The 72,089-nt window shown below is 37.9% G+C and overlaps 5 protein-coding genes, 1 long non-coding RNA gene and 1 other non-coding gene across 7 annotated transcripts; 1 reads left to right on the forward strand and 6 right to left on the reverse strand.

Annotated features, from left to right (window-relative positions):
* Positions 1 to 1,158: 1,158 nt before the first annotated feature.
* On the reverse strand, positions 1,159 to 3,701 carry LOC145000949 (uncharacterized). Its single transcript, XR_013661421.1, has 4 exons — positions 2,523 to 3,701; positions 2,308 to 2,354; positions 2,159 to 2,221; positions 1,159 to 1,553 (listed from the first exon to the last, which is right to left on the reverse strand). It is a non-coding gene; the product is annotated as an uncharacterized LOC145000949 (long non-coding RNA).
* Positions 3,702 to 4,006: 305 nt separating this feature from the next.
* LOC145045050 (GDSL esterase/lipase At5g45670-like) lies at positions 4,007 to 12,188 on the reverse strand. Its single transcript, XM_078993399.1, has 5 exons — positions 11,884 to 12,188; positions 11,646 to 11,770; positions 11,102 to 11,353; positions 10,801 to 11,026; positions 4,007 to 4,420 (listed from the first exon to the last, which is right to left on the reverse strand). The coding sequence occupies exons 1-5, from the start codon at positions 12,119 to 12,121 to the stop codon at positions 4,194 to 4,196; spliced, it is 1,068 nt and encodes a 355-aa protein (XP_078849525.1). The 5' UTR covers positions 12,122 to 12,188; the 3' UTR covers positions 4,007 to 4,193.
* Positions 12,189 to 13,224: 1,036 nt separating this feature from the next.
* Positions 13,225 to 13,327, forward strand: LOC145027883 (U6 spliceosomal RNA). The gene has a single exon (XR_013675646.1). It is a non-coding gene; the product is annotated as a U6 spliceosomal RNA (small nuclear RNA).
* A 25,182-nt stretch (positions 13,328 to 38,509) lies between these two features.
* On the reverse strand, positions 38,510 to 39,019 carry LOC145012264 (uncharacterized). Its single transcript, XM_078971057.1, has one exon. The coding sequence runs from the start codon at positions 39,017 to 39,019 to the stop codon at positions 38,510 to 38,512; it is 510 nt and encodes a 169-aa protein (XP_078827183.1).
* A 122-nt stretch (positions 39,020 to 39,141) lies between these two features.
* On the reverse strand, positions 39,142 to 40,280 carry LOC145012272 (uncharacterized). Its single transcript, XM_078971067.1, has 3 exons — positions 40,255 to 40,280; positions 39,772 to 40,177; positions 39,142 to 39,609 (listed from the first exon to the last, which is right to left on the reverse strand). The coding sequence occupies exons 1-3, from the start codon at positions 40,278 to 40,280 to the stop codon at positions 39,142 to 39,144; spliced, it is 900 nt and encodes a 299-aa protein (XP_078827193.1).
* Positions 40,281 to 42,430: 2,150 nt separating this feature from the next.
* On the reverse strand, positions 42,431 to 43,892 carry LOC145000956 (uncharacterized). The gene is made up of 4 exons (XM_078960260.1): positions 43,520 to 43,892; positions 43,137 to 43,442; positions 42,948 to 43,055; positions 42,431 to 42,849 (listed from the first exon to the last, which is right to left on the reverse strand). Exons 2-4 carry the CDS (start codon positions 43,347 to 43,349, stop codon positions 42,745 to 42,747), a joined length of 426 nt encoding a protein of 141 aa, XP_078816386.1. The 5' UTR covers positions 43,350 to 43,442; positions 43,520 to 43,892; the 3' UTR covers positions 42,431 to 42,744.
* Positions 43,893 to 44,653: 761 nt separating this feature from the next.
* On the reverse strand, positions 44,654 to 45,617 carry LOC145012282 (uncharacterized). The gene is made up of 5 exons (XM_078971079.1): positions 45,495 to 45,617; positions 45,342 to 45,417; positions 45,112 to 45,233; positions 44,923 to 45,030; positions 44,654 to 44,824 (listed from the first exon to the last, which is right to left on the reverse strand). The coding sequence occupies exons 1-5, from the start codon at positions 45,615 to 45,617 to the stop codon at positions 44,654 to 44,656; spliced, it is 600 nt and encodes a 199-aa protein (XP_078827205.1).
* Between the last annotated feature and the right edge of the window lie 26,472 nt (positions 45,618 to 72,089).

The raw sequence follows: 72,089 nt of genomic DNA on the forward strand, positions 1-72,089 counted from the left end.
ATTTTAACAATATAATTTTAATCTTCATCGCGCAAAGCGCGAGAATTCATCTAGTGTTTTACAAAGGATGTGACTCTCCAAGATTTATAAAAGCTTGAAGCATGATATTTACATCAACAAAACATTAGCTTAACGTTTAGTGCTTCACACAAATGACATGACGCCAAGTAAAATCTAACATCATTCTCCTTGCACTCTTCCCATTTTAGCTTCTTTGATTCGATTTGTTAAGATAGACCTTTTTCTTTTTTTTTTTTTTTTTTTTTTTTTCAATTTATAATTTTCTAGCCGAAAGTTTATTGTTTCTCCGAATTTTGTTACATTCTTTTACAATTTTAGCCCAATTTTAAAATACTTTTAGAAAATTTGTCAACAATGCTTTTACTATTTTCTCCATGTTTTTTTAACAACTTATATTAATTTTTTTGTATAATATCTTTTTATCTTTTTTACAACTTTGTTTTATGAATTCGTCCAAACATTTCTTATAAAATTTTCCTATTATAACTTTGTTTATTTTATGTTTTTAGAGCTTAATTTTTTTTTTTTTTTGTATATATATATATATATATATATATATATATATATATATATATATATATATATATATATATATATATATATATACTAATCGTTTAGCCGCGCTAAGCGACGGGTGCGAATAATTTCTTTCAAAATTAGTTTAAAAAGGTGATTATGTAGTTTCAAAATAAATTTGAACTCTATTGTCAATATTTATGAATTGCAACAACTTTCATAGTTTTTAAAAAAATAATGTTATAGTTAAGTATGCTATGAATGATATCATTTTTTCTAAATTTCAAAAAATAACAATATAAATTTCGGTCCCATAATAAGCAACCTTTAAAACCACATAAAAAAAAGCTTTGGAGTTGAAACTATTTCCGTATAACATAAAATAAGAAAATGAAAAATATCATATTGGGCATGCAAAAAAATTACCTATGTTTTGCAAGAAATGAAAAGTCATATTTCTGATAGCTTTTTACTAAAATGAGACACGTCATAATATCAAAATACAATATTTTGATAAAATATCACAAAACAACCAAACATTGTTGTATGCTCAACACTAAAAATAATAACTATTTTTACAACAAATTCATAATTTATGAACGTTCTTTTTTTTCTACTTAATAGATATAACTAATAGACGAAAGAAGTTGTGAGAAGGGATAGATACATTACATAGACGCTACAAGTAAAGTAAAATACATGTGAAAACAAAGAAACACTAAGTGACAAGGTGAATACTAACAAATGGAACTTAAAAGATTTAATTTGTGGGGCATAACGGACATATAAGTGGTAGTGTACTTCTACAAAGCTAACAAGGGACTAAGTTAGACTTGATCATTTCTTTTGAACTTGGAGAAAGCCAACTTGTTTACTTGATTCCAAAAGTAACCGATCCATGAAGTCCCATGTTGAGAAGACCAAACATGTGAGACGATATATAGGGGTAAACTCGTCATCCAGGGGAAGAGATCCAATAGGCATGACTCATGAGTATAGAATTTCCAAGATGCAACCTTAAAATCATGAGCGGTACTTATTCATCCAGGGGCATTTTGGTCCAATTTTCTATAAATATATACTAACAAATGACTGATTTTTTACCTTGATCTATTTACTCTATATTTATAGAGTTTCTTTTGGAGCATGATTTAAGTTTTTTTGTAAAAATCAATAGCTAGAGAAAAAATCCTAATGTAAATTATAAAAATATATCAAATATAAGATACTTTCAAAATAAAACCGGTTATGATAACAATATGGAGTTATGACTCCTGTAAGAATCATTACTTTGTAAATATACATGATTTTGCAAAATCATTCTTAGACAAAAAAGACTAACTAAAAAAAGACTTGGATATATGTTTATACTTATAACTATTGTTCATTGTTACACCACCATCGCAACATGCTGCCTTTTTAATGTTCATTGCTATTACACTTTTTCTGTTTGACAACTTTCCTAACCAAACTATTTTCAAACTATAGATACTGCTGATTAACACATTCATACAAACTCAAAAGGAAGCTAAGAATACACACATCACCAAAAATATACTTTTCCAAAAATGTTGCATTCTTCAAAATATTTTAAAGAAGATAAAATAACGTAAGAAAATACCTTCAAATCAAGTTATTTTGAAAGATTTTCTTGACATCAAGTATAGTAGCTAAATGATGGAACCTGTAATAAAAACAACAAAATTGATCCCTAAAAACCGGGTAAAAAGAAACTAAATCCAAATACCATCGAGGGTTTTGGTAGTTTACCTAAACATCATTTAGTAGGAAGTGAAATTCCTTGAGCTTTGGTCAAGCTGCAAGCAAAAGAAAAATCACAGCTAAAAGGAAACTGTAATTGTCAACATGAGAAAGGTTCTTGTATGAAAGACTACTACCAAAACTAAAAACAAAACAGAAAATAAATAACAAAATTTGAAGAAAACTGCAAAATCTAAGATGAGAAAAATGTTTACAAATTATACCTTTAATCAAACTGAAAAGCGTGGGGTTGGCTCTAGAAAATCACCACTGAAATCATTTATGTGTTTGAGAGTGGGAGAGAAGAGCAACGATGGCAGAGGACGGTGCTAGAGTGGGTGTCGCTGGGCGGTGGTGTTTGGCAATTGGAATGGAAAACCTTAACCTGCTGAGAAAAAAATAGCTTTCTTTTGGTTGTTTTTCGTCGGGAAGTCTTAGAGACAAACACCATAGAGAAAACCGATTCTAGGGTGATTCGTGGTGACAAAGAACAGAAAAAATGATCAATAAAGCATACACTATAAAATAATATAAAACCTACATTACAGGTGCTCTTTTTTTAGTTAATAGACCAGATATCACTTACACATTTAAGATGGAGACCTGAATAGATTTGGGTTTGATATCTTAGACCATAGAGAAAATATCGAGAAAAAGGAGAGGAATTGGAATAGACAGAAAATGCATACCTTAAATTTATTTGATAGGAACACGGAAAGGGTGGGGGAGAAGCAGAGTTTTCAGATTTGAGGTTCATATATGAAGATATAGGCGGAGGACGGTGATGAATGGTGAGATGAAATCTTACCATACAAGGACATGTGTATGCGTTGCTTGGTATCAGATTGTGTGGAGTATGTAGGCTTTATAACATTTGTTGAAATTATATAGGTGATTTGTTGTTTCAAAAAAAAAAAAAAAAAGCAAAAAATATCCCGATTTCATCAAGAAATTGACTATTTCAGTGTATTTGGGGGAGAGAAAAAAAGAAAACAGAAGAACAGTGTATACCTGAAGCGACATCTGATGTCGTCGGAGGTGTGGAAGGTAATGAAGGAGATGCGAAGGTGTGCGAGGTGGAGCAGCGAATGACAACGTAGTAGGAGGCCAAAGCTGGGTTTATGGAGAGACCCATGATAGATCAATGTGATGAGGGATTCAAGGGAATTTCTATTAGAATGTCTCTTCAAATTTATATGAACCAAACGAACAAAAACTGCGAAATATGAGGAAATGCCGAGATAAGTGAACGAATCAGCTCAAAACAACTGCTACTTAATAAGAGGGGAGATAAGAGTTCCTTGACCTTTTCAATAGTCGAGCAAATAATTTCAATGCATAAACTTGTTGTAAATAATGCTTTAAGTGTTGTACCTCTTAAGCATTTAAGGGTAAATGCTTATTAAGGTATACATATATGGAATTTCTTTACAAAATTATTTACTTTTTACGTAAATAAAATTTTATAGCTCTTTTACGTCTTTGTTTTTATGCATGAAAATTTAAAGTTGTTTTTGTTTTTATAAATTTAATTGTAATTTATGTTTTGGGAATCTTTCATACATAAACTTTTATAATCCGATTGTGAAATTAATTAAACCGGTCTAATTTTTATGGGATTTCCGCTACAACGTACATATATGCAAACTCTAGTATCATACAATTTGCATCACATGATTAAGCAGATTATCGAACACCGGCAATCAAATTGAAAAACATTGCATGACATGTATTTTATATAAGATGTTTGCTCACTATAATTTAATTATTGATAGATGCATAAAACAACATAAATAACATTAACATGATAGATAAATACTAGAAGAGTGTCCTTTATTTTTAGCCCCAAGAGTAATACTCAACTTGCGGCTACACATCAAACCCTCTGTTGATCGCTAGACAGCCGATATTGGAAATGATCCTTTAGGCTCAGAGGCATAGAAAGATGAGAGGGCTTCGTATGTCCTTGCTCCGTCTACAAGGCTAGCACTCTCGGTAGGATGAAATTCATCCCAAAATATGTAGTTTTCCCTAGCACCACATGGGATTTCGTTGGGGGCGCATAGCCCTTCACCAATTGTGGTTGAGATTTTGCAACAAGGTTTATCTGTAACATTGAAATCTGGATGTAGGCATAAAACAAACATTTTATCAGAATGATTACTTAACGAGATCACTTAAACTTTTGCACAAATTACATTTATATTTACTAGGGCATTCATGTATCTTAAGACCCAAACATATCATCAATTCCAAACTCATTCATATTTATAAAGACAAAATAGCCACTTAATTAATCATAATTTACAACCAATTTTGTATTTATGCCTTGCCCTTATAGGTTTTATATAAAACTATTTGAATAATTTTGATAGTCAACTTCTGACTTGATGGAATCAAAAGATATCAAAAATATGAAAAAACAAATATGCCAACACAATTCTCTTGTTCGTTTGATGTTAAACATAACTTGATAACTTGATTGGACAGTCGATTTTAGCTAACTTCATCTTAATTTTAATATTATTCACTCATTGTTGAAATATTTTGATGTGAATAACAATCCAAATATATTTATACTAATTAAAGATAAGAGTCATGGTACACACATTTACCAATATATCAAATCTATTGCCATTGTATATATTTTATACAATTTTTATTATGTAACTAGGCCAATATTTGTATGGTGCACATGATAAAACCGTATTAAAAATAATTTGCAGCTCCCTGTTCCACTTCAACTCATCACAAAATGGGTTCTTCTCAACAACATAGATGGCCCAATTCCAATATGGCCCAACTCCAAGCGTTTTTTTGCTTATTCTCAGCAGCCCAATAATTTGCAATATTTCCAATTTCCATATCAATTGGAGCCCACCACTCTTCCTCAAGCATTTAACACCATGAGTCTTCAAGACCCGGGGAATGCCGATTGGTACATGGATACTGGGGCTATCGCACACCTTCATGCCAACTCAGATATTCTAAAGTCTTTTAGCAATAAGTGCACAAATTCTAATTTATCGGTTTTAGTCGGGGACGGATCTCACATTCCGGTGTCAAAAATTTGTCATTCCACTCTAGATCTCAATCCATTTCGTCCATTAGTTTTAAAAAACATTCTTATAGCTCCTCAAATTATAAAAATTCTCATTTATGTGTGTACTTTTACTCGTGATAATAAAAGTTCTATTGAATTTGATGAATTTGGTTTTCTGTGGAGAACTTCCTCGCCAAACAAATCTTCATTTGATGTGATAGAACGGGTGATCTTTATCCTATCACCAAACCAACCACTCAAGCTTTTCTCACTGTTGGCTTATCTTTGTGGCATCAACGTCTTGGTCATCCCAGTTAACAAACTCTCAAGTTACTAGTTTCTAGAAAGTTTATTTTTTGTAATAAACAAGATCCTAGTTTATTATGTCATGCATGTCAACTTGGCAAACATGTACGTTTATCTTTTGCGTTATCTAAAATTGATGCTTTATTTCCTTTTCATGTCATTCATTCTAATGTATGGACATCTCCAATTCAAAGTCCCAGTGGAATTAGTTACTATGTCATTTTTCTTGATCAATTTACTCATTTTGTTTGGGTGTATCCTCATAGAAAAAAAATCTGATGTCTTCTCTAAATTCCTTCATTTTCGTGCATATATTAAAAATCAATTCCAAACGGACATTCAAACTTTTCAATGCGAGAATGGCAAAGAATATGATAACTCTCAATTTCACCAATTGCGTGACACTCATGGCATTCACATGCGTTTTTCCTGTCCATACACCTCTCAAAAAACGGAAAATCTGAACGTATGCTCCGCACAATAAACAACATGATGTGCATTCTCTTGTTTAAGCTTATCTCCCACCCACTTATTGGGTCGAGGCGCTTCACATGGCCACCTATCTCTTAAATATATTACCTTCCACCACTTTAAATAATGACACACCTTTTCACAAACTTTTCAACAAACATCCCACATACTCCCATCTTCGTGTTTTCAGATGTGTTTGCTATCCCCATCTAAATAACATCCATAAACTTCAAAATCGATCTGGACCCTGCATATTTTTAGCCTACCCATCAAATCACAAAGGTTTTCGTTGTCTTGATCTCCACACCAAACAAATAATCATTTCCCGTCATGTTGTTATCGATGAAACCATCTTCCCATTTGGGTCTATGACCCCAAATCACTCTCCTGACTATGGGTTTCTTAACATTGATGCTGCCCAAAATTGCTTTAATGACCTGAATCACCCTTCCACTCCTCTCGGGCCATCCACCGCCATCCCGCCATCTCACGATGGCTCTATTGCTGCTCCTGAATCCTCGACAACCGATACTTCTTCTTCAACCCCATCCATTGATCCAACTAGCTCTATCGACAAGCCGACTCCTCCCTCTCAACCTCCTACCTTCACTCCTTCCGTCTCCACTCGCACTCATGCCATGGAAACCCGAGCTCGACATGGAATCCACAAACCTATTGACCGTCTCAACCTTCATATTGACACCAACATCACTTCTTCTCTTCCTCGCACGAATTCTAAAGCCTTTCGAGATCCTAACTGGTTAAGTGCTATGAAATATGAATATAATGCACTTATTTCTAACAGAACTTGGGTACTTGTTCCACGGCCTACTAATGCTAATGTGGTTAATTGTATTTGGTTGTTCAAAAAGAAACTTAATGCAGATGGATCGCTTGCTCGCTATAAGGCCCTATTAGTTGCAAATGGACAAAGTCAACGACCCGACATTAACTGTAATGAGACCTTTAGTCCAATTTTCAAACCGACAACTATCCGGACTGTTCTTAGTATTACCATTTCTCACCACTGGCCAGTTCATTAGTTGGATGTGAAGAATGCTTTTCTTCATGGTCATATTCAAGAGACAGTTTACATGCACCAGCCATCCGGTTTTTGAGACACCACGACACCCGACCATGTTTGCCTTCTCAAGAAGTATTTAAACGACCTCAAACAGGTACCTCGGGCTTGGTATCACTGATTTGCTCAGTTCATTACTACCTTTGGCTTTACTAACAACAAGTCAGATACATCACTTTTCATCTATAGACAGGATGGCCATACAACATACTTACTTCTATATGTTGATGATATTGTGTTGATTGTTTCCTCTCTAGATCTTATTCAACAAGTTATTTCCACATTGCAGTCTGAATTCTCCATGACCGACTTGGGACCTTTGAACTACTTTCTCGGAATTGCAGTCTCTAGAGATCGTCAAGGCATGTTTCTCTCTCAACAAAAGTATGCGACCGAAATTCTTGATCGTGCAAAGATGTCTAACCACAGGTCGGCCCGCACTCCTACTGACACGTCTACCAAACTAGACGACTCGGGATCACCTGCTTCTGATCCGACTCTATATTGCAGTCTAGCTGGTGCCTTTCAATATTTGACATTTACCCGACCTGACATTACGTATGCTGTCCAACAGGTTTGCCTCTTCATGAATGACCCCAGAGAGCCTCACTCTGCTGCTCTCAAGCGAGTTCTTCGATATATTCGCGACACTTTTGATCACGGTCTTCAACTATATGCATCCCATTCTCGGGGGTTGATCGCATATTCTGAAGCTGACCGGGCTGGCTGCCCTTCCACTCGCCGCTTTACTTCTGGGTATTGTGTTTTTCTTGGCTCCAACCTTCTCTCCTGGTCTTCTAAACGACAAGGTACGATTTCTAGATCCAGTGCCGAAGCTGAGTATCGCGACATGGCTAATGTTGTTGCTAAGACTAATTGGCTCCACAATCTCTTGTGTGAGCTCATTTATCCACCTCACACTGCCACCCTTGTTTATTATGACAATGTTAGTGCCGTCTACTTGTCCAACAACCCTGTTCAGCATCAACACACCAAGCACATCGTGATTGACATACACTTTGTTCGTGACAAAGTGGCTCAGGGACAGATTCGGGTACTTCATGTTCCCTCTTCCTCTCAGTATGCAAATATCTTCACCAAAGGGCTTCCATCTCCTATTTTTCTTTACTTCAAAACCAGTCTGAACGTTCGTTCAAGACACCCCGTTCAGATTGTGGGGGCTGTTAACCGTATATTGATTATTAGGTTATATTGTGTTGTATTTGTTTTATTACTTTAGCTTATTTTAGTTATAACCCAATATATTGTACCATTGTTATGTTATGTATTGAATGAAAAGGCTCATGCCACGTTTTGAGGGAAATATTGGTTTGTAACAATTATGAACCATGTTACAAGGTAAATATTTATCACATTCAAATACATTTGTTAGATCTTAAATTGATCGTTTAACAAGTTGTTTTGTTGTTGTTGTTGTTGTTGTTGTTGTTGTAGAAAATAAACACAAATACCTCACATTTTTTTTTCTTTAGTCATTTATCTTTAAGTTGTATTCAGTAGACAATTGAATCCTTATTTGTGTTCAATTACGCAATTAGAGTGATAGGGTTAGATTGTTTTTCAGAAAAGTTTTTTTTTTTTTAAAGTTGTTAACAACCCTAAAAAATGTTATAAAGAAAAAAAGGTAAGGATCTCTAAGATTTTGATTTAATCTGCCATACATAGTGGGGGTGACAATTTATGACACGACACGACAAAAATATACGACACGAAATGAAATTGGGACGAAACTGAAATTTGAATTTGTGTTCGTGTTAACTATAAAAAACACGTTCTCGTATCGTGTCGTGTTCATGTTCAAAATTCGACACGAAATTGACACGATTTAGCAGTTCTTTATCGTATTTTTCGTGTTTGTTGTGCATTTCGTGTTATATTTGATAAAGTATTGATTAAATAAATTAGTTTTTAGTATATGATATATTTTTCGTGTCGTGTTGTCTTTGTTGTTTTTTAATTCGTTCGTTTTCGTGTTAGTTAAAAAAAAACACGACATTGTGTCATGTCATGTTCGTGTTACATAAAACATTGTCGTGTCGTGTTGTGTCAGACAAAAACACGAAACAATAGCACGATTTGCCATCCATAATACATAGTTTACCATGTCATATTTTAATTTTGCACTTTTGACTTATGTTTAAAATGTTGTTACAAATTTTGTAAAATCTTAAATTTTGGTACGAATATTGTCCAAACTTTTCTTTTATAAATTAACCGCAAAATTATTTATTTCTTTTACGAATTCATCTTTTTACAACCTTTTTTTTTTTTCTTTTCTTTTCTTTTTTTTTTTTTTTTTTTTTTTTTTTTTAGACCTTTTTCAACTTTTTTACATTCTTTTCTACGAATTTCTATATACAAAAAAAGAATTTACGTCTTTTTTCTTTAAATGCAACGTTTTATACAATATTTTCAGAACTTTGTTTACAAGTTTTTTAAATCTTATTGCAAAAATATAATAAATTTGATTAATTTGTAGGGACATATAAAAAGAAAGTTGTATAAAACTTTGTTTAAAATACTATTCATATTTATATTTTTTACAACGTTTAAAATAGTTGTATATACATTTTTATAACATTTAAAATGTTGTAAAAGTATAAATATATAAAAAAAAAGTATTCATACAACTATTTTTACAGATCAAAACAACTTTTTATATTGTCTACAACATCTATAATACTTTTATTTTGAAATAACCGTATAAATATGTAAAAAATGTAAAACAAGTTTATACTATTTTGTAAAAAGAAGTTTTAAACTTTTTGTAGAAGAGCTTTAGAAAGTTGTAATTTAAAAGTAAAATTGTAAAAAAGTTTATAACAAGTGAAAAAAAGGACTAATAAAAGATTGTAAAAAAGTTAAAAAAGTCTAAATGATTTTGTAAAAAACTAAAGTTGCAAAATAATAATAATAATAATAATAATAATAATAATTTGCGGCTATTTGTAAAAAAAGTTTGGACCTTATTAATAACAAATTTAAAGTTTTGATTAAAGTCATAACAGAATTTTAAAAACCGAGTCAAAAATGTACAATTAAAATACCCATGCTAAACCTCACATTGTATGTGGAAAACAAAATCCTAATATATGTTACCTTTTTATACATTTTTTTGGGTTTGTTGTTAATTTGAAGACATTTATAATTGTTTCTTTCCCAAAAACTATTTAAACCCTAAGAATATATTTCAACCTTGCCTCCACGGTGGGTTGCTATTATCGAGAACCGATAGATGGTAGCTAAGAAAAAATGAAGATGTAAACATATGTATGAACAAAGTTTACTATATTCCATATAATATGTTGAAGACCATTTTATCGGGTTGACATCTACCCCATAATCAATTAGCATTTAGCAATATATGTATTACAAAAGGAATATAATTGTTGGATAAATGCTAATATACTCGGATTTCATGATTGATAATAGATTTTGTAAAATATTAAATTTATATATCTGTATGTTACTGGTTTTGACATTTGTACAATTTACCTATGGTTTTGAGTTCTTTTAAAGAACACAAAATATATATAGTTTCATGTGGAAAAAGAAAAGAAGAAATTTGCAAGCAACTTACCACTAGAATATCCAAGAGGAGGGTCAATGAAGATGAACTTTGAATCAGAGAGTTTGCTCTCGAGCTCACCAAGAGCAGTAACAAGCTTGGTATTGAATTGTATAATAGCTCCATTTACAGCATTCACACATGTAATTGTGTTAAACCTCTTCATCATTGCTGGTGTACAACCTATGTATCCGGCTCCATGTATCCCAAACTTTCTTGCTCCATATTTATACAGTGTCTGGACTCAAACTAAATCAACATTAGCTTATATACAAAAAAAAAAATTCCTAGAAGCTAGATTTTAGGTACTGACGGATAACTGTTTGGAATATTGTTTGACGAGGATTTCGGCATATTGTTCTGGCGTGTATAAGCTGCTTGTTTGATAGTATTCCGGATAAAAGTAATTGTTAATGTAGTCATTATTGCCCATTGCAACGGTGTATATGCATTTGTTGAGGTGTTGTCGAACTCTGGCTAAACTCCCATTACCTATCAAGTCGACTAGTTGCAAAGTTGTGATAGCATGATTTGTTAGTTGCTGATTCATGCATACCCTACCACCCTGTCATCGAATTATAGTTACCATTTGGTTAATTAAACAATCCAATATACAAGAGAGTCATCATCAGTTTTCATTCATGTTTATTCTAGGTAATTAACGTTTATATCGTGTTAGCATCACATCTCTTTGATTTAATGAAGCAATTAAGCTACACAATTTTAGTGGATTTTCAAAATTAATTTAAAACTTGCATGTAGACGTAAGTTTCAAATACTTGAAACATATATATGCTTGCATGTATTTTTGAAGGAAGGCATGCATAATGTAAAATTATAGTATAATGAAAATCTACCATATGTTCAGCGGTTTCATCAAGAATTCCAGCAGCACCTGATGCATAATTTACCCCTTGAGCTATTTCGTCACTTCTTGCGGTTGCAAAAGGTGGAATGAAGTTTTCAAACCCTAGTTGTTGAGCTGGGACGAATAACAGAATGAAATAGAATTAAGTATAAGTTTTAACATTTAACATTATAGATTCTTGATTTCCTAGAACCATGAATATGTTAGAAAATATTATAGAAAGAGACCTACAACGTCCACAATATTTCGACCATTTGAAAATCTCCCGGTAGGACCATCGGGAAAGTCAATTCCATATGGTGCATAATTGGCTTTTGCCGTCGTAACCAGGTGGTTGTTATTGCCATTATCCATTAACGAGTCACCAAATATGAAGTAACAAGGCACCTGAGGAACGCTATGTGCAAAGCACAATAGTGTTGCTGACAATATCACCAAAATCAAAGCTTGAACAAAAGAGGTCATTTTCCTCCTTTTCGGGTTATTCAAAAAAGAAATTAATTGATGGTTTCTTTTGAATGCCAAATTAATGGATGTTGATGAAAGTACTTATAGAGTTATAGACAATATATGTTTGGTCCATATATGAGTGTGTCCTTATCAACAAGTTAATAGGTAGAGCCCCCACCCATATAATATATAGCGTTCGCATGTGATCTTTCTTTGTTTTGTAGCAAGCTTACTGTTTCTCTAATTTATCCTTTTTGAGATCATCGCTTTTTCAGAACCACAGATATTGTATCCAAAAAATTTCTCACATTCAGCATGATATCCATTTAGCCAAAAATGTTTAACGTGTCAAATACTATATTGATTTAAACATCATTCATGTGGCAATCATGTTTCTTGAGATACTTACCATGATAAATAATACTTTATGGTGTCGAGGGCCGTCATGACTCCTGGCCACCATAATTTGGAGAAAATCAACTAGTTTTAGCATAACTTGTCTTTTATTAAACTTATAATGGTGGCTCACCTTTATGTAAATAATAATGGTCCCTCGTCTCAGAAAAGGTCAGCAAACTGATGCGAATACCATTATTAGCTCTAATATCAAAGATGAAATATACTTATTATCTTTTTACGATTTGTTTGTGTTTAAAACTTTAAAATTGTTGATATTTTGATATGATTTAATACCATAAAGTAATTAGTTTTAGGGATAATGACTTAGGAGGGTAATAAGGTTTTCAGTTTGTCCGTATTAGGTCACTAAGTTTTTTTTTTTTTTTTTTTTTTTTTTTTTTTTTTTTTTTTTTTTTTGTGCGTATTAGACCAATATGATTGTTATTACCGTTTAGAAATAGTCCTTTTACCGGTTTTAACGAGTAAAAATGACTATTTCTAAACGGTAATAACAACCATATTGGTCTAATATGCACAAAAAAACCTTAGTGACCTAATATGGACAAACTGGAAACCTTATTACCCTACTAAGTCATTAACCCTAATTTTAAAGACATTGAGAATATATGACCATCAACAGTAAACTACTTCGTTTAGAACTCGCGTTGTCCCATATAACCTGCTACTCCTCTATATGGCGAAGCTCTTCATCTATAGTCGTCCCTTTGGGGACATCCGATAAAATTGGAACGATACAGAGAAGATTAGCATGTCCCATGCGCAAGGATGACACATACAAATTGAGAAATGGTCCAAATCTTTTTAACCGTTCGTCGTCTTCTCTGGAACCCTAATTGCCTTTTCAAATGCTAATAGAGTTCAATTGCAATTCTTACGTTTCAGTAGTTCATTTACTGAAGTCATGATCAGACAACATGTGGATTCTATGGTCAGATTGATCTTCCTGTTGATGTCTTCAACCATTTGTGGCAAGTAAGGGTGATGTTTCTTTCTATAAAGTCTCCTTTAAGTTTTTTACTTTTCCTGTCATTAGGTTTCATGCTTTATAAACATCCGTTTATGTGTTGTATATAGTATGTATGTATTTGTGTATGTGCTGATTTTTTTATTCATTTTGCAACTTCAGTTTCTTAGTTCATGTTGTAGTTTTGCTTTTTATAAAATAATTGATAATAGACATCCTATACAAGTCTCTGTTGGTTTTACATTTCCATTCGTTATCAAATGTAGACATTGATGGGAGGTATCAAAGTGAGATTTTGTTTTTGTACAAAAAATAAGTTATTGATAAAATGTTGCATATTTATGTAATGAAGATCATCAATCATATGAGTTTCTGGACTTAGAAGTTCCGGAAGGGTTGTGAGATAAGTTTAAATGGAAGCAACTATTTTCAGTCAAACAAATCAGTCACATTGATTAGTAAGCATGTTTTTCTAAATAATTAGGGTTAATGAGTTAGGAGGGTATTAAGGTTTCCAGTTTGTCCGTATTAGATCACTAAGGTTTTTTGTGTGTATTAGACCAATATGGTTGTTATTACCGTTTAGAAATAGTCCTTTTTACCCGTTAAAACCGGTAAAATGACTATTTCTAAACGGTAATAACAACCATATTGGTCTAATACACACAAAAAAAAAAACCTTAGTGACATAATACGGACAAACTGGAAACCTTATTACCCTCCTAAGTCATTATCCCTTAGTTTTAGAGTCTAGTTCTAAATTAGCTATAATTGTTTTTTTTTTGTTCAAAATCCATTATTTTTCCATGAATTCCTAAATCTATACTTTTAGTCTACCCTGCACCAACAAGTCAATACAAGAAACAGTCTCTATTTTATACTTTTAGTAGGTTAGAAAGTTATCATCTTGCCGACATAGTAGTTTTGGTAAGGTGGCAGGGTTACTAGACTGCAAATTTGATATGCCAGTGGACTATGTCTAGCTGACGTGACATCACATATAAAAACATGCAAAAGCATTAGAGTGGTGATTTTAATATCTTTCTAAAGTTTCAAAATGTTTAACATAAAAATATGGGGTAAAAGCAAGGGTGGACACACGAATTAGTAGGAAGGGTTGCACAATTTTTTTTCGGTTAAACGTAATATAAAACATTAAAAAAAACCGGTCAAATATAATATAAAACGTCTAATACAATTTTTTTTCTGGTTAAGCATAATATAAGAACGATTTATTACAATTTAAATTTGTCATCTTCGTGAAGACATCTTTTGAAACCGCTTCATTACTTTTTCATTCTCACTCGCAAGTGCTTCGGTCTCGACGTTACAAAGCAATTGTAACAACCCAATTTTTACTACAAAAATTATTTAATTTAAATAACATAATGACATAAAATCCATAAAAGCACACATTTGGATAAAAACATCATCTTTTACATTATATGAAATATCAGAGTAGGTCCCCAAACATATTGGTGAAAAGAAATATAGATAGAGTGCACGCCACGTCATCACGCCTTGCCCTTGCCTTTCGGCTCCGATGTACCTGAAACAATTCAACAACCTGTAAGCGAAATGCTTAGTGAGTTCCCCAGAGTATACCACACACCACACATACATAATACTAGTACAAGTCATATAAGTCACGCATACAAAGAATCAACAAGAATGCCATGGGCTACCCCACATGGTCTTTACTTGGACTGTCATGGGCTACCACACATGGTCTTACGCCCAAGGCCATGGGCTACCCTACATGGTCTTTACTTGGACAGCCATGGGCTACCCCACATGGTCTTTACTTGGACTGCCATGGACTACCCCACATGGTCTTATACCCAAGGTCATGGGCTCCCCCGGGGTCTTCATGCAAAACATACGATCACAATACATATTAAGACACAGAGTAGTTACACATATATCATAAACACATAATGGGCCAGCCTTGGTACTGTAGACCCATGGGTATGGTGAGAAGACTCACCTTCGTCAGAAGAATACAAATACTGCACTCTTAATGACCTGCAACCTTCCGAACTGAATAATAATAACAATAATAACGATATCATCAATGATTGATCCATAAATTATCCCAAGGGAGGGTCCAACCTATAAACCTTACCCTAAAGGCCCAATCACCTTTTTGTTGTAAATGGGCCTAAGATCTAAGTCCAATATCCCTAACGGGTTCGCTTGGCCCAAAAGGCCCACCCAATTAGTCCATGTCCAACTGATAGAAATCTTTTAACTTACAAAATCCAATCAGGCCCAATAACCCAAAAGAGGCCCAACAGTTCGACAGCCCAAAATAAGGACGACTCAACTACCTCGTGTATGCCCAACGTACCATTCAGGTACGCGTAGTGTACCAGATCTTCAAGGGTTACGCGTAGCGTATTTGGAGTACGCCCGGCGTAAGTCCCAGTTAATCACTTTCTCCATTAAGTGCTTATTACTTCATTGTTTTACATCCAAACTCTAGATCTGAGTCCATTAACACCTCATAGGGCATAAAGTTGCTAACTTTATGCCTTTGTATGTCCATTAAGCCCCCAAAGTCACCATTAAGACCTTTCCCAAGCCTCTCATTCATGCACAAGGTTAAGACTTCCACCAAGATCCTATTTTTATACTCTCTAATGGCTTAAGGATCTTAGATCTAACCTTATTAATGAGTGGAGACGATCTAGCCAACAAATGAGGCCTAAAATCCATCAAAAGGACCAACTACAAAACCCCTAGCTAGATCTAAAGAGCAAAAAGTAAAGGTAAAAGATTTTTACCTCTAAAAGCTCTGTAAGATGATTATGATGTAGGATCTTGAAGCACCCTCTTGATTCAAGCTTGCTTGACCAACTCCTTTCTTTGAAATGAACACTAAAGAACACAAAAGCACACTTCTAAGGCTCAAAAATGGTTTTCTAAAGCTTCCAGCAGTGAAATAACGTCCAAGGGCAGTGGTGGCTCTCAAGGGTTTAGTCCTAAGGGCTTAAGGTCGTTTATATAGAACCCTCACGTGCGAAATTAGGGTTTTTGGTTCCTGGCGCGTACGCCCCGCGTAACCCCTGGTATGCCCAGCGTACCTCTAAACATCCGCGACTAGGAAGGGGTCTAGTACGCTAAGCGTACACTTAAGTACGCCCAGCGTACTAAGGGACTAATAATGTCGAATTTCTAATTTAAAGGGGGTCAAGTCATACCTTTTTATTTCTGGATGTTACAACTCTCCCCCACTTGAACTAGACTTCGCCCTCGAAGTCCATGGATGAAAATAGATCAGGGTAATGCTCCCACATCTCTTCTTCTGGCTCCCAAGTCCACTCGGAGCCCTTCCGATGTTGCCATTGCACTTTTACCAACTTTACTTCCTTATTCTGAAGTGTCTTCGTCTTCCTGTCTAGTATGGAAATTGGCTTTTCGACGTAATTCAGTCCCCCATCCACTTGAATGTCATCCAAATTTATACCCGTGGACTCGTCAGCAATACACTTCCGAAGCTGAGACACATGGATGGTGTTGTGAATCTGGCTAAGCTCCTCAGGGAGCTCTAATCGATAGACCACCTTGCCTACTCGGGCTAGGATCCTGAACGTACCTATAAATCGAGGGCCCAACTTGCATTTCTTATGGAACCTGATAATCCCTTTCTAGGGCGACACCTTTAATAAAACAAAATCCCCCACTTGAAACTCAAGATCCGATCGCCGACGATCAACATAACTCTTTTGTCGGATCTGTGCGACCCGCAGTCGGTCGCGCACGTGCTAGATCAGCCCGGTGGTCTTGAGTACCACCTCCGTGCTCCCCATGACCCGATGGCCAACCTCATCCCAGCATACGGGGGTCATGAACCTCCGACCATATAACATCTTGAATGGAGCTCGATCGATACTGGAGTGATAACTGTTATTGTATGAGAACTCTGCCAGTGGGAGGTATGTATACCAACTTCCCCCAAAATCTAACACGCATGCCCGCAACATGTCTTATAATGTCTGGATCGTCCTCTCACTCTGTCTGTTAGTTTGAGGGTGATACGCTGTACTGAAATGTAGCTGAGTAGCCAGTTCTTCGTGGAACTTTTTCCAAAACCTGGATGTGAACCGAACATCTCTATCTGAAACTACCGACACCGGCACTCCGTGCCTGGCCACCACTTTCCAAACGTAGATGTACGCTAACTTTTCTACGGATATGCTCTCAGGAATTGGGATGAAGTAGGCACTCTTCGTCAGTTTGTCTACAACAACCCATATGGCATCGACTCCCTTCGCCGTCCTCGGTAACTTCGTAATGAAGTCCATAGTGATCTCCTCCCACATCCACATGGGAGTGGGTAACGACTGTACCTTTCCGTGAGGCCACTGGTGCTCGGCCCTAACCTTCCTATAGGTCAAGCATCGCTCAACAAACCAAGCGATTTCTCGCTTTATGTAGGGCCACCAGTAACCAAGCCTCAAGTCCCTATACATCTTTGTTGCCCCCGGATGTATAGAGAACTTAGACTTATGAGCCTCCTCCAATAACCTTTCCCTCACTCCTCCCGCTAACGGTACCCATACTCGCCCACACTGAGTTAAAAGGTCGCAACCGTCCTTAACGAACAATGGGTACTGGCCCCGTATCTTTTCCGATTTCCAGTTCTCCTTCTTTCCCCCCTCAACTTGAGCCCCTCTAATCATATCCAACAAAGGCGACAACACCGTCAACCTCATAAAAATGTCCCTAACCGGGGACCCTGCCGCCTTGCGACTCAAAGCGTCAGCCACCACATTGGCTTTCCCTGGGTGATATAGGATTTCGCAGTCATAATCCTTAACTACGTCCAACCATCTCCTCTGTCGCATATTAAGGTTCTGCTGATCCATCAAATACTTCAGGCTCTTGTGATCGGTATAGATGGTAAATCGCACTCCATACAGATAGTGCCTCCAAATCTTGAGAGCGAACACCACTGCCCCCAATTCCAGGTCATGCGTGGGATAATTTGCTTCGTGAGGCTTCAATTTCCTCGACGCATAGGCAATCACATGCCCCCGATGCATCAATACTGCACCAACTCTGAAATTGATGCATCACAATATACCACCTAATCGTCCAACCCATCGGGCAGTACGAGGACTGGAGCCTTGCAAAATCTCTATCTCAGAGTCTCAAAATCCTTCTGATGACCCTCATCCCACCAAAAAATCACATTCTTCTTGGTCAAATGGGTCAGTGGTGTACCAATCTTAGAGAAATCCTGGATGAATCTCTGATAGTAACTTGCCAAGCCCAAAAAGCTACGAATCTCCGAGGTGTTTCTCGGCACTCCCCATCGCATCGCCGCCTCCACCTTCGTTGGATCAACTGAAATACCCTTTTGGTTGATGACATGCCCCGAAAGCTGCACCTCCCGTAGCCAGAAATCACATTTGGAGAACTTTGCATAAAGTTTCTCCGCCCTCAATGTCTCCAGTACCTCCTTCAAATGTTGCTCGTGCTGCTCCCTGGTTTTGGAGTAAACCTGGATATCATCGATAAAAACGATCAATGACCGATCCAGCATCGGTCTGTACACCCTATTCATGAGATCCATGAACGCTGATGGGGCATTGGTGAGTCCGAATGGCATTAGTGTCGTGTTTAGTATATCCTCTTCCCTAATCCTCATTTGGTGATACCCAGATTTAAGATCAATCTTGGAGAACTAGGACGCACCCTGGAGCTGATCGAACAAGTCATCGATACTTGGCAAAGGGTAGTGATTCTTTACCGTCAACTTGTTCAGTTCCCTATAATCGATGCACATCCGGTGTGTTCCGTCTTTTTTTTTCAAGAAAAGGATCGGTGCACCCCATGGTGAACTACTCGGACGAATGAACCCTCGATCTAACAGTTCTTGGAGCTGCACTGACAATTCTTGCATCTCGGATGGTGCCAACCGATATGGCACCTTTGCTATTCGGGCAGCACCCAGCACCAAGTCAATACGGAACTCCACCTACCTTTCTGGAGGCACCCCTGGTAGTTCCTCGGGGAAAACATCCCGAAAGTCCTAAACAATTAGCACACTACCCACATCCATCACGGTCCCTACCCTTATATCCGCGATATAAGCCAGAAATCCCATGCAACCCTGCTGAAGAAACCTCCTTGCTCTCGCAGCCGAACAGAGGATCGGTCCCTGCAAGGCTCCCTCGCCATGAATAACCAGCTCTCCCCTGCTGGGAGTTCGAAACCGAACCAACTGTCACTCACAATCGATCATAGCCCCATTGCCCCCCAGCCAATCCATCCCGATAATCACCTTTAGCCCTAGCAATGATATCGGGACTATGTCGACTCGAAATCTCTCCCCAAGCACATTTAGGACAGAATCCCGATATACCCTCACAACACTAACAGTGTGATCATCTGCACTCTCAACCTCAAGTGGGGAGTCCAAGATCCCCGGCGTATCCCGGAATTTCTTGCTAAGTGCAAGAGACACAAATGATCGGGTAGCACCCGAGTCAAATAAAACATGAGCAGTCATACCGTTGACTAAAAAGGTTCGTGAACAACCATGATATAAACATAAGCCATACAATTATAATTAGCAATAAAGTAATGGATACATACCAGCCACAACGTCTGGTGCAGCTCGAGCCTCCTCAGTAGTCAGCTGGAACTCGCAGCTCTTCATCATCGGGATGTCCGCCTTGGTAGAGTGGCCATCAGTGATCCTTAAGGTGGCGGGCGCGGGCGCCGCCACCGCTCCTCCTCCTCCCTGAAACCTAGGGCATTCGGACTTTTCGTGGCCTGTCTGGTTGCAGTGGAAACATATCAAGCCCTTCTTGGGGCAATATGTGACAACCCGAAATTTCCATTCTGTACAAACAATATCACTTCAATAGAAGTTATATCAGTCACAGTTAATTTTCAGACTATTCCGTATAAGTTTGAGTACTTCAGGGTTTACACTTCAGGAATATCAGGATAGTGGATGCACTAGGGTTTTGTGCAACACTGTTATTCCAACGCTCTATTATATTAGAAATCATTTCGAGAGTAAAAATATTTTCTGCCAAAAATATCTCTGGACTATAAATAGAATTCTAAACCAAATTCATTCATCAATCGCAATTGCAACTAGAGAAAAGCCATTTTCTCTCTCACGGATCTTCGGGTTTTCATCCCAAATCGTGAGTACACTTCTCTAGTTGTCTTATAATTCTTATTATGTGCTTAATAACATAGATTGCATATCAAATCTGTGAGATTCGGGAGTTTACCGCCCAAGAACGTTCTTGGAGAATAAACTCCAAAATGAGGCTTAAATGCTACCTAGTCCTTTCCCCATGATAAGTAACGAAGTTAGGCTTATTTATAAATGTATTTAGGACTAGAAAACAACCCAAAACACCAATATCTAGGTGTTCACGGCCCATGAAATTCTTGGACCGTGAACTCCAAAATCAAGGGCCAAAGAGTGTTTAAATCACTCCTAAAGCCTTGGACTTTAACCCCCATTTGATCCTAACTAATTTGTGGACTTTAAAACATCAAAGACACCTTCAAAAGGGAGTTTACGGCCCTATTATTGTGCTTGGGCCGTGAACATAAATCAAGGGCACAAAAGTGTGCCTAAGACCTTCATTAGCTTAAAACAATTGCCTAGAACATATCCTATGTGAGTATGGGACTTGAAAACACAAAAATACCCATCCCATGAGAGTTTACGGTGGTAAACTCCAAATGAAATGGTCTTTGGGATGAAAAATCCTAAAAGGAGTGTATTAATGCCCTAAACTACGCAAAGGATTAAACCACCTAGTAAGACTTATTCTAGAAATCAAATAACACTTCAAAACACCAAATGCCATCAAGTTTGGGAGTTCACGGCCGTAAACTCAAGGGTTTACGATCGTAAACTCCTTATGTGGAGTTTATTGAAGAGTAAACACATATATGAGGTCCTTCGGAACTTTAAACCCCTTTAGCCTTGTCCCACAACAACTTAGATGCGACCCTAAAGACTTATAACACCTATACAAGGTGTTTTCAAGTTCAAGAGTGTCCCAACCTAATCTATTAGTTATTATTTGGCTAATTAGATATATATATATATATATGTATATATATATATATATATATATATATATATATATATATATATATATATGTTCATTATATGATAACTAGGCTCGTGCGTGTGTACAAATCTCCGTTTGCCACCTAAAACAGTATCCAACACTCCAATCCAATCCACTCACCACAAGTGAGTTCATACCCCTTTAATTAACCTTTGAAATACTTTTAAATGTTTTAAACGCTTTTATGGGGGGGGGGGGATACAAGTTAAATACTTATAGTTATTACATCAATCACATGTGATTAATAACTATAAATCCAATGATTTTGTTAGTGTTCAAACGGTTTATCAAACTGTTTTACTTCAAACTTCTTTACAAACTCTTTTACTTATCAAATATTTTTATTTAAACTTTGTTATACTTGTTATAAATTGCATTCCCACATATGTATAGATATATAAGCCATGTTTAAAGGGCTTAGGAAGGCCATCCGCCCTATTTCCTTTTCCTCGATTTGGATGTGGTCTGGTGGGATTTCGGGTAGCCATCCGAAGGTTGTTTCAATATTAATTATATATCAAGTGTACATATATAGACATAAAAGTACTTCCATATCCATGCGTATTAGTTACATCATTAGTAAGTTACCATCGGGGTAAAAGAGGATCATACTATTACAATTTCTAGATTAATGAGTCAGTTCATTCATGAGTCAATACTTATTACTATGAGAACATATACAACTATACTAGAAGAAGAACATATACAACTATACTAGGAAGAGAACATATACAACGATACTAGAACAAGTAACATTACATTACATATACATGAATACGTTAACAATTGTGATCCACTGTATCAGAGCATGCCTTAAATTTCATTGGCCGAGTTGTAGCCAGAATTCTCTTGGAGGGAGAGCGTGAGTTTGCATATAGATCTATACTGGATTGACTATCCTACACCTTGCTGCTAGCTACAGCCGGAGCTGCATGTTTGCGGGTGCCAAACATCATTCCGTTTTACGACCATTCGTATGTCGTTGTTACCAGTCAATAGTATGGTGCAATTAATCACATGATACCTTAATATAAATCCGGTTTAAGGTAGTTAGTACAACAATAGTTCCTATAATAAAACACTACAGTACTACAATAATTTATCCTTTATATACATTTAGTGATCATTTCAGTTAAACATAAATGTACAAACTATATTTGGTTAATGATAGTTACACTTGGGAAAATTATACACTTTTATGATAAACAAACGTACAAAACAGTTACGCCTTGGTAGAAGGTTACTTTTAAATAGAAAATATAGGTTTTTTTTTTCTAAGAAATTTAAACGTTTACAACTATGTACAAACATTTACATACTTTTATAACCAATGCTTACAACTTATGTTAAAAACGATGTTCAAACTTTTTGATACAAACACTGACACTAAAATACTTATGAACTCACCAGCTTAATGCTGATAAACTCTTTCAAAACAACTTGTATTCTCAGGTCATCAGTAGATAGGTACAGAGGCTAGCTTTTGAGAAGATGGAGCACATCCAAGACTCATCTTATTATTTTGATTCACATTATTTTTGGTGTCTATAACTGTAAAGAACACACTTGTATTAAAATTATATATTTAATGCAATGAATGATGTTGTTTGCTTGTTTACTTTTACTGTGTTGTGATACTTTACATGACGTCATCCGCCCCAGAATGTTTTCGCCATTCTCGGTTTTGGGGTGTGACAGATTGGTATCAGAGCATTGTTTATAGTGAATTAAGTGTATCAACCCATAAAAGATATAATAACTATAAACCCATTTGGGATTAAAACACTCTGACCAAGAGTCTATACTTTAGATATTAAAATATTTAATTAAGTATACTAGTCTACATTCATACTAAAACCGAAAGTATTACGATTGTTAAATATCACAGGTAAGCTCGGGGATGTATGGTCAGTCCTGGGAATGGCATAGACTGATCAACTATGCTGGTCCTAGGAGTGATTAGCATATGCCCTAGAATGGTTGTGATATGTTAGCAAGTCTAAAAACTTACCAAAAATACCACAAGAAGATCTGTAGAATCTAAACTTAAAATACTATAGGAGTATTTTGTGCTACTACAAGCTACTTATATACTACATTCTTATACCTCTTTTCTCGCATTGATATCGTAGCTGGATTAGCTCAGTTGATTAGTCCATGTGTTACTCTCACCCTACCTACAATTGATTCTTACCATTTTGTTCATCTTTCTAAACTTATAGCTGAAAGATGCCTCCTCGCAAATCTACCAGGAATAACCCTTCACCTCCACCTCCTCCTCCGGTCATCGATACTGCAGCCCTGAATGCTGCCGTAGCCACAGTAGTGGCAACTGCCATGGCTCAGTATCACTCTTCTGATGCCAGTAGAGGTGGAACCCCTGTTGAATTAATTCCGGTTGAAACCCCTGTGCGCTCGAGAGAGTGCTCCTACAAGGATTTCACCAACTGCAAGCCGAAGTCCTTTCATGGGACCGGCAGAGTCATTTCCCTCTCGCAATGGTTCGAGAATACTGAATCAGTCTTCAAAATCTGTTCATGCCTTGCTGCGAGCAAAGTCAAATATGCCGCATGCACCTTTGAAGGAAAGGCCCTGACGTGGTGGAACGACCACATTAAAGCGCTGACTCTCGTAGTGGCGAATGATATGGGCTGGGAAACCATGAAGGACCTCATGATTGAGGAATACTGCCCGCGGGGCAAGATCCAGAAATTGGAGCAGGAGCTTTGGAGCCTGACCATGAAGTGTCACACCCCCAAACCAAGGATGGCGGAAACGTCCGAGGGTGGAGGACTTCATGTATAGTATCATAACAACAAATGCAATAGTGATTTAAGAAAACACAACCAACACACACACACACACACACACACATATATATATATATATATATATATATATATATATATATATATATATAATTGAAGAAGTTACATCATTGTATGAATTACATGTTTCAAAATCAATTACAATATGTTGACAAAATATGAAAAGTTTGACGCCTTAACATCCCATCCTCAAAAGCACTTGGTTACCTGTTTAGTGATTCCCTGAGAATACAAGTTGTTTGAAAAAGTGTCAACACGAGGGTTGGCGAGTTCATAAGAGATTTCTTTAGAGAAGTAAACCGTTTTCCTTGTAAAAGCGATGAGATATGTATTTAGAAAATCCAATATTTTCTTTAATGTGTGTATGTAGTTCTATATCCCGAGTGATGTGTAGTCATAAATACCTAAACCGAGAGTGTATAGTAATATCTATATTTATTGATATAAAAGTGATTTTAAATCGACATAAAACCCCTTTTGTTTTATAAAAATCCCGTAAACTTTGTGTATTGTTAGCTCCCTATGTGAGTCGCTATAACCATACTATGACTAGAGGTAACCTGCACAACGTCTTTTAGACGTCCTGATCCTATGACTCTTGTCACCCGCAGACCTGCCGGTCCAGCTGTAGCTAGCAGCGAGGTGTGGGATGTCAACCCCAATATAGATCTATACACAATTATCACACTCTCCCTACAAGAGATTTTGGTTATAACTTACAGGAATTGGGATCCCGTACTCGGACGTACGGGGAGAGATAGTCTCACATTCTGAATTAACGAGTTTACGTGTAGTGTGCATGAGTGTAGAACCTTTTTGTATGAATGTACCCTTTTTGTACGAGTGTGTTATGTGATGAGTCTTAAACTATACCTATTATAGTTTATCCAAAACGTTTGTAGTGTATAAAAACTCTTTTATGAAACTGCAATAGTGCTATGAATCCATAAACTACGCTTATTATAGCTTAATATACGTGTTCTAAATGAATGGATAATCTTATAATGAGTGATTAAGTTTCAGTTTATGAAGATAAACTAACAAGGAAACACATTCAATATTTAGAACTTATTGTTATACACTTTGCTCAACATAATACAAAGTGTTATGAAATTTATATGCTGTTAACTAACTTTAACCCTTTTGCGCTGTTTTAGAAAAGCCATAGAAAAATCATACGAAGTCAAAAACTAGATCCGTAAATTCATAGAGTTCCCAAAATGTGTCTAGTTTACTCATAATTTTAATCATAATTTTTAATGACCTCCAACTTTGGTGAAAAAGTCCATAATCACAGGTTGGTCCGGATTGGTGTTTGAAATGATAGGCAGTTTTGTAAAAATCACCATAAATTGTAGAAAAATCGTATGGAGATGTGCAAGTAGTCATTTTAAAGCTAAGAACTTGAGTTACTTGCACCTTGTACAGTTTTGAAAACAAAAATGTTTAAGTTTTCCAAAACAGTCCGTGAATGGAGTTGAACTTTTCTGACGAAGGTTGTTAGAAAAGTTTAGTTGTGTTCTTGGTGTTTTAACTTGTATCCCCCCACTAAAAACTTGAGAAAACATGAAAATGTAGGGTTATGAACTCACCTTGAGTGATTTCAGAAGATGGATGATGGAGAAAAGAAGTGTTCAACCCAAGAACACTTGAAGAAATCACTTGAAGATTTGAGGATCTAACAAGAATGTGATGATGTTTGTGTAAGAAATCAATGACTTGAGTAGAATGATGTGTAATAATCACAAGGAGGATGAATTATACTTACCAAGGGGAGGGTAAAGCTTGAAGACCAGTCTTGGAGTCTTGGAATAGTGAGATAAAGTTAGAGAGAAAAGTTGTGTTGTATCTTTGGTGAAATAAGGTAAAATGAAAGAAGTGAGGAGAGGGGATAGGTTATTCCAGCTCTAAGAACGTGGGAAAGGCTAATAATTGAGTGGGAAGGACATTGAAGTGACCTAGGTAAGGTGAAAAGGTGTGGCTGGTCATAGAGTGAGTATGGGGGTGGTTGCTTGTGTCATAAGGTAAAGTAAAGTCAACACTCCACCTCAATTATTCACCCACTATATTTTTATTAATTAAATAGGGATTTTCATGAAAATATCATTAAATTATGAATATTCAGGGTTAATTATGTTAAAATATAATTTCTGGAGAAAATCCCGTGTGAAAATCATGAACAACGGGCTCAAAATGTTAAAAATATCAAAAATGGGTGAAAACTGTCGTTTTTCCGAAGTCTGGCTGAGGTTTGGTCCTCTGGTGCAAAGAACCGAGACTAGAAGGGGGGAACCAAGAGGAGAGAAGAAGAACCAAGAGAGGGAAGGGAAGGACCGAGAGAGGGCAAGGAACCGAGAGGCGGGGAGAAGACCGAGAGCAGAGAGGGGAGACCGAGAGCCGAGAGGGGAGACTAAGAGCCGAGAGGAGAGGGACCGAGAGCCGAGGCTCGGTCTTCACGAGTTTCGGCCCGAGAGGCTTCTCTTCTCAGTTTTGGCCTGAGAGGCTTCTCTGCTGCTATAGGGTTTCGGTCCTAAGAAGGGTTTCGGTTCCTAAGAAGGGTTTCGGTTCCTAAACTCTATTTTACTCGTTTTTACCCCGTTTCAAGCCGTTTTTGACCCGGTTAAGGGTCGGAATGACCCGAATGACTCCAAAAAGTTACGGAAACTTTTGAGAGAGATTTGGGAGAGATTTCACATTCTTGGAGAGATTTCTCATACAAAGAGAAATTTATGAGAGATTTCACATTCTTAGAGAGATTTCTCATACAAAGAGAGATTTGGGAGAGATTTCACATACTTAGAGTGATTTGGGAGAGATTTCACATACTTAGAGAGATTTCTCATACAAAGAGAGATTTAGGAGAGATTTCACATACTTAGAGAGGTGTGGGAGAGATTTCACATACTTAGAGAGATTTGGGAGAGATTTCACATACTTAGAGAGATTTGGGAGAGATTTCACATACTTAGAGAGATTTCGGAGAGATTTCACATACTTAGAGAGATTTGGGAGAGATTTCACATACTTAGAGAGATTTCTCATACAAAGAGAGATTTGGGAGAGATTTCACATACTTAGAGAGATTTGGGAGAGATTTCACATACTTAGAGAGATTTCTCATATAAAGATAGATTTAGGAGAGATTTCACATACTTAGAGAGATTTGGGAGAGATTTCACATACTTAGAGAGATTTGGGAGAGATTTCACATACTTAGAGAGATTTGGGAGAGATTTCACATTAAAATAGTGAGTTATATAGTATTTACATAACATGAACCCTAATGTACCAGGTTTAATTGAGTTGACCGGTTTGACTTGATGACTTTGTTCTACTTAAACTTGACCCTAAATTGACTATTGACACATGAAGGGCTCCGACGTAGTCTCCTATACCGCCAGGTTCAGTGAACTGGTGGCCCTCTGCCCCAATATGGTTCCCACTGAAGGGAAAAAAGTCGAGAGGTACATATGAGGGCTAGTGCATCCGTATCAGGGGAACGTCCTATCATCCAACAACCCTGCTACCTTCGACAGTGCCAAGCGATTGGCACAGCGACTCATCGACCATGGAGTCCAAACCCCTGCAACAACAACAATTCTAGCCATCTCAGAACCCTCAAAACCCGCTGACACTAAGCGGAAACTCTGGGATGAAAAGCAAAAGAAGCAGCGAACTGCCAAAAAGCAGCAAATGGTGGCAGTGCATGCCGCGATAACCCGTACTGCTGTTGCTACTGCTCCGGTGGGACAGTATGCCGGAAGTTTTCCCAAATGCAATAAATGAAACTACCATCACAACGGTCCCTTCCGTGAAATGCAGTGCTCTAACTGCAACATGAAAGGACACACAGTCCGTTTCTGTAAATCTCCAGCACAACCGATCGCCCAAGTCCCCGGCTCTGGCGCGAGCCCGACCTGCTATGGATGTGGTGAAGCAGGCCACTACAAGAGGGACTACCCCAAAGCGAAGAATGCTGGCGGAGCAGGGAGGGTACTGACAATAGGCCATGGGGAAGCAGTTGCTGACCCGACAGTGGTAACTGGTACGTTCCTCTTCGATAACTCCTATGCATGCATTCTGTTCGATAGTGGAGCGGAGCGAAGCTTCGTGAACCATAAATTTGCTCGCATGCTTAATCAACAACCACCCGCACTTAAAGAACAATTCACAGTAGAAATGGCTAATGGAAAAACAGAAAACACGAATAGCATATACTTAGGATGTACCCTAACTCTAGATAACCATTCATTCCCAATCGACCTTATACCGGTCTCGATTAAAAGCTTCGACATTATCATCGGCATGGATTGGTTAAGTCTTCATCGCGCCGACATCATGTGCTTCGAGAAAGCAGTCCGTCTAAACCTCCCGTCTAACGAAACTGTTATCGTCTATGGCGACAAACCTGGTGCAAGTCTTCGTATTATATCAATTATTCAAGAACATAAATATCCGCACAAAGAATACCATGCATTTCTTGCTCACATCGTCGACACAAGCCTCGAAACAAAAGAACTAAATAACATTCCAGTAGTGAGCGACTTCCCCGACATCTTCCCAGAAGAGCTACCAGGATTACCTCCGCAACGACAGGTCGAGTTTAGAATTGACTTAGTCCCAGGAGCTACCCCAGTAGCCAAGTCACCCTACCGTTTAGCACCAGCCGAGATGCAGGAACTACCTGGTCAACTTAACGAATTGCTCAGCAAGGGCTTCATAAGACCAAGCTTCTCGCCTTGGAGAGCACCAGTCTTGTTTGTTAAGAAGAAAGACGGATCATTCCGTATGTGTATCGACTACAGGAAACTCAACAAACTGACGACCAAGAATTAATACCCTCTGCCTCGCATAGACGACCTATTTGACCAACTGCAAGGGTCGAGCTACTTCTCCAAAATTGATCTGAGATCCGGATATCACCAGTTACGAGTACTAGAGGAGGATGTTCCGAAGACAGCCTTCCGAACTCATTACGGACACTACGAGTTCGTGGTGATGCCATTCAGATTGACCAATGCGCCCGCAGTTTTCATGGATCTGATGAATAGAGTATGCCGACCTTACTTGGATCAGTTCGTCATCGTTTTTGTTGACGACATCCTGATCTACTCTCGAAGTAAGGAAGAGCATGGCGATCATCTGCGACAAGTTCTAGGAACCTTACGAATGTAAAAACTATATGCGAAGTTTTGTAAATGTGAATTTTGGATCCGAAGAGTCGAATTCTTCGGACACGTGGTAAGCGAAGAGGGAATCCACGTGGACCCATCCAAAATTAAAGCCATTGAGAATTGGTTAGCACCGAAGATGCCTACAGAAATTCGTCAATTTCTAGGCCTCACGGGCTACTACCGCAGGTTCATACAGAACTTCTCCCGAATAGCGAAACCTCATACAACCCTGACCCAGAATGGTGTGGCCTTTGACTGGAAAGAGAAACAAGAATGAGCGTTCCAAACGCTCAAGTGAGCCTTGTGCACTGCGCCAATACTATCTCTCCCTGAAGGTATAGAAGACTTCCTAGTCTATTGTGATGCATCGAATCAAGGGCTCGGGTGTGTTCTGATGCAGCGAGGTAAGGTTATCGCCTATGCCTCGAGACAGCTGAAAACGCACGAAGGTAATTACACGACCCATGATCTGGAACTAGGAGCAGTTGTGTTTTCTCTGAAGATCTGGAGATATTACTTGTACGGAACGAAAAGCACTATCTTTACCAACCACAAAAGTTTACAATACATATTCGATCAGAAAGAGCTCAACATGAGACAACGACGGTGGGTCGAGCTACTTAGTGACTACGAATGCGAAATTCGTTATCATCCGGGTAAAGCCAACGTAGTAGCGGACGCCCTAAGTCGGAAGGAATATTCTGGTCGAAGAGTCAAGTTGTTGACAATGACTATCCATTCACATTTGTCTACGTAAATTCAGGCGGCCCAGCTTGAAGCTATGAAACCTGAAAATGTGACGAGTGAATCCCTAAGAGGAATGGATAAGAATTTAGAAGCCAAGGGTGGCGGAGCTCTATATTTCATGGACCGGATCTGGACCCCGAAACACGGTGGTTTCCGAGAATTAGTCATGACCAAAGTTCACAACACTCGATATTCCGTCCACCCAGGTTCAGATAAGATGTATCTGGATCTTAAAAAGCTATACTAGTGGCCTAATATGAAAGCAGAAATTGCTACCTTCGTAAGTAAATGCCTTACTTGCGCAAAGGTCAAGGTCGAATACCAGAAACCCTCCGGTCTACTGCAACAACTAGAGATTCCAGAATGGAAGTGGGAGTGGATCACTATGGATTTCATAACCAAGCTACCCAAGACCACGGGTGGACTTGATACCATATGGGTCATCGTCGATAGATTGACCAAGTCTGCACACTTCCTGCCTATCAAAGAAATTGACAAGATGGAGAAGCTTACAAGAACATACATTAGGGAGATCGTACGACTACATGGTGTACCTATATCCATTATCTCTGATAGAGATAGTAGGTTCACTTTAAGATTCTGGCAATCGCTACAACACTCCTTGGGAACAAGGCTGGACATGAGCACAACCTACCATCCACAGACCGACAGACAAAGTGAGAGGACCATCCAAACACTGGAAGATATGCTGAGAGCCTGTGTGATCGACTTTGGAAAGGCATGGGATACTCACTTACCCCTTATCGAATTTTCTTATAATAACAGTTATCACACGAGCATCAAGGCTGCTCCATTTGAAGCCCTCTACGGTCGAAAGTGCAGATCCCCTCTGTGATGGGCTGAGGTGGGTGATACCCAATTAGCTAGGGGGCAAGCTTCTGACAGTACTCTCACCGGTGCAGAGATCATTCGGGAAACGACGGAAAAAATCATTCAGATCCGTGAACGACTGAAAGCCTCTAGAGATCGACAGAAGAGCTACGCTGATAAGCGAAGGAAACCTTTGGAATTCCAGGTGGGAGACCGAGTCCTTCTTAAAGTCTCACCCTGGAAGGGCTTGATACGCTTCGGTAAGCATGGGAATCTTAATCCAAGGTATATAGGACCCTTCGAGATTCTCGCAAGAATCGGCCCCATAGCTTACAAACTCAACCAACCCGATGAACTCCGTAACATACATTCTACATTCCACGTATCTAACTTGATAAAGTGTCTATCCGATGAGACTTTTGTAATCCCACTCGACGAGATCGAGATCAACGAGAGCCTTAACTTCGTGGAAGAACCTGTAGAGATCATGGACCGTGAGGTCAAGCAGACGAAGCAAAGCCGTAACCCGATCATGAAGGTTCGTTGGAACGCCAAGCGAGAACCGGAATTCACGTGGGAACACGAGGATCAAATGAAACTGAAATACCCTCATCTTTTCGCTTAGTTATTTGTAACTTCTTATTTGCTTAAATTCTAATTTCAGGACGAAATTCCTTCTAACGGGGGGATGATGTGACAACCCAAAATTTCCATTCTGTACAAACAATATCACTTCAGTAGCAGTTATATCAGTCACGGTTAATTTTCAGACTATTCCGTATGAGTTTGAGTACTTCAGGGTTTACACTTCAGGAATATTAGGAGAGTGGATGCACTAGGGTTTTGTGCAACACTGTTATTCCAATACTCTATTATATTAGAAATCACTTCGAGGGTAAAAATATTTTCTGCCAAAAATATCTCTGGACTATAAATAGAATTCTGAACCAAATTCATTCATTATTCGCAATTCCAACTAGAGAAAAACCATTTTCTCTCTCACAGATCTTCGGGTTTTCGTCCCAAATCGTGAGTACACTTCTCTAATTGTCTTATAATGCTTATTATGTGCTTAATAACATAGATTGCATATCAAATCTGTGAGATTCGGGAGTTTACCGCCCAAGAACGTTCTTGGAGAGTAAACTCCAAAATGAGGCTTAAATGCTACCTAGTCCTTTCCCCATGATAAGTAACGAAGTTAGGCTTATTTATAAATGTATTTAGGACTAGAAAACAACCCAAAACACCAAGATCTAGGTGTTCACGGCCCAAGAAATTCTTGGATCGTGAACTCCAAAATCAAGGGCCAAAGAGTGTTTAAATCACTCCTAAAGCCTTGGACTTTAACCCCCATTTGATCCTAACTAATTTGTGGACTTTAAAACATCAAAGACACCTTCAAAAGGGAGTTTATGGACCTATTATTGTGCTTGGGCCGTGAACATAACTCAAGGGCACAAAAGTGTGCCTAGGACCTTCATTAGCTTAAAACAATTGCCTAGAACATATCCTATGTGAGTATGGGACTTGAAAACACAAAAATACCCATCCCATGAGAGTTTACGGTGGTAAACTCCAAATGAAATGGTCTTTGGGCCGAAATCTCGTAAAAGGAGTGTATTAATTCCTTAAACTACCTAAAGGATTAAACCACCAAGTAAGACTTATTCTAGAAATCAAATAACACTTCAAAACACCAAATGCCATCAAGTTTGGGAGTTCACGGCCGTAAACTCAAGGGTTTATGACCGTAAACTGCTTATGTGGAGTTTATTGAAGAGTAAACACATATATGAGGTCCTTGGGAACTTTAAACCCCTTTAGCCTTGTCCCACAACAACTTAGATGCAACCCTTAAGACTTATAACACCTATACAAGGTGTTTTCAAGTTCAAGAGTGTCACAACCTAATCTATTAGTTATTATTTGGATAATTAGATATATATATATATATATATATATATATATATATATATATATATATATATATATATATATATATATATATATATATATATGTTCATTATATGATAACTAGGCTCGTGCGTGTGTACAAGTCTCCGTTTGCCACATAAAACAGTATCTGACACTCCAATCCAATCCACTCACCACAAGTGAGTTCATACCCCTTTAATTAACCTTTGAAATACTTTTAAATGTTTTAAATGCTTTTATGGGGGGGGGGGGGATACCAGTTAAATAGTTATAGTTATTACATCAATCACATGTGATTAATAACTATAAATCCAATGATTTTACTACTGTTCAAATGGTTTATCAAACTGTTTTACTTCAAACTGCTTTAAAAACTCTTTTACTTATCAAATACTTTTATTTAAACTTTGTTATACTTCTTATAAATTGCATGCCCATATATGTATAGATATATAAGCCATGTTTAAAGGGCTTAGGAAGGCCATCCGCCCTATTTCCTTTTCCTCAATTTGGATGTGGTCTGGTGGGATTTCGGGTAGCCATCTGAAGGTCGTTTCAATATTAATTATATATCAAGTGTACATATATAGACATAAAATACTTCCATATTCATGCGTATTAGTTACATCATTAGTAAGTTACCACCGGGGTAACACAGGATCATACTATTACAATTTCTAGATCAATGAGTCAGTTCATTCATGAGTCAATACTTACTACTATGAGAACATATACAACTATACTAGAAAAGAACATATACAACTATACTAGAAGAAGAACATATACAAGTATACTAGGAAGAGAACATATACAACGATACTAGAACAAGTAATATTACATTACATATACATGGATACATTAACAATTGTGATCCACTATATCGGAGCATGCCTTAAATGTCATGGTCCGAGTTGTAGCTTGAATTCTCTTGGAAGGAGAGCATGAGTTTGCGTATAGATCTATACTGGATTGACTATCCTACACCTTGCTGCTAGCTACAACCGGATCTGCAGGTTTGCGGGTGGCAAACGTCATTCCGTTTTACGACCATTCGTATGTCATTGTTACCGGTCAATAGTATGGTGCAATTAATCACATGATACCTTAATATAAATCCGGTTTAAGGTAGTTAGTACAGCAGTAGTTCCTATAATACAACACTACAATACTACAATAATTTGTCCTTTATATACATTTAGTGATCATTTCACTTAAACATAAATGTACAAACTATATTTGGTTAATGATAGTTGCACTTGGGAAAATTATACACTTTTATGATAAACAAACGTACAAAACAGTTACGCCTTGGTAGAAGGCTACTTTTAGATAGAAAATATATGTTTTTTTTTTTCTAAGAAATTTAAACGTTTACAACTATGTACAAACATTTACATACTTTTATCACCAATGCTTACAACTTATGTTTAAAACGATGTTCAAACGATTTGATACAAACACTGACACTAAAATACTTATGAACTCACCAGCTTAATGCTGATAAACTCTTTCAAAATAACTTGTATTCTCAGGTCATCAGTAGACAGGTACCGAGGCCAGCTTTTGAGAAGATGGAGCACATCCAAGACTCATCTTATTATTTTGATTCACATTATTTTTGGTGTCTATAACTGTAAAGAACACGCTTGTATTAAAATTATATATTTAATGCAATGGATGATGTTGTTTGCTTGTTTACTTTTACTGTGTTGTGATACTTTACATGACGTCATCCGCCCCATAACGTTTCCGCCATTCTCGGTTTTGGGGTGTGACACAATCCTTATTGATCGTCCCAACCGACCTACATGCCTCGTTATGAAACCTTCCACACTTGGCACATCGGTCCCAGCCTTACTGGCCCTTTCCCGAGGAATCAGAGGTCTTAGGCTTCTTAGCCTGACCCCCCGCATCCTGTGCCTGATCAATCTTCCACTTCGTGCAGGTATCCAACTCTATTTCCCTCTCGGGGGCCTTCTCCACCATCTCGTTCAGGGTCTTGCATCCTGTAAAACTCACAAACTCTCAGATATCGTCCCTCAGCATGGAATGGTATCGGGTCCGTCTCATTTCTTCATCGGTAGTGTAGTGCGGAATCAATAAGGCTCGTTCTCGAAACTTAGCGGTGATTTCCGCTACAGTATCGGTGGTCTGCTGCAGATCATGAAACTCCTCACTAGTCGTTGCACCTCATTGGGCAGTGCAAACTCCAAATCAAACCGTCGAACAAATTCTGCCCAAGTCATCTCAACCACTCCGGCTGGCCCCACCTGGCTAGTCACCTCACTCCACTAATTGCGAGCCCCATCTCTCAACATACACGAAGAAAACCCAACCTTTTCCACTTCCGGGCATGAACTCGTGTGCTGAGCGTTCTCAATATCTACCTCCCAGCGATGGCTGACAATGGGGTCCCTGACCCTGAAAAATTTCGGCGCTCCACACGCCTTGAACTCCTAGAAGTAGGGAGTTCGGGTCCCAATCTGTCTCGCTGCCAACTATTTCCTGAAGGATCTAAGCCTCTCCTCCATTATCTCCATAATACCCTCCTTGACCGTCCCAAAAATGACTGGGGTCGCGTCAAGGATGCCCCTGCTAACCTCGGTTGCAATGAGTTCTCGCAGCCTCTCATCAATGACCTCAGTAGTGTCTCTCGATCCCGATCCTGACCCTCCTACTCCAAATCGTGTCACCACCATGACCACTGAAATTCACAAATAGCAAAGTTCAAGATTTTTATATAACGCATATTACCCCAATGGTGTCCCCCCCTTGGGGTCGTCGGAACCATTAGTGCTTTGGGTATAGGTCCTGTGCTTCCACTAGTACCGGCCTAATACTACCTTCCACACCTACCTGTACCTTTCCCCACCGCTCGATCCGACAACTCCTATTCGACCCATAATCAAACCATACTCCGCATTTATAACACATCACCCTCTCAGACCCTCCTAATGGTTCCGCTACTTATAGCAATCACATCATCATAACAGGTTGCTCTTATGCATGCAAATTATACACAGATAAGGGATCAAATAGACTTTCGAATAAAAGATTCTACCCTAAAGCCACAACCAAACAAGGAACAGGAATTAAGGCCAAATCAATCATTCTGAGGCTATAAGGTCCTAACCGTATACAATTTTAAAAGCATACACATAGCAAATTTCACATAAGCAACATGGTTCAATTCATTATAACATGGTAGACACATAGGGGAAACTACTTACTTGGCTCGGCTGATCACGTGCGTTGCACTCTCATCTTTTGTTTTTATGTTATTATTTTGAAAACATTTCTATCATTTCCTTAGTTTGAGTCCCGACATACTCGAGAGTGTGCCTGAATCTCTCAAACCAAGGCTCTGATACCAACTTGTAACAACCTAATTTTTACTACGAAAATTTTCATTTAATTTAAATAACATAATGACATAAAATCCATAAAGCACACATTTGGTTAAATACATCATCTTTTACATTATATGAAATATCAGAGCGGGTCCCCAAACATATTGGTGAAAAGAGATATAGATAGAGTGCACGCTACATCATCACGCCTTGCCCTTGCCTTTCGGCTCTGATGTACTTGAAACAATTCAACAACCTGTAAGAGAAATGCTTACTGAGTTCCCCAGAGCATACCACACACCACACATACATAATACTAGTACAAGTCATATAAGCCATGCATACAAAGAATCAGCAAGAATGCCATGGGCTACCCCACATGGTCTTACACCCAAGGCCATGGGCTACCCCACATGGTCTTTACTTGGACTGTCATGGGTTACGCCACATGGTCTTATACCCGAGGCCATGGGCTATCCCACATGGTATTTACTTGCACTGCCATGGGCTACCCCCATGGTCTTATACCCAAGGCCACGGGCTCCCCCCGGGGTCTTCATGCAAAACATACAATCACAATACATATTAGACACATAGTAGTTACACATATATCATAAACACATAATGGGCCGGCCTTGGTACCGTAGACCCATGGGTATGGTGAGAAGACTCACCTTCGTCCAAATAATACAAATATTGCACTCTTATTGACCCGTAACCTTCCGAACTGAATAATAATAACAATAATAACGATATCATCAATGATTGATCCTAAAATTATCCCAAAGGAGGGTCCAACCTATAAACCCTACCCTAAAGGCCCAATCACCTTTTTGTTGCAAATGGGCCCAAGATCGAAGTCCAATATCCCTAATGGGCCTGCTTGGCCCAAAAGGCCCACCCAATTAGTCCATGTCTAATTGATAGAAATCTTTGAACTTATTGAACCCAATCAGGCCCAATAACCCAAAAGAGGCCCAGCAGTTCGACAACCCAAAATAAGGACGACCCAACTGCCTCGTGTAGGCCCAGCGTACCATTCAGGTACGCGCAACGTACCGAATCTTAAAGGGTTACGTGTAGTTTACTTGGAGTACACCCGGTGTAAGTCCCAGTTAACCACTTTCTCCATTAAGTGCTTATTACTTCATTCTTTTACGTCCAAACTCTAGATCTGAGTCCATTAACACCTCCTAGGGCATAAAGTTGCTAACTTTATGCCTTTGCATGTCCATTAATCCCCTAAAGTCACCATTAAGACATTTCCCAAGCCTCTCATTCATGCACAAGGTTAAGACTTCCACCAAGATCCTATTTTTATACTCTCTAATGGCTTAAGGATCTTAGATCTAACCTTATTAATGAGTGGAGACGATCTAGCCAACAAATTAGGCCCAAAATCCATCGAAAGGACCAACTACAAAAACCCTAGCTAGATCTAAAGAGCAAAAAGTAAAGGTAAAAGAATTTTACCTCTAAAAGCTCTGTAAGATGATTATGATGTAGGATATTGAAACACCCTCTTGATTCAAGCTTGCTTGACCAAATCCTTTCTTTGAAATGAACACTAAAGAACACAAAAGCACACTTCTAAGGCTCAAAAATGGTTTTCTAAAGCTTCAGCAGTGAAATAACATCCAAGGGCAGTGGTGGCTCTCCAGGGTTTAGTCCCAAGGGCTTAAGGTCGTTTATATAGAACCCTCACGTGCGAAATTAGGGTTTTTGGTTCCTGGCGCGTACACCCTGCATAATCCCCGGTACGCCCAGCGTACCTCCAAACATCCACGACCAGGAAGGGGTCTAGTACGCTAAGCATACACTTTAGTACGCCCAGCGTACTAAGGAACTAATAATGTCCAATTTCTAGTTTAAAGGGGGTCAAGTCGTACCTTTGTATTTTTGGATGGTACAGCAATGCATCATTTAAAAAGTCATTGCTAATTTTGTTATGCAATTTGGTCTTCAAAAGCTTCGTCTTTGAAAAACATCTTTCTACACCTGCGGTTGCTATAGGTAATATCAAAGCCAACTTTAAAAGCTTAGAAACCAAAGGATAAGACTGATGCTTCCCTGTACTATCAAACGAGAAAGGTCGGAAATTCCTTTCAAACTAGGGAAGCACTCATCTTTGATGCAAGAGTGGTAAAATATCTCAAGTTGTCCTTTAAGGTCTATCATATCCAAATCATCAAAGTCATACTTGTATAACTTACCCAACTTCCACAACTTTGATTTGTCAAATTGTGCAAATGAATCACAATGTCTCAAAGCACCCATGTACTCTAGTAATTGGGTGCTTGTTTCACTGAATCGATCTTGATATTCTATAAGTTGCATATCAACCACCGTGTTGAAGATTTCAACCTCAAAATGAAACCTATTATTCTTAGTAGTCTTTCGGTTTCTCGCACCAATATACAACTCTTCCATATCTAAAGTATCAATTTTGTGTGTTTGACAAAAAGAGGATACTTTTGGCAAAATACTAGCAAATCCTATGTTTCTAAAAGATTGCAATGCCTCCGTTATCTCTCTAACCATCGAAGCCGCTTCTAAAATGTCTAGATATTATCTTTGAAGTTGCTTTGACAATGTACCCGTGAGGCATAAAATGTCATACATCATATGTAAGTAAAACACGAACTCATATGATTTAGAATATGCTAAGATCCAGACGCTTGTTGATGGTTTGCCAACGACCCTCCCTCATCTTTCACAAAATCTAAAAATACAAGAACATCCATAAATAACTTCATCAAACTTGTGAGTGTGTTAAAATATGAACCCCATGTTGTTTCTCCAGCTCGAACAAGTGTAGTCTCGTGATTTAACCATCTTCTGGTTTCAAGTTCACCACTACACAAGCCTTTTTGCACCCTTTCTCTTGTTTGTTCTCTTAGTAAGTCTTTTCTTTTACACGAGGCACAAACAACATTAACCACCAACAAAATTTGCTCAAAAAAGTCACTTACACCATTATGCTTCTTTGCTATAGCCACAACTAATAATTGAAGTTGGTGTGCAAAGAAATGTACATAAAAATCTATGTCATTCTCTTGTAATATCAAAGCTTTCAAAACATTGAATTCCCCTCGCATATTGGTAGCCCCATCGTAACCTTGTCCTCTTATCTATTAAAATTTAAAACAATTAGTGTGTGTATATATATATATATATATATATATATATATATATATATGTAAAACACATAATCTGAATTAAATTAAATTGAAATAGCAAAATAGTTAATAATAAATTACCTAACTAAAACTCAACTTATTACTTGTAAGTACTTCATTTATGGCGTTTTTGAGCGTCAAAGAGGATGTATCCTTCACGTGCACTAGTCTAATGAATCTTTCTTTCATAAAGCCAAGACTATTGACATAACACAAAACAATAGCCATTTGTTCCTTTGTTGAAACATCACTAGATTCATCAACCATTAAAGCAAAGACATCTTGACCAATCTCTTCACGAATACTCAAAAGTACTTCTTGTGCAAAACATTGCACAAGTTCTTTTTGAATTTTAGTGGAAATTAGTTGATTGTTTTTAGGAGCATTTTCTAATGTATTGTTGAAAATATCTTCACTAGTCTCTCGAATGGTTTTTAACACTTCAATGTAAAGCCCTTTAGTTTCCGAGTTAACTGACTCATCATGACCACAAAACAGTAAACCGATTTTCAATAAAAGTCTAACAACAATAATAGAAACACGTAATTGAGCTTTATATTTATGGTCCTCCACTTCGGTTTGCCTCCTCGAGACTACATTTTAATAGCTTGTTTTTCCCTCATTAAATATTCACATTTTTCTTTTGCTTTGTTGTGAAAACTATCAACACCATCCATATGAGTCTGAAATGCATCTTTTTTATTCCAAGTATCAAAACCTTGGGAAAGAAATGCATATCTCCCTCATTTTTATCCCATGAGGTCTCTACACACATTACTATATAAGCGATATGCACTATTCTTTTTTACACTATATTCCAACCAATCAAAATCATCAAACCATGAAGGAACGAATCTTCTAAATCTATCACCTATATTTTATTTGGAGCTTGTGTTCCCTTATTTGACCAGGTCCTTGAAGCAAATACGCTCTTCTTACATCATCTCTTATATTTGATTTGTAACGTGTAATCTTTGGCCTATCCGCCGGGTCCTTTGGATGATCTTTCAAGTCAACATTATCATGAGGTTGGTTAGAGCATGGTGTTTGTCGAGTTGCATTAGAAACCGAATGGATTGATTGATTGGTGATTGGTATTTGTGGAGTTGCATTAGAATTAGAAACGGAAGGTATTGATTGATTGGTGAATGGAATTTGGGAACATTCTTCACCACTTTCATTAAGATTAGGTCTTTGTCTTTTGGTAAAAAAAACACTTAACCTATAAAGACATAAAAATTACACCTAATCAAACAATAAATTCAATAAAACAAATTGTTGTCACCTAATCAAACAATAAATTCAATAAAACATAACAATTTCACCTAATCAAACAATAAATTCAATAAAAACATAACAATATAACCTAAGGAAACAATATAACTTCAATTAAACAAATCAATTTCACCCAAACTAATCAATAACTTCAAAAAAAATCAATTTCAAATAGCTAAATTATTTGGTAAAACTTACTTGCTTCATTTTAGGGCTTTGAAGTCAATGGTGGTAACCAAGAAAGTAGAATCGAAGGAAATCGATTTTGTCGAATGTGTAAGTCATGAACGAATGGACGAATGGTCAGCTGATTGTTGATCGATCGAACTAGCGAAGTAAGCCAAGAACGTTAGAACGTGCGAAGTGACGAACACAGGAGCCGAAGTATCGATCTGTAGTCGTGTTTTTTTTTCCTTTCTTGTGAATAAAATTAATTAATTTAATAAGGATTGGGCTATTTTTTAAAAGCAATTAAAATTGGGCTAATTTATCCAATTAATGTTTTATTTGGAGCTTTGGGCAATTGGGTTATTGGACAATAATTGATTAAAACATTAGACTCATTATTATTTTTTTTCGTTTGGTAATTCTCGATAGAGTGACATTTTTTTTACATAGTTGCACTAAATGTTTTTACTAGTTGCACATTTTTTTTACGTGACACAATAGGTAAAAATTTAAAAAAAAACAAAAACTTTTCTACTACGTGCGCGAAAGCTATGTGTTGTCGGTGTCACACTGGACACCGAACTAGGAACGCCCTTAGGCAAAAGGCTACTTCCAGATATTCTAAACACTACAAGAAAAATGCGTTTTTGCTACGGAAGAAATTTGTTACGAAAAGCTGAAATTCCGTTGCAAAAGACGAATAGCGACAGAATTTGTAACGACCTTTTTCCATCCCTAAAAACGTCGTAGCGAGGGTTTGCAACGGAAAAGATAATTCCGTCACAAATGTGACAACGGAAAGAAATCCATGTTGGTATTCCGTCGTGTATTTTATAGTAGGATTCCATCGCACAATCTGTGGTAGTTATTCCATCACAAATTTTGTGGTGGCGATTCCCTAGCAAATTCCGTGGTGGTGATTCCCTAGCAAATTATGTAGTGGTGATTCCCTAGTAAATTCTATGGTGGTTATTCTCTAGTAAATTTCATGGTGGTCATTCTCTAGTAAATTCCGTGGTTGTGATTCCGTAGCAAATTTCATTGTGCTGAATCCCTAGAAAATTCCGTTTGATGATTTCCTAGCAATTTTTGTGGTCATGAATCCCTATCAAATTTCGTTTGATGACTTCCTAGCAAATTCCATGGTCATGAATCCCTATCAATTTTAGTAGTGTATATTATATACCAGATTCTATATGGACCGATGGATAATTGATTTATAAATTATATCCAAATAATTTTGTAGTAATATATGAAAAACAAAAACAAACAAAAAAATTATAACCATTATATTATAAAATAATAAAATAATTATTTATTACATGGAAAAAAGAAAGTTGCTACTCTAAAATACATAATCTGCAATAAACATATATTAACCTACTACTATTGTTGTTTTGTAAACCCGTTAATAAGATCCAATGTCGTTTGAAGTTTTTTTTTTCAAGATGTACGACCCTTGATTTGTTTTCCTCTTGTTGGGCGTTCATCATTTCTTTAAACTCTTCGTTTTGTTGTTTTTGTTTAGCAACAAGCTGCATCATTTCTTCTATTTCATTATTTTTTTTTCGGAATGTAAGATACATCCGTTTTACTATTCCTATTGGAAACCGCCTTTGCAAAAGAGCCTAATCCATAAAGTCTTCAATTTTTTTTATCATGGCTACCAACAACAGCATAAAATAGCTTGTCCTCTTCAAATTCAACACCTTCAGCTTCCAACTCTTCTTGTTTTTCTGTATAGGCCGCCTACAAAATAAAAATATTATAACTTAAAAGATATCAAATTTAGGAATGATATTATGGAGTAGCTACAATATAAAAGTTTAAAATTAAATGAATATTACATGAATTTGTCTATCTTTTTCATTTGTGACAGTGACTCCATCGTGGTTCTTCATGTGTGTATATATGAACAATTCACTATGGGGTGACTCATGTCCTAATTTCCTCTTCTGCATAAATGCCATATAAAATATCAAATATAAAGATAAACCTATACAAACATTGATATGATGTATCATTTAAAAAATTACCAAATCAGAAGCTATCTTCAAATGACTTGCGGATCCAGCGTTATGTGTAGGTTTTGCTACTCCATCAGCCACACCGTTACGCCTATTTTTCTTGTTCTGCTCAGATTTTAGCTTATATTCTTCTGTATTCCAATTTGATTGGCAGGAGTTCCAGACTTCCTGTGGAATATGAGCTGGTTTAAAGCCATGTTTGTTTCTTTTTGAGTTCCTCATGTTGAAGAGATATTGACCATAACTTTCTACCGCTTTCCTTGCCCAAGCTTGCCTCACTACCGAGTCTATTGTTTCATCCCAACAACATTTTTTCTACACATTAACAATATAAACATAAGTTTAAGTGTAAATGTATAAAGAACAACGATTTATCACATATAGTTAATTACCTGAAACTCCTCCCAATATAATTCACGTAAATTTTTTACGTGACACAACAGGTAAAAATTAAAAAAAAAACGAAAACTTTTCTACTACGTGCGCGAAATCTAGGTGTTGTTGGTGTCACTCCGGACACCTAACTAGGACCGCCCTTAGGCAAAAGGCTACTTCCAGATATTCTAAACACTACAAGAAAAACGCGTTTTCGCTACGGAAGGAATTTGTTGCGAAAAGCTATAATTCCATTGCAAAAGACGAATAGCGACAAAATTTGCAACGACCTTTTTCCGTCCCTAAAAACATCGTAGCGAGGGTTTGCAACGGAAAAGATAAATCCGTCACAAATGTGACAACGGAATGAAATCCATGGTAGGTGGTATTCTGTCGTGTATTCTGTAGTAGGATTCCATCACACAATCTATGGTAGTTATTCCATCACAAATTCTGTGGTGGCGATTCCCTAGCAAATTCTGTGTTGGTGATTCCCTAGTAAATTCTATGGTTGTTATTCTCTAGTAAATTTCATGGTGGTCATTCCCAAGTAAATTATGTGGTTGTGATTCCGTAGCAAATTTCGTCGTGCTGAATCCCTAGCAAATTCCGTTTGATGATTTCCTAGCAAATTTCGTGGTCATGAATCCCTATCAAATTTCGTTTGATGACTTCCTAGCAAATTCCATGGTCATGAATCCCTATCAATTTTAGTAGTATATATTATATACCAGATTCTATATGGACCGATGTATAATTGATTTAGAAATTATATCCAAATAATTTTGTAGTAATATATGAAAAACAAAAACAAACAAAAAAATTATAACCATTATATCATAAAATAATAAAATAATAAAATAATTATTTATTACATGGAAATAAGAAAGTTGCTACTCTAAAATACATAATCTGCAATAAACATATATTAGCCTACTACTATTGTTGTTTTGTAAACCCGTTAATAAGATCCAATGTCGTTTCAAGTTTTTTTTCAAGATGTCCGACCGTTGCTTTGTTTTCCTCTTGTTGGGCGTTCATCATTTCTTTAAGCTCTTCGTTTTGTTGTTTTTGTTTAGCAACAAGCTCCATCATTTCTTCTATTTCATCATTTTTTTTTCGGAATGTAAGATACATCCGTTTTACCATTCCTATTGGGAACCGCCACCATTCCTATTGGGAATCGCCTTTGCAAAAGAGCCTAATCCATAAAGTCTTCTATTTTTTTTATCATGGCTACCAACAACAGCATAAAATAACTTGTCCTCCTCAAATTCATCACCTTCAGCTTCCAACTCTTCATGTTTTTCTGTATAGGCCACCTACAAAATAAAAATGTTATAACTTAAAAGATATCAAATTTAGGAATGATATTATGGAGTAGGTACAATATAAAACTTTAAAATTAAATGAATGTTACATGAATTTGTCTATCTTTTTCATTTGTGAAAGTGACTACATCGTGGTTTTTCGTGTTTGTATACAGGAACAATTCACTATGGGGTGGCTCATGTCCTAATTTCCTCTTCTGCATAAATACCATATAAAATGTCAAATATACAGATAAACATATACAAACATTGATATGATGTATCATTTATAAAATTACCAAATCAGAAGTTATCTTCAAATGACTTGCGGATCCAGCGTTATGTGTAGATTTTGCTACTCCATCAGCCACACCGTTACGCCTATTTTTCTTGTTCTGCTCAGATTTTAGCTTATATTCTTCTGTATTCCAATTTAATTGCCAGGAGTTCTAGACTTCTTGTGGAATATGAGTTGGTTTAAAGCCATGTTTGTTTCTTTTTGAGTTCCTCATGTTGAATAGATATTAACCATAACTTTCTTCCGCTTTCCTTGCCCAAGCTTGCCTCACCACCGAGTCTATTGTTTCATCCCAACAACATTTTTTCTACACATTAACAATATAAACATAAGTTTAAGTGTAAATGTTTAACAAACGACAACTTATCAAATATAGTTAATTACCTGAAACTCCTCCCAATATAATTCACGCATTTCATTGCTTACTTTTGCCCAAGGGTACCCTTCTGGATCTACTCTTTGTTTAAAGGACTGACTAATAAAGTGTGCATAAGAGCCTGGTGGCATTAACCTGCAAGTAATCATGTGATGTGTTAAGTTATGAATTGATATGTACGTGTAAACCAAAAGTTATACAGAGAAAAAGTATAATTAAGATTTGATTGGTAACTCACGTTTTTTTTTTCAAACATGAATAGTTAAACGTCCATCTGGTTCACAATCTTCAGAAGAATTGTTTTCACATTCTACACTTTCTACTACAAATGTATTAAAGATGATAAACTACTGATGAGAAGAGAGAAACAAACAATAAAAATAAATTATATATGAAGGCATTACTATTCATGCAAAGTATTGAATACAATCAAAACCAATTTACTTCTAATTAAAGATGATAATATACATGAAGATGATCAGAGAACAATAAACGATCATCACAATAACAGTAAATTAAATAAAATTTAATTATAGATGAGTAACAACCAATATCACCAAAGTCAATGCACAAATGTATAATGAACAAAGATTCCGATTAATTAGCTGCCTTAGATGATGATTACAGAAAATATAAAACCTATTTCTAAACAGTAAAATTACCCTAATATGCAGCCTAAACGTGTGTAGGTTGGAGGGAAATGAATTGCAAAATATTTTGAACCTCCACTAATCAAAAATTCGAACTGTGCTAATTACCGCTAAATATTTAGTAATTCAAATTTATTAAATTAGTTCCAGATTGATAGATAGAGTATATACATCTAGCTAACGTCAAGAAAGAAAATACACCAACGAGTTGTTCATAGTATAATTTTAATTTAAAATTATAAACAAGGATTAAACATTAATAAACTATTCATATTTATGCTTTTATGATTAAACCAAAATTTATAAACAAACGACGTACAGGTCATGTCAATATATATGATAGTTGCTTATGGTGTCATGGTATCACCCATGGATGACATATGGGTCATTGGTCAACATGGTAGTTGCTTATGGTTTCCATGGATAACATATGGGTCATTGGTCAACATGGTAGTTGTTTATGGTGTCCATAGATGACATATGGGTCATTGCTCAACATGGTAGTTGCTTATGGTGCCCATGGATGACATATGGGTCATTGGTCAACATGGTAGTTTCTTATAGTGTCCATGGATGAGATACGGATGACATATGGGTCATTGGTCAACATGGTAGTTGTTTATGGTTTCCATGGACGACATATGGGTCATTGGTCAACATGGTAGTTGCTTATGGTCGAAGAGTCTAATTAATGGTTTGGGCTAGGCTAATCATTGTTTAGGTCTTATTGAGTCATTAGCATGTAATAGAGGTGTTATTGGTGTGTTTACGGCCAGAGGTAGTTTACAGCTGTAAACAGGTTTACGACCGTTAACCTGTTTACGACTAGAACATTTCCCCTATATATATAGTGTGTGTATGAGTGTGTTATTGTTGTTGATGTTTTCACTGCTGTTTATGGCCATTAGTGTGTGCCAAGTTGTACCCGATGTTTTTGTGATATAAATGTGTGCAAGGCTTGGTTCAATCTTCTTCTACTCCATTCTTTTACTGTTTGATTGTCAGATTTCTTGATCACTGGTTAAGATCCTTGTTTCCAGGACCTTACAATTGGTATCAGAGCAAATCCGGTGTCAAATCATCTTTCAATCACGTTCTCGGTCAAAGGAGCATTGTTTCATCACTGTTCGAAGCTTGTTTTGTTGTTTAAGTGGCAATAAGGGAATCATAACTGCTTAAAACTCGTGTTTTAATCAAGAACTGTGTGCTTATGGTCAAGAGTTCATGGCCGTAAACTCCTATTTACGGTCGAAAACTAGTATTTTTCAACAACCGAATACTTTGTTCACGGCCGCAAACTTCGTTCACAACCGTAAACACAACATCTTCATTGACTATAATCAGGAAATCAGGAAACCACAAACTCTTTTCAACCGAAAACTCTTTTCAAACGCAAACTATTTGTAAGGTCAAACCTTGAAATATGATTATGTTTAAAACAGACTCAGCGTCAGCACATGTCTCAGCATCAGCACCAGCGTGTAACTGCTCAGTTTGTATTAGTTTAGTTTATTCAGTGCATTGTAACAAATCATGTATTTATTCTGTTTCCTTAGTTATCTTGATTTATTAGCTAGCGTATCCCTGAATTGTAGGGATTGTCTAGAATAACAGTATATATTATCTTGTACAGGTTTGTGAATTGTGACGCTTTTCACAAACCCTAATCGTCGCTTTGTGCACACGATAATCTCTTTGTGAGATTATCTTTCTTAGTGATAGTTTTTCTTCGTGAATTTCTCTTGTTCTTATTTATTGTCTTTGTTTGATATATCGATTGATCTAAAGGCCTCTTCAATTGGTATCAGAGCAGGTTTCTTTTATCAAACAAATGGCTTCATCTTCTTCTTCATCAAACTCATCAAATCATCCTTCTGCTAAAATCCCTCCTTTCGATGAAACGAACTTTGCTATGTGGAAAATAAAGGCTCTATATGCCTTAGAGTCTGTTGATGAAGACATGCTGGACATCGTTGAAAAAGGTCCTTATGTTCCGATGTATCAGCCTCTTAAAAATAATGTTCCTGATGGTACTATGAAGAAAACTCCCAGAGAAAACATGGTCTAGATGTTCGTGCTCGTGCCGCAATCAGCTACTCTCTGCCATACAACATCTTTGGGCTGGTTCAAAATTGCATCTCAGCAAAAGAGATGATGGATACTCTGACTGTATCTTTTGAAGGAACTGAAGAAGTCAAGGCTACTCAAATAAATGATCTTAATCGAAGGTATGAACATTTTTTTGCTAAGAAAGGTGAAACCTTGACTCAAACTTTTAACAGATTTAATACTCTTGTTAATGATCTTCGGAGACTAGATCAGTTGAAGCATATAACTGTTCTAGTGCAAAAGTTTTTGGATTCTCTGGGTGCAGGTTGGGAGAATCATGTTGATGTGCTGAAAAACAGTGAGAAGATCAACTCTATGGACTTACAAAGTCTCTATGGAAATCTTCGATACTATGAAGAATCCAAGCTTCAAAGAAAGGAACTGATGAAAGATTCTCAGCGTGAATCCTCTGTAGCCTTATTCTCCAACAAAAAGCTGGTGTCAGATTCAGACACTGAAAGTGATTCAGATACTGATTCATCTAAAACTGACACTAATGATCTTGAAAAGGTTGTGGCAAGTGCAGCCTTGATTGTGAAGACCTTTGAAAAATCAGGTCGAAACTTCTCAAAGTTTCAAAAGAAGATGGGTGGAAAGTTCTCAAAAGGGTTAGGAGCTGATAAAAGGCATGGTGCTGATAAGAAAGAGAAGGCTCAGTGCTTTAACTGTGGGAGCACTGATCATTTTGCAAAGGATTGTAAACAAAAGAAACAAGGCTCAGATGAATACTGGAAGCAGAAGTACAACTAGCTGATTGAGAAGCTGAAAGCTGAAAACTTGGAACATAAAGTACTTGTAGCTGAAGAAGAAAAATGGAAAACTGATGAAGAGTCATCAGATGATGAAGTCAAGTGTCTAATGGTCAAAATAGAGGACCCGATTATTTCTGATAAAGACAAAAGTACTTTTGACACTGATATGTCTGATGCTGAAAATTCCAGGAAGCACAACATTGACTCTTCTTCAATGTACCAGGTTAAAAACTTTGTTTCCTATTCAATGAATGAAAAAATCAAAATGTTTGAGTATTTGGGTGTCATTAATTCTAAGAAGAATCAAACCATAAGAAATTTGCAAAATCAAATTGATCTTCTTGAAACTGATATATCCATGAAAAATAGTATTATTGAGTCCACTCAGGAAAATCTTAGAATTACTAGTTTGTCAAATTCATCTTTGTCTGCTGAAATTGATGATGTTAAAAATCTTTTGATCAAAGAACAAACTGTGCTTCACACTTGGGCAAAATCTCATAAGAATGCTTATTATATTATTTCAGCTCAAATTCCACATTCTTGTGAGAAAATGCTTGGGGGTAATTTTGCAGAAGCTGAAAAAGTTTTTAAACCACAAGAAAAGGAATCCGAGGTCTATTCCATGAATGTGATGAAAAACAATTTCAAAAATAAGTTTGTCAGTAACTCTTTTATTAATCAAAGTTTAATTGATGAATACTGCATTACTAATTCTGATGGTTTCACTGAGTGTAATGTTGAAATTACCGGAATTGATCCTACCTCTTATCCTGCACATCTTGTTAGACCAATCCCTCTAACTGAGAATATTATTGATTTCCTATCTCAAATGGAATGTTTCATGTTGTTCATGAACAACTCAAGCACTTCCCTGATTGCAATCCATCTGTGAATGAGTAAAAATCAGATACTGATAGTTTATCACCTAACACTGATCAAACTCCTCCTGATACTGAATTCAGTCGTGACTCAATGATAAGCAAAAGGACTCAAAGCTCTCTTGGTGAATCTTACATGTCAAAATGTGTTAAATCAGAAAATTTGCTCACCAAGAAGAACTTTGGTACTAGAGTTTGTTATAGATGTGGTAATTCCTCTCACAAGATCAGTGAATGTTCTTTTGATAAATCATCCTCAAGAGCTGAAAATATTAAAGTTGGAAATGAAAAATGGACTCTTAAGTCAAACTCTTTAAACTGTCTTCCTAAGGAGTGTTATAATCTATTATCAAATAACTTTGTGAATGACCCATCTTTGAATGGGTCAGTGTGTTCTAACTAGTTTCTCAGTACTGCAGGGTTAGGAGCGTCTTTGGGATTTAGATAGTGGTTGCTCAAGGCATATGATGGGATCAAAGTCTCTCCTGGAAGATTATGTTAAGAAAACTGGTCCTGCAGTTACTTATGGAGACAATGGAAAGGGGTTCACTAAGGGATATGGAAACATCAAATGCAATAACGTGGTTTTTCAAAACGTTTCATATGTAAAGGGTCTCAAACACAACCTCATTTCTATCAGTCAGTTGTGTGATGCTGACTATGAAGTTCACTTTACAAAGAAGGAAGGAAGAGTTGTAAACACTGACAAGAACATCGTACTCTCAGCAAGTAGAAAAGATGATATATATGTTCTTGACATGTTCTCAAGTGACAAGGCACTGATGCAATGTTTCTTTACAAAGTCTGAGACGAATCTTAGCTGGATTTGGCACAAAAGGTTTTCTCATCTGAACTTCAAGAATCTATCCAAGATATCCAATCAAGACCTAGTTAGAGGGCTCCCAAAATTCAGCGTTGTGAAAGACAAGATGTGCTCAGCTTGTGAACAAGGAAAACAAAACAAGTCCTCTTTCAAACCCAAGTCATGTTCCAGTATATCAGTCCCTCTTTATCTACTCCACATAGACCTGTTTGGACCTATTCCTGTTCGTTCACTAGGTGGAAATAAGTATACTCTAGTGGTTGTTGATGAGTTCACTCGATTTACTTGGGTAGTTTTCTTGAAGAAGAAAAGTCATGCTGCACAGGAAATTATCTCACTGATTCGTAAAAATGAGATACTGACAGGTCTTAAAGTTAAGCAACTAAGAAGTGAGCATGGTACTGAGTTCCGAAACTCAACTCTTGAAGAATTTTGTGATAATAAAGGAATTGGACAAAACTTCTCAGCTCCTCGTACTCCTTAGCAAAATGGTGTTGCTGAACGAAGGAATAGAACACTGATTGAGGCAGGAAGAACCTTGATGATCCATGCTAGTCTTCCTATGTAGTTTTGGGCTGAAGCTGTCAATACAGCGTGTTTTACTCAGAATCGATCTCTAATTCACAGGATTCACAAGAAGACTCCATATGAAATGCTGAAAGATCGAAAACCAGATGTATCCTTTTTTCATGTGTTTGGATGCATTTGTTATATTCTAAATCAGCGTGACCCAAGATCCAAGTTTGAACCTAAGGCTGATAAAGGTATTTTTGTTGGGTACTCATCTATTTCAAAGGCTTTTCGTGTTTTTCATGTGAATAGGCAATGTGTTGAAGAATCCATTCATGTGAAGTTTGATGAGGAATCATACACTGATGAAAAAGTCACTCATTCTCCTTCTATCTTTCAAGAGCTTCTCTCTTGTCCATTCGATGAAGCACCTTCTGCTGAAGATAAGACTGATTCCTCTGATCCTATCATTCCAGTTCCATGTTCCTTGAATCAAGATATTGCAGCCACATCAGCAGATAATTCATTAAGTGCTGATGAAACCCTTGAAGCTAAAGATTCTCCTGAAACTGATAATGTGTCAGTGTCTATCTCTCCGGAATCAACATCAGTCATTGAACATCGAGATCATCCTGTTGATCGAATTATAGGGAATATTCATGATGGTGTCCGAACCAGATCTAGTGCACTTAATAACTTTTGCATGTATGTTAACTTTGTTTCAATGATCTTACCTGATAAAGTACACACAACTCTTCAAGATGCTGATTGGATCAAAGCCATGCAAGAAGAACTGAATGAGTTTGAAAGGCACAAAGTTTGGACTCTTGTCCCAATACCATCCGGGAAGACTATCACTGGAACTCGCTGGGTCTATCGTAACAAGGTTGATAAAGATGGAATCATCACTCGCAACAAGGCAAGGCTTGTAGCTCAAGGGTTTACTCAAATTGAATCCATCGACTACGGGGAAACTTTTGCTCCAGTTGCTCGCAATGAAGCTATCAGACTGTTTCTCGCATAAGCATCATACATGAACTTCATTGTCTATCAGATGGATGTGAAAACAACATTCCTTCATGGTGTGTTAGAAGAAGAAGTATTCCTAAATCAGCCCCCAGGCTTTGTGGACAAAGATCATCCTGATTACGTGTACAGGTTAGACAAAGCTGTTTATGGACTGAAACAAGCTCCCAGGGCTTGGTATGAGACGCTGACATCGTATCTGCTTGAAAATGGATACAGACGAGGAGCAATCGACAATACTCTCTTCATCAAAAACAAAGGCTCAGACATGGTTCTTGTTCAAATTTATGTCGATGACATCATTTTTGGCTCTCCAAATGAGACACTGAGCAAGGAATTTGCAGAGATCATGTCTCAAAGGTTCGAAATGAGCATGATGGGGAAGATGACCTTTTTCTTAGGTCTTGAACTTCAGCAACAAAAGACAGGTATTTCCATTTGTCAAAGTAAATATATATCTGACCTGCTTGTTAAGTATTCTCTCAGTGACTGCAAACCAGCCTCTACTCCAGTGTCTAAGACTGATAAGATACACGCTGATCCAACTGGAACTGATGTCAATCACTCTCTGTATTGAGGAATGATTGGATCCCTCTTATATCTCACAGCAAGTCGTCCTAATATTATGTTTGGAACCATTCTCTGTGCTCGATTCCAAGCTAATCCAAAAGAATCTCACCTCATGGCTGTCAAACGTATTTTTCGATACTTGAAGGGAACTCAAAACCTTGCTCTGTGGTATCCTCGTGACTCAGCATTTGAACTTTATGGATACACTGACTCAGATTATGCTGGATGCAATTTAGACAAAAAGAGTACATCTGATGGATGTCATTTCCTTGGCAATCGTCTCATCATCTGGTCTAGCAAGAAACAAACATCAGTAGCCATCTCAACTGTAGAAGCTGAGTATGTTGCCACTGGGAGATGTTGTGCTCAGCTCTTATGGATTCAAAATCAGCTTCTCGACTATGGGTTCAAGTTCTCAAAGACTCCCATATATTGTGACAACACCAGTGCCATTCAGATCACACAAAATCCTGTTCAGCACTCAAAGACAAAGCATATTGAAATCAGACATCACTTCATCAGAGATAATGTTGAAAAAAGAAAAGTTGTTCTTGAACATGTCAAGACTTTGGAGCAACTTGCTGATATCTTCACAAAGGCACTGGATTCTCAATCAACTGCTTACATTATCGGAGAACTGGGAATGATTTCGTTGTAATTAATTTTGACGTTTAATTGTGCTAATGTTTGATATTGTCTTATAAGCTGATGTACATTGTGCTAATGATGACATACTGATGATATTTGCTACTGATCACTTTGGTTTGATTTCTTATCTTTATCTCTTCTTCAAGTCTTCTAAAAAAAGTTGAATGATTCACTGTATTAAACCATACACTGATAACGACTTGAAACTCTTTGCCGATGGTTAGATCAAAACACCAAGATTTATCACACGCAACTACCCCTTCTCACCAATCTTACACTGATTCTGTGATTCAGTGTGCCAAAACACACACTGATGAGAATCTAAAATCTTTGCCGATGGCTAGATCAAAACACCAAGATCTATCACACGCAACTACCCCTTCTTACCAATCTTACACTGATTCTGTGATTCAGTGTGCCAAAACACACGTTGATGAGAGTCTAAAAATCTTTGCCGATGGTTAGACCAAAACACCAAGGTTTATCACATGCAACAATCCATTCTTTACCCTCTTCTTATTCAGTGTCTAATGATTCAGTAAGATAAACCACTCACTGATGAAGTCACAACACTCTGTGCCGATGGTTAGATAATGTAACTAGTATCTATCACACGCACCAATCTCCTTGCTAGCCCCAATTAAGCAAGTTGTACCTTGAATTGATGGAGAAATATTCTCAGCACGTAACTTTTGTAACACTGAGCTCAGCGCTTCCGCAAACACTGATTGATGTTTCACCTTCAGTCAACGGCTCTTTTATCCAACGGCTATTTTCTACTCTGACAGGTTGTTACGATGCGCCGTTATTCTTAATGAAGATAATCATCACCTTTTTAATGAAGATAATTATTACCTTTTTAAAAACCCCCTTTTCATTCCATATTTAAACCTCTTTCTCCCTTGGTTTAATTTTTTCCTTCCAAAACCTTGAAATTTTCTCAAAAACCCTAGAATTCTCAAATACTCTCCAATGGCGGCATCTCTGTTCACATACTCCTCAACCTCTCGAAGAGTCGTTCCTGCCCCAAACTCTCCTCCACTTCCAATTCACATCAAGGCAACCAATGTAGTCTTCAACCCTGACATTCCAGAGGTTCATCGAGGTCTTGGACTCGATGATTTCGTCAATTTCTTGGCTTCTTGCCGCCTTCGATATGCAATCAGTGATGTACCGTCCGAGTTCTTCCCTGAACAAGTATGTGAGTTTTACTATACTGCAACAGTCAATGAAGAAAACAATGCCATCACCAGAACCATTGGTCATGGCAGACACTCTGTCTTCATCACCGCAGAACTACTCAGTGCTGCTTTAAGGTTACCAATTTTCGAACCCTTTTCTGAACCTCCAACTATTGAAAGATGTAAACGAATATTTGATCAATTGGGCTATGATCATTCAAAGGCTAGTACTCGATTAGCTCTTATTTTGCGTCAGTGCATGACGCCAAGCTGGAAGTTTTTCACTGGTGCTTTATGCAAGTGTGTGGGTCACAAGTCTCGCAGTGGTGATTAATTGAGCAATTATGAGCAACAAGACGTCTGCTCCCTTCTTCTCAACAAAAGATTAGATTATGGGGCACTATTCTTTGATCAGCTTGTTCAGCTTCTTCGTGCAAATGTGCGTGCTGATCATGTTCCCTTTCCACGCTGGATTGCCCTGGTGTTCGACAAATTCTTCACTGTTGACTACTTTTCTCACTATGGGAATCCAATCCAATGCCCTCGAATGTCTGTTCGTATGTATCAGGATGATCCTTTGGATACTGACATTGGAATCTCCGATAGGATGAGAGAATGGATTGCCAATCCATACACTATGCCTTCTCTCACCGCTGACACTGATGAAGGAGGTGCTGATGGTAATCGTATGGATCGTGCTGATCAAGAGGTGGAACATCATGATGGTGGCCATTTCTCCCCTCAACTTTCTCATCACCTCATCTCGGACACTGGCAAAGCCTCCTCAGCACCACAGGATTCCATGCCTCTGGGGGAGCAACCATCACAGGGGGAGCATCAGTCTCAGGGGGAGCGTCCATCACCAGCAGCTCACCACTTCTCTCCAAGGATGCAACCTAGCTCTCCAGTTGCTCCAGGTACCTCAATGGTTCAAATTCCCGCTTCAGCATTTTCTGAACTGATGTCACTGACTCAGGACATGAGTCATCGTCTGCTTCGTATTGAGGCTGATGTTCAACAAATCAAGGAGGTTCTCTTACTTACTCCTCCCTCTAGTCCCAAATCTAATGATGCTCAAAAAGGGGGAGATAATAATGATGATGCTGATGCTGATGATCATGCTGATGGTGAACCAAATGAGAAAGACACAGACCTTGCTGACAACACTATCTTTCAGCATGAATCACCCAACCCCATTCCTAAATCTGATTCTGCGGGGCATAATAGTCCAGCAGCTACTGAAAAATTGTTTGAAGATAGTGAGCATGATGAACCTGATGATGAATGTCAAATTATTGACATGAACTTCATTGATCCTCTCATTCCAGTTCAGCAAGAAAGCTTAGATGACCTTGAAGAATCTCATCCGATATTAGCCGATCCTATTCCTGATCCCATCATTCCGGTCCAAGGAGAGGATTCGGACATTGCCAGTGAAGAATCTCATCCGCTATCTCGAAAGCAGAAGGTAGCAGATACTAACTTGGATCATTCTCAAACTGATACTTCTTCAACTGTGAAAAAACCCAAGTCCATTGTCAGTATTTCAAACCTTGCCACTGAATGGAACATGTCCCCTGATCAAGTCAAGCAAATTCTTGATGAAGCCAATCGAGCTCAGCTTCTAAAGAACATTGGTCAAGCTGATGAATCTCTTATTCAGCACAAAATTCAGGCCAAGGGATCTTTTGAAGCTCAGATGCAGAAGTTCCTGGAATTTCAGTCCAAGGCTCAGTCTTCTCAACCTCCTCCTAGCTCTAGCAAGCCTAAGACTGACAGTGTTCTTGACCGGTTGATCGAAAGAGATTTGAAGATGTTTTTAATCGGCGAATGTGTGGAGATAAGATCATCAAAGTCAAAGCTTCTAAACCTCGAAACGAGAAAATCCTTACGTTGCTGATCACTCGTCAAGGTCCTCAGCACTCATATACTGAAGTTGTCAAGAAGGATGAGCTGATTAGATATGGGTATTCGGAATGGATGGAACTGCTCGATCTTACATCCAAGCAAACCTCAGCTCACTCTTCAGAACTGACTTGTGCTCTTCATCTGCTGATCAAGAAAGTTCAGCGTTTGGATCTTGTTCCTAAAGAACGACCTCAGCATCAAGGCCAAAGGTCGTCAGTTCCTAGATCTCGAAGAACCAAGTTTCATGTTGATGGTGAAGATGTATTGGTTCTAGACTTTGGTGCTGGTGTAATTAATAATTCACTTCCTCTAGGTGTTGATCCAGTTCAGCATCAATTCATCTCAGCTCCTGAACACGGGATGTTCTATCTAGACAAAAACAGGAGGATGTGCTTTCAACGAACTACTGAGATCCCAAAGGCTCCAACCACTCACCTTGTTGGCTTAAGGCAAGTGTGCATGAGTCATCAAGATCTATCCGGAGAATTTCACATTCTTATTGCCATGGAGCTGCTGAACAGAAGATAGGAATTGCTGGACAGTCCTTACTGGCCAGTTAAAATTGAAGCTGAAGCTGAGTATGAAGAATTTCTTTCCAGAGGTGTCTTTATTTAGTTTGTTTTGAACATCATCAAATTGGGGGAGATTGTAAGGTCAAACCTTGAAATATGATTATGTTTAAAACAAACTCAGCGTCAGCACATGTCTCAGCATCAGCACCAGCGTGTAACTGCTCAGTTTGTATTAGTTTAGTTTATTCAGTGCATTGTAACAAATCATGTATTTATTATGTTTCCTTAGTTATCTTGATTTATTAGCTAGCGTATCCCTAAATTGTAGGGATTGTCTAGAATAACAGTATATATTATCTTGTACATGTTTGTGAATTGCGACGCTTTTCACAAACCCTAATCGTCGCTTTGTGCACACGATAATCTCTTTGTGAGATTATCTTTCTTAGTGAAAGTTTTTCTTCGTGAATTTCTCTTGTTCTTATTTATTGTCTTTGTTTGATATATCGATTGATCTAAAGGCCTCTTCACTATTTTTCAACCGTAAACTCAAAGCCTCCAGTGACCGAAAACTTAACCGTGAATCCCAACCGTAAACTCTACAGAAATCTGACCTGACCATAAACTCCAGTTTACGGCTCTAATCGTGTGACCGCAAACTACTAGTTGACATTTCTTTTGTTTATTATTTTTAAGTCGTTTTCAATTAAAAAAATTAAAAGAAAACAACAAAAACAAAAACAAAAAAAATGGATTCTCAAAGCCAAACACTTCATCATGAATTGGATTCCATCATGGGAACAACCACCCGCATTCCACGATTATTTTCTGTAGAAGGGTTCCCAGAATAGAAATATCGGATCAAGAAATACATCAAAATGAAAGATTTTAAGGTTTGGCGAAGCATTCTCAAGGGACCAATCAGAATCACTACTAATCTTCCAAATGGAAAAATAATTAACAACGCATATGTTGATTACACTGATGAAGATTTCGAAATGGTTGAAGAACAGGAAAGGGATTTGGCTACTTTGTCTATGGCTTTATCTCTCGATATTGCTCAAGACTTCAGGGAATACACTTCAGCAAAAGCACTGTGGGAAGCTTTAATTGAGGTCTACGAGGGATATAAAGACATGAAAGAGAGTTGTCAGGATATGTTAACACAGAATTTCAATATGTTCAATTATATCCTTGGAGAAACCCTGGAAGCGTAGTTGCAGCGATTTACTACACTTACTACTGAGATGAGTACAATTGGGATTTACTTGACTAAGTCTGAGATAAACAAAAAGCTGTTGAATTCACTTCCGAACTCATGGGATATGAATATGGTTGTTATCAAAAGACAAAAGATCTTAATTGGCTCAGTCTTGCTGAAACAATAGCCATCATCAAAGCCTGTGATCTTGATGATAAACAACTAGAGGTTAATCATTTGAATTCCTACTCGACTGCAAATCTTGGGATTTCTTCAAATAATGCTTTGTCATCTTTTACCTCCTCTCCAAGTCAAGCTTTTGCTATTCAACAACCTCAGACTCAAACCTTTGTTACTCCATCAGTTGCACCATTTGTTGCCTCATCATCTATATCTCATCCACAAAGTCAGTCTTTCGTTGTTCCACAAGCTGCTTCCTCCTCCAATGCACCAGTTTTGGTTCCTGCTCCCAATTCCAAAGAAAGCGATGAAAACTTATCTCTTGCCAATGGACTTGTCAATTTCTACAATGCTTTTGTAGCTAGAGAGCTTCCACCTCAACTCTCATTTGCTGATCTGGATCAAATTCATCCAGAAGATGTGGAAGAAATGGATATTACTTGGCAGATAGCAATGGCAGTGTTTAGGGCAAAACAATTTGCAAAAAAGATGGGAAAGAACAACCAGGGAATGAATGCTAACAAAAAGGTTGGATTTAACAAGGGAAATTTGTGTTGCTACAACTGTCATGACCCGGGTCATTTTGATCGTGAATGTCCAAAGCCAGACAGAAGGGTAAACAATGATGGAACAATGGTTCCGGTGGGAAATAATCGCGGAAGTGCTGTTGTCAATAGTGAGACTGCTAATCTGGCAGTGGTCGCTCAGTCCTTTAACTAGGAGGACCATATTCAGGCACTGAATATTTCAGGACCTGAAAATGCTCACTTGGCTCAAATCAATGATATACCTGTGAAAGAAGATGAAGTTGACCCTGAAGAAGAAATGATGGAGTTGCAGTTTGCCTTTACGGTATCTTCTACTTCAGAACCTGAAAAGAAAGAGGTAAGTCAGTCTTCTTGTTCTCAAACATGCACTGATAATGTTAAAAATCTTCTTGAGCATATAGAATTATTACGTAGAGAGAACGAAGAATTAAAATATGAAAGATATCAACTTGGGAAAGGACAAAAACCCATGAAAGCTGAATTAGAAGCAAAAACCAAAGACTTTAGGAAACTGGCAGAATATAGCACTAAGAGTGCTCATTATAGGTTTGTGACTGAACAACTTGCTGAGGTAACTGCTGAGCTTGACACATTGAAAAACAAATTTGAAAATGCAGATTTTACTTTTAGAAAATTTGATGTGTCAAGTGAAGTAGTTGCTTCCATGATAGAACATAATTTGCAATTCAAAGAGAATCATCAAAAGGGTTTAGGATATGACAATGTGCCTCCTCCTTATAATCATAATTATCAGTTTATCCCATTGAATGAAGAGGAGATGGACCGAGAGCCATTTCTCAAATATGGATTTGTGTCAGGAGGTAGTATTAATGTTGAAAATACTAATGTTTCTACTTCCCATGCAGATCAATCCTTAAATCAATCAAAGCAAGAGGCTGAAGGATGTGTTTCTAAAAATAAACTAGTTTCTAAATCTGTTGTTTCTTTTTCAAATGATAAATCTTTTGTTTCTGATGTTAAAATTAATGATTCATCTTATGATACTTCTGCATCATATCATGTTGATTTAATTTTTTTTGACATATTTGATGATTTGTTTGATAATCTTGATGTTCCTGTTTCAAACACATCCACTTCACCAATCACACAACCTGATTCACCCTCACCTATTTCAGAATCTGATTCTTGCACATGTTCTTGTGGGAAAAACAAGGGTGTCATTAAAGAAAATAAATAAGAGGAAGGCACTACCAGTTCTAGTAACAATAAGCATATTTGTTTCAATTGTGGTATTGCTGGTCATATTGCTAGGAATTATTCCAATCGGGCCTTTGTGTGTTTCTTGTCACCAAGAGGAGAGGACGAGTCTCGAGGAAGGTCTTTAACTTGAAAGTCCTAGAGATATCGTCCTCGAGATGATGATTGGAAGGCTACCAATAACAAGAAAAGGGCAGTTTTTCAAAAGAACAAACAGGTTTTAAATAACAAAGTCACAAACAGTTTGCCAAAATCAAACAAGGCTAAGCCGAGGTCGGTTTCATCAAAGAGTGAATCTGGATCTTCAACCACTTCTAGTAGAAAATCCAAATGCTCAAAGTAAACTTAAAAGAAAAATGTTTCAAAATTACCTATGATTGTTAAGAAACCTAAATACCAGTGGGTGCCCAAATTAACTTCCAATCAATCATTGTCATCCTCTGAAAATGTTTTTCATGATGATTCAAAATCCAAAAGTTCAAGGAAGAAATTTGTGATTGTAAAGGGTCAACCCAGGAAAGTAATGAACTGGGTTCTGAAATCTAAATGATCCCACTCATTTGCAGGGACAATATCAGAGGAATGTCGTCAGACCTTGGTATGTCGACAACGGTTTCTCCCGGCATATAACAGGAGACATCTCCCAATTGAACGACATTCAAACTTTTAATGGGGGATTCGTATCCTTTATGGGTGGAGAAGGCAGAAAAATCACTCAGAGAGGAACTGTGACAAATGGAGTGCTGAGTTTCGAGAATGTCAACTTTGCTCCTGAGTTAAAACATAGCTTGTTGAGCGTTTCTTAGATTTGTGAAAAAGGTTATTCAACACATTTTATTGATAAAGAGTGTATGATTCTGAAGTCAGACATTGTCATCTCGGATGAGTGGATTCTTGTCAAATCAAAGTGGGATAAAAATGCTTATATCATCGACATGAATAGCAACATTCCTGAAAAGGTCACCTGCCTCTTTTCAATTGTCTCAGAACAAAATGCAATGTTGTGGCATGGACGACTTGGTCATGCAAATGCTATGAATCTGAATCGTCTTGCTAAAAATGAAATGGTGTGTGTCCTGTCTATCAGAGACTTCATTACATTTGAAAAGTGTGTGTCATGTGCCCAGTGAAAGCATCATAGAAAACCACACTTACCAAAACAGGTCAAGTCAATCAGCCAGGTGCTCCATTTATTGCACATGGACCTATTTGGTCCGGTCAATGTCCTAAGCATCAACAGGAATTCATGCTGTCTAGTTGTGATCGATGACATCTCGCGTTTCACATGAGTCTTCCTCTTATCCAAAAAAGCTGGGGTGTCTGATCTAATCAAGAAGTTCATTGTAATGATAGAGAACCAAACCAATAACCGGGTGAATGCGCTTCGTACTGATAACGGAACATAATTTAACAATGTAGTTCTTGATCACTTTTGCGCAGAAAAGGGAATAGTGCGTCAATATAGTTTCGTTTGCACGCCTCAACAAAATGGTGTTACTGAATGGAGGAATCGAATGTTGCAAGACGCTGCAAGGACGATGCTATGTGACTCCAAATTACCAAATTTCTTTTGGGATGATGTGACACCCCTAAACCAAGGATAGCGGAAACATCCGGGGGTGGAGGACTTCATGTATAGTATCATAACCACAATTGCAATAGTAATTTAAGCAAACACAACCAACATATATATAATTGAAATAGTTACATCATTGTATGAATTACATGTTCCCAAATCAATTACAATATGTTAACAAAAACATGATATGTTGACGCCTTAACGTCCCATCCTCAAAATGCACTTTGGTACCTGTTTAGTGATTTCCTGAGAATACAAGTTGTTTGAAAAAGTGTCAACACAAAGGTTGGTGAGTTCATAAGTTTTTGTTTTCGAACTTGGTAAAAGTATTTCTCTTGTAGATGTCACGTTTGTTTCAGAAAAATCCGATATTTTACTTCAAATCTGTGTAATGTAGTCTTATAACCGAAGACCAAAATGTATAAGTAACCTCTCTTACTAATAGAAAATGATATGTGTTTAAGTCGACATAAACGCGTTTGAATTAAATGAAATTCCTGTAAATTCTTATGTTTGTTAATACTTTTTGTGAGTTTATTATAACCATGATATGACCTAGTTGGCCTGAAACGACGTTCTTCAGGCGTCAGAACTGTTTATGACATTTGTCACCCCAGACCTGCCAGTCTAACTGTTGCATGCAGTTAAGCTGTGGGTTTGTCAAACCCAATATAGATCTATATACAACTATCACGCTCTCCCTCCAGGAGACTCTGGTTACAATACAAGACTTAATGGTAAGTGTGAAGCGAATGTATCACAAAGTCTTTAACGAATTTACATGTAACGTAATGAAAATCCCTTATCGTATAAATGAACAATTCGTGTATGAGTGTGTTATGTAGTGTATCATAAACCATACCTATTATAGTTTATCAAAAATAAGGGTAGTAGTGGTATCGTACGTAATCTATATTCAACGTTGTTCGTTCAATTGTTTGAGTAAAATGGATGTACTTTGATTATAACAACCGTGTTGTCCTTTATATTTCATATGTATATCTATATCAAAATCTATTTATTAATTGTTGCATGTCTATATACCAAGAGAAAATATCGTTGTTTTGTAATAACATACATTCTCATAAGGATATATACCTTGCTCAACATGATACAAGGTGATAATAATATGTTAGCACTTTTCTGTTTGTAACAACTTCGATCACTGTTATTAGAAAATTTATAAAAACATAATAAAAGATCCAAATCAAAATCCATAAATTCTGGGAATTTGGATAATGAGTCTTGTTTGTTCATAAAATTTTCCATGATTTTTAGTGACCTCCAACTTAAGTGAAAACATCCATAAACACAGCCTGGTCCAGTTTGGTTCTTGAAATGATAGGCAGTTTTGCAAAAATCACCATAAATTATAGAAACATCGTATGGAGATGTGCAAGTAGTCATTTTAAATCTGAGAACTTTAACTACTTGCACCTTGTATAGTTTTGAAAACAAAAATGTTTTAGTTGACCAAAACAGTCTGTGAATGGAGTCCAACTTTTCTGATGTAAGCTGTTAGAAATATGTAGTTGTGTTCTTGATGATTTGACTTGTATTATCCCTCTTAAAACATAAGAAAATATGAAAATGTAGGGGTATGAACTCACCTTGATTGATTTCAGAAGATGGATGATGGCCACTCAAGAACACTAAGAGAATGTCTTGAAGGTTCGAAGATCTATCATTAATGTGATGGATTTTGTGTAAACAATCAATGATTGGAGTAGAATGTGTGACAATAGTCAATTTCGGTTCAAGTCTAGGTAGAACGAAGTCATCAAGTCAAACCGGTCAACTCAATTAAACCTGGTACATTAGGGTTTGTGTTATGTAAATACTGTGTAACTTCGGCTATTTCGGTTCCATGACTTCGGACCGAGCCCTTCGCCTTCGCCTCTCGCTTCTGGTTCACCCCCTTTTGCTTCCTGCTCAGCATCAGCAAGGACTGAATCTTGGCCTAGGGACCGAACCTCGGCCTAGGACCGAGAGGTCTCGCTGAAAACTCTTTCTTCTCCCGGTTTTCGACTAGTTTTGCGTTTAAGGCCTGTTATTAATTATTTTAACGTGGGATTTTCACCCAAAATCATATTTTAACATAATAAACCCCAAATATTCACAATTTAATCATATTTTCATAAAAATATTTATTTAAATAATAAAAGCAAGTGGGTAAAGTACAAAGAGGTGGAGTGTTGACTTTGCTTTACCATATGACGCAAGCAACCACTCCCACACCCACTCTATAACCAGCCACACCTCCCCACCTTACCTAGGTCACATCAATGTCCTTTCCACTGAATTAACACCCTTTCCCACGTTTTTGAGAGCTGGACATTCATCCTCTCTCCTCACTTCTCTCATTTGCTCTCATTTCACCAAGGATCCAACTCCACTTTTCTCTCAAACTTTCTCTACCAAATTCGAGATTCAAGGCTGATTATCAAGTGTTCTTCCACTCTTGGTAAGTATAATTCCTCCTCCTTGTGATTATTTCACTTCATTCTACTCAAATCATTGATTGCTCACACAAACTCCATAACTATGATGTTAGATTCTTGAGAATCATTAAGGCATCTCCAAGTGTTCTTGAGTTAAACACTTCCATTCTTCAACAATCATCTACTGAAATCACTTAATGTGAGTTCATACACCTACATTTTAATGTTTTCTCAAGTTTTTAAGGGGGGGGGGGGGGGGGAATACAAGTTAAAACACCAAGAACATAACTAAACTCTTCTAACAGCCTTCATCAGAAAAGTTCAACTCCATTCACGGACTGTTTTGGACAACTTAAACATTTTAGTTTTCAAAACTGTTTTAGGTGCAAGTAGTTCCACTTCTTAGCTTTAAAATGACTACTTGCACGTCTCGACACGATTTTTCTACAATTTATGGTGATTTTTACAAAACAGCCTATCTTTTCAAACACAAATCCGGACCAGTCTGTGAATATGAGCATTTTAATACAAGTTAAAGGCTTCTGAAAATCATGATAAAAATTATGAGTAAACTACAGACATTTTGGGAACTCTCAGACTTTACAGATCTAGTTTTGGACTTCGTATGATTTTTCTATGATTTTTCCAAAACAATGCAGAAAGGTTAAAGTTAGTTAATAACATATAAATATCATAACACTTTGTATTATGTTGAGCAAAGTGTATAATCATAAGTTCTAATTATTGAATGTGTTTCCTTGTTAGTTTATCATCATAAACTGAAACTAAGTCATTCATGATAAGATTATTCATCCATTTAGAACATGTATATTAAACTATAAAAAACATAGTTTAATGGATTCATAACACTAATGCATTTCCATAAAAGAGTTCTTACATATTACAAACGTTTTATATAAACTATAATAGGTATATTTTATGATACATTGCATAACACACTCGTAAAAGAGTTCTTACATTCCATAAAAGAGTTCTTACATTCATACAGAAAAGGTTTACACTCACACACATTACACGTAAACTTGTTAACCTAAATTGTGAGACAATCTCTTTCCGTACGTCCGAGTGCGGAATATAATTCCTGGTAGTTATAATCAGAGTCTCCTGGAGGGAGAACGTGATACTTGTATATAGATCTATATTGGGTTTGACACACCACACCTTGCTGCTAGCTACAGTGGGACCTGCAGGTCTACGGGTGACAAATGTCATTTCAGTTTCGCGAAGCTTGAGAAACGTCGTGGCAGGTTCATTCAGTCATAGTATGATTATAGCGACTCACATAGGGAGATAACAATACGTAAAGTTTAAGGGATTTTTATAAAACCTAAATAGGTTTTATGTCGATTTAAATTCACTTTTTATATCAATTTAAACTCATAGCATTTCCACTAAGTAAGAAAGGTTACTTATACATTTTGGCCTTTGGTTATAAGGCTACGTTACACAGATTTTAAGAAAAACATCGGATTTTTCTGAAACAAACGTGACATTTACATGAGAAAGACTTCTATTAGGTTTTATAGCAAAAACTTATGAACTCACCAACCTTTGTGTTGACATTTTTTCAAACAACTTGTATTCTCAGGGAATCACTAAACAGGTAACCAAGTGCTTTTGAGGATGGGATGTTAAGGCGTCAAACTTTTCATATTTTGTCAACATATTATAATTGATTTTGAAACATGTAACTCATAAAAGTGATGTAACTTTTTCAATTATATATATGTTGGTTGTATTTGCTTAAATTACTATTGAAATTGTTGTTATGAACTATACATGAAGTCCTCCACCCTCGGACGTTTCCGCCATCGTTGGTTTGGGGGTGTGACAGATTGGTATCAGATCACGGTTTATAGTGAATTAAGTATGTCAAACCACATAAGATATACAAACTATAAACACATTTGGGACTAAAAGTCTCTGATTCTTAAAACATTTTAACGAGTTGTACTTTTAGAAAACAAATAGTTTCTTGTTTAAAAGTATACGTACCTGCATTATATACTCACGTAGTGTCATAACTAAGGAGAAAATAAAGTGAAAGAGGAGGAGTTGAACACTACAAGCATGCCTTAGCATGTGTAATCAGTTTTGGGAAGGATATAGCCTGATCAACTATATCAGTCCGAGAAGTAACTTACGCATACTAGGGGATAGTCGTAATGGGCGACAAATCTAATGACCTAACTACACTCCACAAAGAACATGCTAACCAAATATATACATTTAAAAATACTATAGGAGTATTTGTACATTTCTATAGCGCCATGTTATTATTATTTTCCGATATGTGCTTCTTAACCCCCCCCCCCCCCCCCCGTTTCTCGTGCAGACGACATGGCAGGATTTCACATACCCGGGGACCCGTACTTTCCCAATTAGGGAAATGCGGGTTGGATCGATGAAGAGCCCGAGAAACAAATCGAAGAGGATCCCGAAGAGGACTTCGAAGAGAATCCCGAAGAGGACCCCCAAGAGAATCCCGAGGAGGAAGACGAACAAGAAGAAGAGGAGGAAGACGAAGAAGAAGAGGAGGAAGACGAAGAAGAAGAAGAGGAAAACGATGATATAGTCATGGTTGGGAATTAAATGGAGGAACAACCAGAAGTATTCAACCCTCCTTACATCATGAGGTTACCCGCACACCGCTTTGGATACAACGGACCTAAACCCCTTGGGTAACGACGATCGAAAGGTGGAGCCGACAACAACGCTAACGGTCACCATATGGCGACCAACGAGGTTATTATGACCTCATCCATGGTGGACCGGCTGACAGAGCCCTCCCCGTCATGACACAGCGAATAGCATGTATGGATGGTCGTGGTAAGACGACGAGCGATCAGGTTAGGGAGCTAAGCGCCATCGTAGAGGCTACCACTGCTCGCACCAGAGATTTGGAACTAGACTCCCACCACAGAGATCAACTCATTCAAGACCTTCTCGCTGCTCGAGCAGAAGCAAAGGAGTATCGGGAAAGGTACATGGCGCTCGAAGAGAGAATGGTCGCAGCCGAACAGAGATTGGCAGAACTACAGGGCGCATCGACATCATCCCAGGCTCCATCAGAGAAGGGTCGTCATGATTAGAACTCATTACTATTCTCACATCTTTGTAGTAAAATTTTATGAGTACGCGTTGGTGCTACTCTTTGTATGTAGGTTGACCCTGCGACTAAGTGATTACACTATTCAAAAGGGCTTTTGCAGTGTCGAAACTATCTTTTGTGTTGATGTGATGTAGACCCTTATGAGGTCAAATTTTCCTCAAAAAATTATGTACTAAAATTTTATCAATGAACTTGGCATGCATTTTATTTATTGAATGTTTGGCACTGGACTTCATAACTTAACCACACAAATAGTTTACAAATAATAAAGTTTTGATAAAATACAAATGAGATGAAACAAGTAACACTCGACTCGTTATCACTATTGAAGTCTTACTGACTGGTCATTTTTTTATAATAACAGAACCATGCCACCAAGGAAAAGACCAAGACCTTCTGGCAACACAGTGCCGCCCCCTCCGCCACCACCTCCGCAGTTTGATCCTGTGATGTTTCAAGCTGCAGTAACGGCAACCGTGGCGGCAACAATGTTGCAAATGGGTACAAATGGTTCTGGCGGTTCTGGATCCGGAGCTACCAATTCAATTCATGGGGACAACATGGGGCGTACAAAGGAGTGCTCTTACAAGGAGTTCACAAATGGCAAGCCCGAACCTTTCAATGGAAGCGGGGGCGTCATCACACTGGTGCAATGGTTCAAAAGGACTGAGGCAGTTTTCGAAATCTGTGCTTGTCCCGAAGCGAGCAAGGTCAAGTATGCAACATTCACTTTCACTGGAAAAGCTCTTACTTGGTGGAACGGCCGAGTTAAATCACTTACTCCTGCAGTGGCTAACTGTATAAGCTGGGAGGATTTGAAAGCTTTGATTTTAAAGGAGAATTGCCCGAGGGGCGAAATACAAAAACTTGAAGAGGAACTTTGGAACCTCAGGATGTCAGGCACTGATCTTGAAACTTATACTGCTCGTTTCAATGACCTAGCACTCCTTTGTCCAATAATGTTCACTCCAGAGGAGAAAAAGATGGAGCAATACCTCTGGGTGCTATCATCCCAGATTCAAGATAGTGTATTGGCCTCGAAACCCACTACCTTTGAGAGTACCAAGGAATTGGCACAACAACTTATAGATCACAAGGCTAGCCGTGGTACCGTGATAGCCACCACCGACCGAACAAAAGGAGGGAACAACAAGAGGAAGTTCTGGAGCAATAAAAAGAAACAACCGATGCAGGACCCCGCTAAGAAGCAACAAACTGTTGCTATCCGTACTGCCACCACTGCTACCTCTCCGACACCACCAAAGTAATATGCAGGGAGTCTCCCTAAGTGCACCAAGTGCAACTACCACCACAATGGTGCTTGTCGGGAAATGCACTGCATAAACTGTGACAGAAAAGGGCAGACTGCTCGTTTCTATAAAGCACCAGCACGACCGGTCAACCAAGCTGCCAATGCAGGGGCAAGCCAAACCTGCCATGGATGTGGTGAAATAGGACACTTCAGGAGGAACTGCCCCAAGGCACAAGCCCCTAATGTTGGGGGTATAGGAAGAGTCCTAACTTTAGGGCATGGAGAAGCAGTCAAGGACCCCTTGGTGGTTACTGGTACGTTCCTCCTCAATAACTCTTATGCGTGCGTACTTTTCGACAGTGGGGCAGAAAGAAGTTTCATAAGTCACCAATTCAAACATATACTTAAGCAAAATTCCCAGCCACTAAAAGATTCTTACGTCGTAGAAATGGCAAATGGAAAGGTTGAGCGCGCTAGTGATATTTACATAGGATGTACTCTCACTCTAGACAACCTTTTGTTCAAAATTGATCTAATGCCGATCACCATAAAAGTTTCGACATAATCATTGGTATGGATTGGTTAAGCCGTCATCGTGCCGGCATTTTATGTTACAAAAGGGTCGTCCGTCTCAATCGGCTGAATGGCAACATCCTAACCGTTTATGGCAACAAACCTAGTGCGAATCTACAAATCATCTCTTGTGTTAAAACCCAAAAGTACCTCCGAAAGCAATACCATGCATTCTTAGCTCACATCGTAGACAATAAACAAGAGGTGAAGGACATCAAAGAAATTCCATAAGTATCCAACTTCCCTGACGTATTCCCAGACGACCTACCAGGTGTACTACTCGCACGACAAGTCGAATTCCGAATCGACTTAATTCCTGGAGCTACGCCCGTTGCCAAAGCTCCATACCGCCTAGCACCGGCATAGATGCAAGAACTGTCCAGCCAGTTGAATGAACTGTTGAGCAAAGGGTTCATCAGACCGAGCTTTTCGCCTTGGGGAGCACCAGTCCTATTTGTGAAAAAGAAGGATGGATCTTTTCGCATGTGCATCGATTATAGGGAGTTAAACAAACTCACCATCAAAAATCGATATCCCCTACCCCGAATCGACAACCTTTTTGACCAACTTCAGGGAGCGAGCTACTTTTCAAAAATCGACTTGAGGTCGGGTTACCATTAATTGCGAGTTCAAGAAGAAGATATCCCCAAGATAGCATTCAGAACTTACTATGGACACTACGAATTTGTAGTGATGCCATTCGGATTAACAAACGCGCCTGCAGTGTTCATGGATTTGATGAACCGAGTGTGTCGACCCTTCTTAGATAAGTTCGTGATCGTGTTCATCGACGATATCTTGGTTTATTCGAGAAGCGAAGAAGAGCACAGGCAACACCTACGACTAGTTCTGGAGATTCTAATAGAGCTGAGAAGCTTTACGCTAAGTTTTCGAAGTGCGAATTTTGGCTCCGAGAAGTGGGATTTCTTGGCAATGTGGTAAGCAAGGAAGGAATCCATGTGGATCCCTCAAAGAGCAAAGCAATTGAAGATTTGTCAGCACCTACAACGCCAACAGAAATCCGACAATTTTTGGGACTCGTAGGCTACTATCGAAGATTCATAAAAAAATTCTCCCAGACCGCTAAGCCCCTCACCACCTTGACTCAGAAATGTGTGGTGTTCAAATGGGAAGATAAACAAGAAGCCACCTTCCAGACACTAAAGCAAGCCCTATGCAGCGCACCAATCTTATCTCTTCTAGAAGGAACCGATGATTTTGTGGTGTATTGCGATGCTTCGAATCAAGGTCTCAGTTGTGTGCTCATGCAAAGGGGAAAGGTTATCGCTTATGCATTAAGGCAACTGAAGACCCACGAAGTTAACTATACCACCCGCAACCTCGAATTGGGAGCGGTAGTGTTCCCCTTGAAGATATGGAGACACTACCTCTACGGCACAAAGTGCACCATCTTCACCGATCACAAAAGTCTTCAACATATCCTCAATCAAAAAGAGCTCAGCATGCGACAAAGAAGATGGGTAGAACTACTAAACGATTATGAGTGCGAAATCCGTTATCATCCGGGCAAGGCTAATGTTGTAGCCGATGCCCTGAGTAGAAAAGAATACTCGGGTCAACGGGTGAAGTCACTAACGATGACAATCCATTCACACTTGTTCACACAAATCAAGGAAGCTCAACGTGAAGCCTTTAAACCCAAAAACGTGATAGGTGAGGCATTGAGAGGGATGGATAAAAACCTCAAAGTCAAGGAGGACGGAGCTCGATACCTCATGAACCGGATCCGGATACCGAAGTTCGGTGGGTTCCGAGATGTTGTCATGAACGAAGAACACGAGACACGATATTCCATCCATCCAGGTTCGGATAAGATGTATCTAGACCTCAAGAAGTTGTACTGGTGGCCGAACATGAAAGCTGAAATTGCTACCTATGTGGGCAAGTGTCTGACTTGCGCCAAGGTAAAGGTAGAATACCAGTAGCCCTCAGGACTACTAAAACAACCGGATATACCCGAGTGGAAGTGGGAGCGGATAAACATGGATTTCATAACCAAGCTACCTAAGACATTGGGTGGGTTTGATACCATATGGGTGATCGTAGACAGATTGACCAAGTCTGCGCACTTTCTACCAATAAAGGAAACCGACAAGATGGAAAAGTTAACCCGGGCATACATCAAGGAGATTGTACGACTGCATGGTGTACCAATATCCATTATCTCTGACCGAGATAGTAGATTCACCTCGCGATTTTGGCAGTCCTTATAGAAATCTCTGGGAACTAGGTTAGATATGAGTATGACCTATCATCCGCAAACTGACGGGCAGAGTGAGCGCACCATACAGACGTTAGAAGACATGTTGAGAGCCTGTGTGATAGACTTTAGTAAGGCTTGGGATACTCATTTACCACTTATTGAATTTTCCTATAATTACAACTATCACACTAGCATTGGAGTCGCTCCATTCAAAGCTCTCTACGGTCGCAAGTGTAGATCACCTCTGTGTTGGGCCGAAGTGGGGGATACTCAGCTAGCTAGGGGGTAAGTCCCTGATAGCACCCTTATTGGGCCTGAAATCATAAGGGAGACCATAGAAAAGATAGTTCAAAATCGGGAAAGACTGAAGGCATCTCGTAATCGACAAAAGAGTTACGCAGATAAGCGACGCAAACCCTTAGAATTCCAGGTCCGATTACCACAAGAACTTAGTAACGTACACCCTACCTTCCACATATCCAACTTAAAGAAGTGTCTGTCTGACGAGACACTTGTAATACCTCTCGACGAGATCAAAGTTAACGAAAACCTCCACTTCGTGGAAGAACCAGTTGAGATTATGGATCGGGAAGTCAAAAGAACGAAACAAAGTCGTATCCCCATCGTAAAGGTCCGCTGGAACGCTAAACGAGGACCTGAGTTCACCTGGGAACGCGAAGAGCA

Source organism: Lactuca saligna, chromosome 1, assembly GCF_052625555.1.
Source record: "Lactuca saligna cultivar CGN05327 chromosome 1, ASM5262555v1, whole genome shotgun sequence".
Taxonomy (NCBI): domain Eukaryota; kingdom Viridiplantae; phylum Streptophyta; class Magnoliopsida; order Asterales; family Asteraceae; genus Lactuca; species Lactuca saligna.

Coding starts and splice junctions, on each gene's coding strand:
- LOC145000956 (XM_078960260.1), bottom strand. CDS start 43,349: ATGAGGAACTCAAAAAGAAACAAACATGGCTTTAAACCAGCTCATATT. Junction 43,056..43,136: donor TGAAGATAGCTTCTGATTTG/GTAATTTTTTAA, acceptor GCATTTATGCAG/AAGAGGAAATTAGGACATGA. Junction 42,850..42,947: donor AAAAAGATAGACAAATTCAT/GTAATATTCATT, acceptor TTTATTTTGTAG/GCGGCCTATACAGAAAAACA.
- LOC145012272 (XM_078971067.1), bottom strand. CDS start 40,280: ATGAGGGAAAAACAAGCTATTAAAAT. Junction 40,178..40,254: donor GAAAAACAAGCTATTAAAAT/GTAGTCTCGAGG, acceptor TATTGTTGTTAG/ACTTTTATTGAAAATCGGTT. Junction 39,610..39,771: donor TCAAAAACGCCATAAATGAA/GTACTTACAAGT, acceptor AAATTTTAATAG/ATAAGAGGACAAGGTTACGA.
- LOC145012264 (XM_078971057.1), bottom strand. CDS start 39,019: ATGGTTAGAGAGATAACGGAGGCATTGCAATCTTTTAGAAACATAGGA.
- LOC145045050 (XM_078993399.1), bottom strand. CDS start 12,121: ATGACCTCTTTTGTTCAAGCTTTGATTTTGGTGATATTGTCAGCAACA. Junction 11,354..11,645: donor ATGAAACCGCTGAACATATG/GTAGATTTTCAT, acceptor ATTCGATGACAG/GGTGGTAGGGTATGCATGAA. Junction 4,421..10,800: donor TCCTCTTGGATATTCTAGTG/GTAAGTTGCTTG, acceptor GCCTACATCCAG/ATTTCAATGTTACAGATAAA.
- LOC145012282 (XM_078971079.1), bottom strand. CDS start 45,617: ATGCCACCAGGCTCTTATGCACACTTTATTAGTCAGTCCTTTAAACAA. Junction 45,418..45,494: donor TATATTGGGAGGAGTTTCAG/GTAATTAACTAT, acceptor GTTAATGTGTAG/AAAAAATGTTGTTGGGATGA. Junction 45,031..45,111: donor TGAAGATAACTTCTGATTTG/GTAATTTTATAA, acceptor GTATTTATGCAG/AAGAGGAAATTAGGACATGA.